This window comes from Brachyistius frenatus, unplaced genomic scaffold (assembly GCF_029030835.1).
Source record: "Brachyistius frenatus isolate BFR_SWC_R1_liver_20210118 unplaced genomic scaffold, ASM2903083v1 Contig_67, whole genome shotgun sequence".
NCBI classification, from domain to species: Eukaryota; Metazoa; Chordata; class Actinopteri; family Embiotocidae; genus Brachyistius; species Brachyistius frenatus.
The window spans coordinates 1,624,317-1,680,000 of record NW_027210666.1 but is presented as its reverse complement, the minus strand read 5'-3'; the positions used below and the strand labels follow the sequence as shown (position 1 = coordinate 1,680,000).

Genomic DNA, 55,684 nt, shown 5'->3' with positions numbered 1-55,684 from the left:
TCACACCTTTTGCTCTGTTGTCTTCCCTTTTGTCAGCTCTTGTTTTGACTTTTTTGTATTTCGCGTTCGTTCCCTCCATCCATCTCATGCTCTCCGCTCGATACATCCCACATGTGCTTAATTATAACTGTTTTATCATGTAGATATTTATCCTATGTTTTATCATGTAGATGTTTATCCTATGGCTGCATTCATTAAGAGCAGACGCACACAAACAAGCACTTCGAGAGAAGTGTGGGGAATTCAGACACACAAATACATTCAGCACACACATATTCTCGGAGGATGCAAACACACCCACCAAACTGCACTAATTCAACCAACGTAACACAAACAAGAACACAAAAACATACAGTAATATCTAGGCGCCTCCGAGATGAGCACACGCAGGCGCTCGCAGATGTGCATACAGATTGGTCTGTTTGTCTTATGGAAAGATCAGTCCTGCTGCAAGAGGATGCAAATATGTCAATAGTATGCACGGTCACAAAACATGAGAGCATGCAAACAGGAGACTCCTCTGCACAGGGAGGAGGAGACAACAAAAGTACCACGTCTCAGCAAATCATGCTGGGAATTGGGTGTGATGTTGCAGTGAATGCTTAAAACTTAAAAGCTGATATTTTTTCAAACGGGCTGTTGATTTCCTGCAAAATTGAATTCTGGCTGAAAGACAAAAAGCACATTCAGAAAAAAACATGAATCGGTGGAGTGGTTTTTGACTCCACATCAAAGTATCTCGACTCCTTCCCCTTTTGATACATCTGTGTCCAAACATTATACGTGATATGTTGTCAGTCTTATCTACTGGATTCGTTTTCGTAGACAGACTTGACAGATTTGTGTGTTTCTGGGCCGTCTGTGATAATGTTGTGCAGTTCAGTGTGTTAGCATGTGCTCTATTTATTGTCCCACTGGGCCACTTTGTTTGTTTCCCATTTGGAGAGACATGGCTGTGTACAAACACCAGATATTTATCCAACGTGCACAAAGAACGGACAACTAGCAGACCATGAGGAGATATTTGCTTTGACAAAAAGTGTATTGGATCAGAATCGCAAACTCTACCTTTAAAAGTTTGGGTTGAAATTAATCGTAAAAGTGAAAGAAGGGAGTCTTTAAGCTCAGTTCTTGCTATAAAAAGACTAGTTTGTATGACATTATGAAAGGTCAGAAGGTCATGGTATTTCTGATTGTTTTGAGCGGCCACTTGACAGGGTAAAAAGCTGCCACCGGCGATAACTGTGGACATCTTTGTATTTCTTTTCCTGGATGGTATTCACAGTGTTGTGCTGGTTTGTAAATATGAAAAGTGACAGAAATGATGTTTGAGAGAGAAATTATAACTCTATCCGCTTCTCACCTCTGCACAGCTGGCCAATCGCTGTATGAAATGTGTGTTAATGAATTGTTGATGTCAAAAAGGTATAAAAATTGTGGAATACAGCCCCCTGAACTTCTGTGTCAGTAAAGTGTGATATAAGACGGTTTTCAGATGTTGTTTGACCGTCCGACAAGTGCTTCGATGGAAACGTAGTGACACCTTTAGAAGGCAAGAGGGTCTCGTACAAGACGCCACCTGCATTACAGGAAAAGTAAAAGCTAGTGTCTCTTGAGCTTGATCAATACTGGGAACCAAAATCCAGCATGTCTTGGCTACTTTGAGCCTTTTAAGGCCTCTTGTGAGTCCCTAAATTTTATGGAAGTGCAATATTAAATTGCTGGATTGCTGCTTTAATTTTTCTCCAGTGAAAATATCTACCTACCCTCTGAACTCTCCCACTCCTTCAGCACAGGTTGCATGAACCAGAAAAAAAACAAAACAACATGTATTGAATGTTTCAGTGTTTTATTCACGGCAGCTATGGCAACACTGCTAACAGGCAGCTAACTGCTTTGTGAACCAGTTCGTTGGTCTTGTTCAGTCTTTACACAGACATTATGATGTCATTCCGGATGTCATTAAAATTGGAGTTCAATTTGTTGCCTCTAATTGTTGCTAGATTATGAACATGTATGATTACTTATACCAGCATTAAAGTATAACAGCTGTATTAGAGTAATGAACAGGTTGTTACGGAAACTAATTCATCCACGACGACGCAACAGTATTAATTATTGCTTTGTGTTTGTCTTTGGGTGTGCATGTGAGGAAGTGTCTTACACACACACACACACACACACACACACACACACACACACACACACACACACACACACACACACACACACACACACACACACACACACACACACACACACACACACACACACACACACACACACACACACAAAGTGTAAACCAAAGCCATAGACCTGGTGGTCCAGTTGGCTATACATCATTGTCCTCAACACTCTTCAACTCCTCTCTGTGCTTTGAACTGAACACGGTTCACTGAACGAGCTGCTGCCTGCCTATTGGGATACATAGAGAAACCCGGAAAATCACCACAAAACTCCGTGGTGAAACTTTATGGGGCTCTCAAAGGAAAGCCCGACAGATGTTCGAAAAGGTTTTTCTTTCTTTTTTTTTCACGTGATTGTCCAGACAGGTCGAAGCTTTATCTGGTGTGTATCCCAGTGAAAAGGTGTGGAGTTAAATGTATTACTAAGACAGCTTTGCCTTCATAAAGTTATTGTTGTTGTAACTGCCATTTTTAATAAGAGAGGGTTTAGCCTCATGAGTTGGTAAATCTTATTTTCTCACTGTGTCCGCTCCAAGTCTCTCAATGACTAATTAAGTGCCTTGGTAATTACATCATGGCCATGAGAGAAAGGGGAGTGGGGGTGGACTGGAAGGTCTGACACTAATATCGCTGTTTACACAATTGAGTGATACATCTCAGTTATGCGTGTGTGTGTGTGTGTGTGTGTGTGTGTGTGTGTGTGTGTGTGTGTGTGTGTGTGTGTGTGTGTGTGTGTGTGCGCGCGTGCGTGTGTGTGTGTGCGCGCGTGCGCGTGTGTGTGTGTGTGGTTGATGAACATTTGTTTCCTCCTTACCCCACATGTAAATACATTGTAAGTGAGTGCTCTGACAATGAAGCACCTGAGCCAACATTACTCCCTTTTCTCTTCCTTCGCTGAATGGAGAGAATGAGATATTGAGACAGGGTGGGAGAGAGAGAGCGAAAATGGAAAAAGGAACTTGAAAATGGAAAAAGAGGAGTACAGGAAGGGGAGACAGCAAGTCTATTTTCTTATAGAATAGCAGGCATATGAAAAATTCTGCCAAGAAAACCTTAAATTTCTCCTTGGTTTTGGCAGAATTGGTCATTTTAAACTTTAAATTTATTTTAACTACAGCTGACAATACAATTGTTCACCAACGTCCATAGCTGTTGAATACCATTAAGCATCATGCAACATGAATTTCCAGTCTCCGCTGTTGGGTTTATCAGGTCATACCTGTCTGGACATCAATGACTGTCAGGACAGCCTGACATGGTAAATGTTGGACAGTTTTTAACCATAGACACACTGGGAAGTAAACAGTAAAGTTTATTTGAACATAGAATGTGGTAACTGCTAATCCAATGTCTTCTGTAGGTTGTCGCTAGTTTTGGTCATTGCAAAATGTATATAAGGAGAAAAGCACTATTGGGATTATTTTGTTTGTCAGAGCAGGGTTCGATACGGTTTGATAAAGTGACATAAAATCTTTGTCCATTGTGGAGGTTCTCTCTGCTCCCTCAAAAGTCATCACTGAACAATGCACAATGAAAAGTGAGAGTTTAGAAAAGTTGAACTCTAGTAAAGAATCTTCTTTTTGTGACTACTCCGTTAAAATTAGTTTATTTTTGTCTGAAATGCTGCTCGCACACATTCTAGGATGACTTAGCAAAGAACGGACCCCATGGAGACTAATACAAACCATTCTCTGATGGATATTTGTTAATACATGTAATTCCCAGCTTTCCTTCAGAATGCCAATGACCTGTCCACAATCTGACCTATATACAAAATGTATTTATTTACAAAGTGTTGGTAGCCAACGATTTCACAGCCACATTCTTAACCATGATGTCAAGCCCGCCACAGGGACACCGATAATAAACATGTACCACTAGGACACTGCATACTCTCTTGACAGCTGCTCTCAGTTGTTTATGTGCAGCCTGTACATAAATGCTAACATGGGGGTCTCTAAGTTTCCAGTCCCATATCAGAGCCTGACCCTAAAGCCTGAACCCGCTCTGCAGACTGCTGCACTGGTCTCGGTCCTGTGGGATGACTGCTGGCCTTTGGGGGGCTGACCCTTTGCCCCCCTCTGCAGGACCCGTGCATTGCATTGAGCAGCCTCAGTCCTCTGGGAGCCATGTTAAGCAACCCCCCTGTCTGTGGCTCTCTCACCACCAGGAAACAGGGGCCTTCTCTTGCACCTCTCTGCTGCAACATTTGACAGCTAATATTTTTCTGCCGAATCCGCGTCTGTAATCGGCACTTCCATGTAGGGATCCCGTTACGACCTGTCTTGAGAAGGCCAGCTGTTCAAACAGGGTGATTAATTAAAGGAATTCTGTTTGTAAAACAATCCCCGACCTCTCTCTCCTGCCATCCCATGCTCTCCCTTCCTCCATCCTGCACTCTTTCTCTCTTCATCATCACTCATTCTCTTTCTCTTCTCTCTCTGGTTCTATCCCCTCGGACTCCCAGTCCAGCTCTGGCCAAGCTTGGCGAGTGGTTAGTCCTTATTAAGACCACAGACCGCAGAGTTTGTGGTCTCCTTGCATTAAGTCTGATTCTCTCCGAGGTACTGCGCATTAGCAAGACAAACATCTCCAATACAGCAGGTTGAGCTGGAGTGTGTATGTGTGTGGGTGAGTGTGTGTTTGCGTTTGTCTGTGTGGATGATAGTGGTAGTGGGGGGAAGGGAGGGGGGTTCTCAGGGAGGCAGGAAGGGAGGTTTGCAGGGAGGCTGTTTTTTATTGCTCCACGGCTTGTAGCAGGTGAGGTCTCTTGTTGCCAATTTCTGAGCTGGACACTTATTGTACTCTCTTTTCCTCCCTCCCTCTCCATCTCTCAATCTTGCTGCTTTCCGTGAGTAGTGCAGGTGCTTGCTATTCATCACGGCAGACAGATGCCTCAACTCCCATCAGGCTAGCGCATGGTGACCTTGCTCGTTCACACCGTCATGCACCGTCGGGGCAAAGGGTCACACGGGCTATGAGCTGCACCAAGGCGGCCTGCTCACACATGCACTTTTTTTTTTTTTTTTAATCGTTTTATAAATGCACACACACTCCTTTGCACAGCTGTCTCATCGCAGGGTCCCCAGAGCCCATAAACCTCAGACTGAAGTGCTTAGAGAAACTAGAGAGGCTGAAGTGCTCACAAGTCATGCACCACTCCAGTGAAAACACAGTACAGGCTCGATACAAGATGTAAACAGCTTCGGCCGCACCTAGTACACACGAGACATATATGCACCCAGTGCTCTCGACTGTAGTCTGTCCACAAATCTGCACAGATGTTTCATCACAAGACACAAAAGAGGTCATAAAAACCAATTGGACCAAAACCCATAGCACACACGACCTTACACATGCCTCACAGTCGGTTCTCTCCCTAAAAAGCCAACAGGGAGTTTTTGAAACTATTTCTATTAGGAGTCTGGGTTTTGTCTGTGTAACAACATCTGTTGTGAACACAGACTTGGTGAAAGAATTAAGGCAAGGCCCAGGATAAGGGGCCTCGCTACCAGGGTTACTGAACAATTGTGCTTATGAGCAGCGACTCCGCCACCTGGTCAGCTCAGGTCTCACACACATCAAACACACCTTGTCACTCAGACTGAGGTCTGAGATCCTGCACCTGACCTCCTTCTCACCATGTCCCAGTGTCAGGAGGGGAGGTTGTGCCAAGTGCCTGGCCTGGAGCGGACAGAAAAAAAAATGCCCAGACTTGTTCCAAATGGGGGTCAATCTTGGGAAAAGAATCAATTAGAATAGGAAGCGGGGAAGTCATATGCTTCAGGCTTTTGTTCATTTATTAAACTGGATAATTGAATTTATCTTTCTATTCTTGTCAGTGAAATCCACTGTTATTTCCTTCATCTTAGTTAAGCCGGCTGATCGAGGGATATGGAGCCTGATGTTAAGCCGAGTTTAATACGGAGAGGTGAAACTTAAAAGTGGAATTACATTGCTGCTTTGTGGCTTATGGCATCCCAGGCTCTTCCACAACTCTGGATTCCAAACCTCTGAGATTCCAGGGAGGTATTAGGTGACTCTAACCGGAAATCCCCTCTCTGTGACCGCTGGCGTTTGTTTTCCTTAGCTGAGCTCCGAGATGGGTGGCATAGTGGGTCTCGGCCTCACTCATTCTCTCTCTCCCACTTCCAGATGCCCAGAAGGGAATCGTTAGAGTTGCCTTCATGCCCGGCTGGCATCGTGTGGAGCAGGTCCAGCTTCTTACATGCTGGGCTGCCTGGTTACAGTTTACACTCCTCCCTCGCTCCCTTCCTCCATCCCTCCCTCTCCCTTTTCCATCTGGCCCTACAGCCAAGGCTGTACCACCTAATAGGAGGCTTACCGTTCTCTGTGGCTAAGAAGCTGTAAGACCTTCCTGCATAATTACAAACAGACACATATTCACAATTTTGGCAAATTGGTGATCTCACACCTTTGCTCTGCTGGCTGCCTGACTGCTCCTCAGGAGTGAGCCAAGGGGCAGGCAGCGTCAAGAGGCATATATGAGTTTGGACTGGCTGGACGAGGTAGTTGGAGGGGACAGAATCCGGCTTTAATCAAAGCAAAGGACAAACTCTGTGGGGTGGTAGTGACTTGTTTACCTTTTTACAACAGCCTGCTTTGACAGAGCACAAGATACATATAGCAGGAAATGGGGCAATTGTTTCACTTGTGAAAAGTTGCAGCAGATTTGAGTAAAAGAAAGAATTAGAGGACATGAGAAGACAAAGGAAAACAAGAAAGGAAAGAGAACGAGCTGGTCGAGGAAAAAAGAAAAAGAGGGGAAAAACATCTTGAGCTGGAAGCGTTCCTTTATCCTGGCCAATCTCGGCTGCACCTGTGATGACAACCCCTTGTGTGCAGTGCAGTGATTGTGTAACCTGGAATGAAAGGAAGGGGGGGGACTGTGGATGGTGTAAGGGGCTACAGAGGGGGAGAAAATGACATAGAGCGTTCCCCCGACTTGTAAATCCATGACAAGACCCAGACAGTCACCCTGAAACCCCCACCCAGTGTCCCCCTGCAGGGCAGAGATGGAAGAAAAAAGGGAGGGTGCCAAAGCTCAAATCCAATGCACTCCCTCCCTGTTCTTGTTACCCATATTCCTCCCCTCCCAGACCCTCTCTTACCGTCCAACACACACACACACACACACACACACACACACACACACACACACACACACACACACACACACACACACACACACACACACACACACACACACACACACACACACACACACACACACACACACACACACACACATTCTGTGGGGCACTGCGTTTCTTCCATTCCACACAAGCTGTTGTTTTAAATCATAATAGTAACCAGACTGTAATCACATTATTGCACACATGGTGATTTTGACAAGTGGTGGGAGTCATGTGCTGAGGCTTTGGCAGGGTTAGCACACCATTCTCCCAGCTGTGAGCTCAGCCCAAACCCACCCCCCCAACACACGCACACGCCCACACCCACGCACACGCCCACGCACACACACACACACACACGCGGGCGCGCGCGCATTCTACCTCCATCACTCTCGACCCCCCCTCCCTGGCAATATGTTGCTCCGCTGTGTTCCACTGTAACCTGCATGCATTAGTGCAGCTTAATCTAAATCAGATTTCTGTAAATTTTACTTACACATGTGCATGAGACGGTCCATTCCTGAATAACAATAGTATCAGTTGTTTCGTTCAGACGAGATGTTTGCTTTATCCTGAAATGCGTCCTCTTGTGGCCATGCAAGTGATGACTGTTCTTTCTCTGTAGCGAGAGCTTTCGTGGCACAAAACCCCATTACAATTTGGATTTTATTTCATTACCGAGGCCCTTGATGGTTATGATCAACTTTACGAACCAAAGTAATAGCTGCAACAACAAATGGTAAAATGCTCCCCCAAACAATCATATAAACATCTATCACAGATTGCAGACCAACGTCCAGGTTCAGCTTTGAAAGCATGGATTTCCTGTGCAATGAAGACAAGCAAAATTAACGGGGTGTTCACTTGCTCTTTAACCTCCAAATGCAGTTGTAGCTAAACCGTCAAAATTGTTGGCTTGTATGATCTTTTTGGGTTTGTTATGTCATTTAATATATTTTTACCTCCCATGTTTTCAGTGCGGTTTGTTTGGAGGATTAAGGAAAAAGTATGGGCCTGATTTTCATGAAACTTGGTGGAGGGGTATAGTATTGGCCAAGTAACAAACTATTACAAACTATTACATTACATTTCATTTAGCTGATGCTTTTATCCAAAGCGACTTACAATAAGTGCATTTCAACCATGAGGGTACAAAAACCCAGAACAACAGGAATCAAGAAAATACAATTTACAATTTCTTCAAGAAAGCTATTACCATCGACTATTAAATGTTGGAGTGGATCCAAATCACAGGTTTACGGATTTTGTTACTTTGAGTAAATGGATGTATATCATTGGACATGACACATAGATAAGAAGGAGTCTGTTGGTGGGATGTACATGTGGAGGCAGGTTGGTGCTTAAAATATGAAAGTTGTGTAGATTCGTAAAGATACCGCTGGTGTGTAAGCTTGCATAGAATGTGCTGTGTATTGACAAGTCATGATAGATTGAAGTAGATTTAGGTAGGTAGGTAGGTAGGTATATACTTTATTAATCCCCGAGGGGAATTTTTTTTAGTTACGTAAAGCTAATTCACTGTGAAATGCATGGGTCATTTTTCAAAGACTAATACATACCATGGGTTGCTAGTGACACCCGACGTTTTTTTTCTAGCTATGTTTTAAAGTTTTAAAGGAGAGTTGTGTTATTGAGAGCTTTTGGCTTCCTGGGTTGGAAATTTCCTGTGAAACTACTTCTATGTTTATAGCAGATGAGTCGAGGAAGTTCAGTGAGTCCTAACTTCTCATGGTACCACTAGCTGGACGTATTTTGGGCCTTGTGGTTTGTCCTTTTCATGTTGTGGTTCGGCTTTCAAGTGATCTGATTCATGAATGGCACAAATTCGTCATCATCAGTCGCCTCAGGTACACTTTGATTTGCAGAGCTGTTGTCGTCCAACCTGTCTGATCAATTAAAGAAAATGCTGCTCTGAAGTAAACCTGGAACCCAGGTGCTGCATCACTTTGGTACAATAAGCTACTAGACACACATCTGTATCATTGTGTCTGGGTTTTAGCGTTGAAACAGTGAGACACTGCCACCATGAGGTCAAACTGGAATTTAAAATATTGCCCTCTGTAATTTATTTAAAAAATTTATGCTATTGCATATCTCGGGTTGCTAGTGACCTAATACGTTCTATAGACAAAGAGTTTCACAGATTATAGAAGTGGCAGATCAGAAAAAATCTAAATGAATTGTTGTACCTGCCATCTAAGATGTTTTTGAACAAATGTTTTTTCCTATTGACAGGGGAGTAGGATCAGAAAACCCGTACGATGTGTTTGGGAACGCAGTGACAATCTGCTGCCTCCTATGGACAGCCTGTTGCCCAGTGAACATACTGTAAGGACATGTCTTACAGTCTCGCAAGTTGTTGGCTGTCATTGAGACAAATTGAGACATTATTTGATCAGACAGCAACTCCGTTTGCATCCATCCGAGCATACGACTTTTTGTGCCCACACGTAGCAGAATGAGTGATCACAGGGAGATCCTCAGAACACCACAATCAAGCAGAGAAACTCCCACAAAGTCTCAGTCCACGCCTAAGCTTAACGTGAGAGAGATGAGGGGTCGAACCCGGAGCACTGCTCTCTTTCTGTCCCATCTTTTCTTTCATTTCTGCTGAGGTGTGGCTGTGCTCTCAACTGCACCGCTAACAAGATCAGGCTGCGGGGTGGGCCTCATCCAGCTGGCTCTTTGTGTGTGCGTGTGTGTGTGTGTTTGGAACAGACTCGGTTAGTCGTAACAGAAACGATCCTGAAAACAGCATTGTGTTTGTGAGAAAGAGAAGGGCAGAGAGAAACTACCAAAATAATAGCTTACCAAATCTTTCCACAGTCGTAATACCAATCAGACAGTGGGCAAACTGTTCAAAGCCAGACAGGAAGAATGACAGAGGGTAAATTGTTGATATCCACCACAATTTCCTTAAAACATTTAGTTAACAAGGAGAATGAATTTGATCATTTAAACTAACAATAGCATGCTATTCCCCTTCAACCCGGTGCAGTGTGTACTTCCTGAAACAGGCACACCAAGTGTTTTGAAAATCAAGACATTTTAAATGATGGATAGATGAGGCTGACAGACAGACAAGGAGTCAGCACAAACAAACGTATGAAAGCATAAACAGAGACTTTGCCTTCGCTAGTAAGATGTACAACAGAGCTGTGCTGTCCCTGAATTTTATTCACTGTGCCATTGTGGTCTCTGATTTATAGCGGAAGAAATAGATGAGAGAGAACATTTCTCTCTAAACAAAGAAAGCAGATGTACTTTATAAACTCAGCGCACTAAAAAACATACCGTCCTCTCAGTTGTTAAAGGTCAAAAACATTTTGTGCGACTCTAAACGCTTAGATGCTGGTCTTTAAAAGGTTGCAGGTTGCCTCCTTTTTGCACAGTTGGCTGGTGGTCCAAGGAACAGATAATATTGAGAGCCAAAGAATCCCTGGAATGGTTTTTGTTCAATTTTGCCTCCAGGGAGAGGTACATTGTGACGATTCTTGGAAATACGATGCCCATATTTGCCTCTCATGTGAAGAGATCCAAAGTGAAACCACCGCTCTATCAAAGTTTAAGAACCAAAACGAGATAGTGACGGTTTGCAGCTGAGTGATGAGGGTAGAGATGTTAAGAGTGTAGTTAACATTTTGAACCCTCACAGGCTGTTATCTGCCCTCCAACATGCAGGATTGGCACTAAGGCATGTCGCTAATCTCAGATGGTAAAGCAGAGGGGAAAGAACATTAGCTGTCAGGATAACTGGACACATGTGGGTACCTTAGCATTTATCCAGACAACATTAGGAATCAAATATGTGCGTGTCTGCATTTATACCTTATCCTTGCATCAATTTATGAATAAAAATGAAAAAGCGGTATTGCCATTAGAAAAAAAAAGTACTGTATTTAACACAACCAAGAATTCACCTGTATCTTAAAAAAAAAAAAACAACTCCCTCTGCATCAGAAATGAAAGGAAAAACAATGGCTTTGGATGGATAGAAAAACATGTGTTTCGCTGGTTTTCTATTTGCCTGTTTTGTATTTGTGGGTGTATTTATTTCAGATGAAGGAGAGCCAGGGAGAAAGCCAAGGAGAGTATGCCAGGCCCCAGTTAGTATGCAGGCTATAATTTCTGCCTCCTTTCATGTCTGTGTGTGTGTGTGTGTGTGTGTGTGTGTGTGTGTGTGTGTGTGTGTGTGTGTGTGTGTGTGTGTGTGTGTGTGTGTGTGTGTGTGTGTGTGTGTGTGTGTGTGTGTGTGTGTGTGTGTGTGTGTGTGTGTGTGTGTGTGTGAGAGTCCATTGTGGTGTTGGGGTATGTGGCGTGGCTGCTCTGAAATATACTTTTCTTGCATTAGAGTAGAGGTATTCAGCTCGGATGCACTCAAAACTACTTGTGGATAACAAACTGTGTTTGCTTAACTTGTAGTTAGCGCTGATCGAGTAAGAGTACACATTATACAGTTCTATACAGCAGCAGACTTGGACCACAAAAGTAACCATAGAGACAGAGTATCAACATTATAAGCTTTACAAAGAGGGCTATTGTGGAGGATTGCATTAGATTGTACAGGTGGTTATGATTTTGTACCCACCCCTTGTGTTTGTACATGCATATTGTCCATTTTATCATGTCAATAAAGCACACATTGGACTGAAGTGAACTGAATTTAATTGAAAACCAGTCTGTTATTAATGTTAAATAACAAAAACAGCTCTCAAAAACACTCACATTCTCTATAGTCAGCAGCAGCAGCAGCACAACTACTTCAGCAGATGGGCCGGTTCTTCCTGTCTGCAGCCACTCAGCCTGTGATGATGGAACCAAAATCTCTGCTCTCAGCACCCCAGAGATAGAGGTGCATAAAAGGGGCAAAGTGTGCAAGGGTACAAAAATGGGTGACTCAGGCCATGTCCTCGGTAAGCTCACTACATTTAAAAACTCATGTTTTCCTCCTCGTTTTGGCTTTTCATACCTATTAGCTAACCATTTTTCACACCCAATAAATTATGTATTCTTAGACTCTTGAGTGGATACAGTTTGTTCAGGTCAACTTACTGTTATGTTCTTATAAAGTTGAATACATGGCAGAAAAAAACACAAACTGTGATATTGGAAACACTGACACAAGAAAAGGAATTATCAGGTGATTGGTAATCTGCAGACTAACTGGCCTGTGTCATCCCTTTCCAGTCCAGATAAAGGTGCTCTCAGTCAGTGAAATGTTTTCGCAGTTGCCTAAACATGACAGCAATAGCGATTTGACAAAAACTTCTGTAAAAGTGCCCAGACTGTACTGCTGCCCTCTGAGTTGATAATGGCTGAACTTATTTCAGTTTGGCACTGAGGCTCACTGTGTGACCAGGGCAAGTGCAGATGTGGGAAAAGTTGAAAAGGAGCTAAATTTACTGGTAGCTTGAGTTCCCTAGATCATACAAAAATAGCCTTTGACCAATCCAAGCTCAAAAAAACAAACTCCTCTGGTATGATAAGCAATATTTACAATATTAGAACATTTTTATTTGCTATAATATTCATTCTTTCTGCTTCAAGCTGTAACACATTTGTTTGAGGGGTGTGTGAGGACCAATTGAGCAACCTGTAGTGCATGCTTAAGGTTAAGAGATAAGATTAGTTGCTTGTAGGACTAGATGTAGCCGTAACTGACAATGCAGATGTAGCATTTATATACCACCAAAATGCAACAGAAATGCAATTGCATCCGGATTATGTTTTAAATGAACGTAGGGAGGAAACACTGTTAAAGTTAATGTGTTTGGTAAGTCACAAATATGTTGATACTGAATGTATCACTAATATGTTAACTGATAAAGTGTGTTTTTCTCCAAATTGTCTGATCTTGCTGTGCAGTATCTGCTCGCATTGACTTTAGCAACATTAAACTTTATGTTCAAGCACTCACAAGTAAGATTATGGTCCGCTTAACACAAAGAATTCCCAATTACTTAAGACGAAATACTTATAAAAATGTTTTTAATTAAGACCATGATATGTTCCAAACCTCAACCAGAGTGCTTTTGTTTGCTTAAATCAAAGCATTGTTACATTTAGCAATGTGGCTTTTATTTTACTTCGAATTTTGAGTGAAGATATTTAAAAACACAACTTGAAATTCTCCTTTGGTGGGAAGTCATTTTCTCTGGTAAATTAGTTCCCAGATGTATCCACTTTGGTGTGGATGTGGCCTCAGTGACTGTTTACTTACTCACTTACTAACTTTAAGCCCATTGAATACTCATCCAATTAATGTTGCGATTTTGTGGCAGGAGCTTTACGATCTTTTAAAAAGGGTAACTCTGTTTTGAGGAACATATCATCACAGTCCCCCCCCCCTCCCCCCAACCCGCCCCTCACCACCACCACACTGTTCAGAACTGACAGGGCGAGATTGCCATTAGTTCATGTTGCCTGCTAACTGACACTACACAGACAAAACCTTTAAATGGGAACATCAAAGAGCAGACAATTAAGGGAGCTATTGTTTCCTGACTGTGGGTACCTAAACAGCCCAAAAAGTCTCTTAATGTTGCGGGAAAAGCAATGGCTCGTCGAGGTGACTCAGACAAAATGGACCCACGAAGTGAGTCACAAACACTAATTGACTCACTCACAATTGTAATTGACTCACCTTCTGAGGAACTCTGCATGACCTTGAGAGAGAAACTGCTGCTGCATGCCATTGCAATAACTTGTCTCACGGTAGCAAGGATTTTTTAAATGAAGACAGGAGTTTGTGGGTGAATGAGAACACATACAGTGCCACTATGAGAAGCAATCCGTAACGAATTAGAGGCCAGAAAATCTCACGAATGAGCATTTATCCCATTTTTGACTAAAAAGGTCCACTTACTTGTTTTTTCCAACCTCCATCGAGGGACGAATGCCTTATAATGTGGCTGAAAGCTTCTAAAAGCAACATACAAGTTAACTTTGTTAATAGAAAATGTGTTGTAATTCATCATGTGCTTCAACTGTACTTATAAGTACGTTTCATTTAATTGTCACAGCATACATTGACTGATTTTTATCAGCTAATGTTTGGTCTTCATGAGATTTTTGAAATTCCAGTTTTGGAGTTGTAAGCGGAGCATTAAGTAAAATGATCTTTTCTCAGTTAATCAGAAAACTCAAGGTATTAGAAAACCCAAATAATGTTCCACTTCACAGCACAACTTATCATTGTTATTTTGCACCCCTTCGCTGTCTCAAAATAACACCCAGCTGCTTGATATCTTGAATCTGCTCATCTGTAATATTTGCAACATGGCCTCAGAGGAGGCATATCATGGCACGGCTTAGTTCTGCGTCTGATCTTGTGAGCTTGTGGATATGTCTGCCCTCTGGCCCACATGTGAAGATAGTTGTTCAGTATGAGTCCAGATAGTGGCCCCTGAGCTGTGAAACCCCACGCTTGGCAGGATGCAGAGCTGCAGCGATAACTCACCTGTGTACTGATAGAAGGGGAGACAATGTCCCAAACAGATTAAAGGCAAGCTGATTGCAAAACAAGATGCATAGTTTTGCTTGAGGGATAAACACGAGATGGAAAAATTATAGAGCAAACCAGATGAAAGAGGCTGTTTGGATGTTTTTATCTTACTGTCTTTGATTCATTTGTGGATATGTGCGTGAACATGAGCACATGCACATGCTTGTCATTTATATAGAATATCAATGTCTATTCATGTTGGCTTTGGAAATCCCAAACAGCCAAAAAGTAATGAGACACATTCAAATCTGTTTTCCACAGCTCAACCTCTGAACTGCAATGTCAGTGGCATATTTTCAAAGCCACATTCTGACATGATATAAAACACTCTGAAATGTCAACATTGATCGAAGATGGGAGCAGAGCAGCTAAGAGTCTGATCTCAATCTTCTCCTTTTTTTTCTGTCCTCCTCTCTCTCAAACCTGCAGGAGATGTTCTGCTGTCACGTAACGGTCTTTACAGTCTGCTGGCAAAAATGTCATTTCCAAAGATCTATCTCTCGCATCCTGTCAGAGCAGGCAGGAGATAGTCCACCTAATCTCTGCCAACAGAGTGTGCATGATGTGTTTCGGAGGTCTGCGCAGAATGATGTGTGAATATTTGTGTTTATCACGGCAGTAGATAAACTGCAGGTGTTGTGATACAGATGGTGTCACTGGACTTTTCTGACGTTTTTCTGTCAAGATGAAGTCCAAGTTAGTGTCTGCAGCTGTCAGGATTGATTCATTGGACATTTCGTCTGCTTACTGAAAATAGTTTTAACATTTTGGGAAATATTGTTGTTTGCTTCCTTGCGAAGATTTAGATGGAAAAATTGTTACTACTCTCATGGCTAGCTGTGAAATAGAAAGCTAGAGCCAGTGGCCAGTTATCTTAGCTTGGCATAAAGACTCAAAACGGGAAAACAGCTGACTTTGTTTGCTAACTGACACAATAAAACCCATTTATTAAATCTATAGGAAAACTGATGTTTAAAAGTGGCAGTTTGTGGATTTTGGATTTCTGATTTACGCACGCATTTATGACGTCACCCATTGGCTTGTGCACTTCTGTTATCAAGCTTCAAGTCTGGCATTTTGATCGTCGCTATCTCTATATTTGGTCGAGGTGGGGAGGAGCGAAAGGTGGATCTGACTGAGGACACTCACGACCACCTAGTCGGGAAACATGACTGCTACCCAGGCGTGTTAATCAAGCCAATCACGCCCCCAAACATACCTCCCTTTGAGGTCCAATATCGAATTAACGATGGAATTCTTTTCAGACGGACCACCGGAACACTTTTCAGAACAACACACTTTCACTAATGACACAATAATGACTTTTGGACTGAATGTGTTGACTTTGTATTTCATGAAAGAAGTTGATGCGTTCTAAAAGGGAGTCTACTGGAGCCAGAATTTTTTTTGGAACCCCTCGTGGCTCTCAGTCTTTTTGCACTTTAAAGCACTTCCACATTGGCTTCACTTTTCAGACCCGGAGTCTACGTCCATGTTTGCATACAGTCTATGGTCTGGGCGTAGTGACCTCCTGGAGTTTCATCAGTTTACCTGTCTCCAGGATTATTAATGGAGTTTTTATAGCTCTGCGACGGCTGTGGCCAAAGTCATTATGTTTTGTTGTTGTCCATCCGTCACGCTCACATGATCGTGATGTTTAAGGAACGCCTTGAAGGAATTTTATCACAAACTGTCTCTAATTTCTGCAGGGTCTGGACATCATCTCTATTGATCGTAAAGGCATCAGTTGTATAAGTGAATGCAAATCAGTGCAGTTTTTCTGTAATTCTGTAGCAGTTCACCTTTATTCTTTTATTAGATATTAGTTGTGCTAACCTGGAGCTTGAGAGCTGACCACATAATGGTAAAGCTGTCATATTGTATTTACCATTGTGCTATTTATTCTTCAGTCTGATGTTTCGTCAGATTAAAAGTGACACCAGTGAGAACACTTACAAATAACAAGGAATAAACTGACATTCTTAATCACACAACACCCGCTTCACAGTTGTACTCAACCAATCACAGCATTGCACTGCTGTTAAATTAACTTGAGGTCATTGAATGAGTTAAAGGAATATGTCAGCTCCACCCTTGCTGTGTACATGAGTTTTATGGTATTTAACATAACGTAAAACATAATTACACAACGTGGCGTGACATCATCGTCCACAGGCGTGGACTGCAGCTTTGGGGATTCTACAAAATCATGAAGCTATTCTGACGGTCAAATCTTCATGGAGGTAGCCTCACCGCAGGTCTAACCACTGCCGGAAAACTCAACGAGTTACAGTAAAAAGCCTCAAGTTTAATATGTGAATAGTGCCACACACACACACACACACACACACACGTGAGGTTAACACAACTCCTAGGGTGGCTCTGAAGACTTTTGCTAAATCTCATAAAACAGGCAGCCAAATAAACAGCACTGAACCAATGCACAAACAAACAAACAAACAAACAGATTCCTATTAAGAAAGGAATTAAGGAAACTAGCTAAGTGACTGCAGCCTCTGTGGAGAAGAACATCTTGCAGTCGGCCTGCCTGAGCCCTGAGTGTGTGTCTCTTTGCATCTGAGAGTGTTTATGGACTGGCTCTAAGTGGAAGTCATTATGGGACGTTTGAGTACACTTGCGCTGATAGGAATGGTTCTGGGTCCACCCAAGGCTCCTAACGTAGGTGGTCTGGGCTAGGGAGGAAGATGAGCGACAGAAGGAAGAAGTGGTAGAGAGAAAGAGATGGAAACAGAGAGAGGAGAAAGAGAACCAGAAAGTTTGGCCTCCACCCTTCTTCTACTATTTGCCTCTGCTGCAGATGTGGTCGTAAAGGAGGGAGAAAAAAAAAAATCACCATAAAGTTATAATTATCCACATGAATGCAGACCGAATTCGGGAAAACTGCAAACACGCATACACAAACACATGCTATGCACTTTTTTTTTTTTTTTTTTTTTTTTTACCATGCGTGGTTGTACCTTTGCACGTACTTTAAATGTACAAACCGAGCTTTTATTTGTATAAAACAGGGACTACAAAATATGTCGTGTCTCTTTGACAAACCACAATGAGGCCAAGACAACAATAAGACACAAAACCAGAGAACCTGTAAAAGTTCAGACCTCCGTTTGCCTCGAGACAAAAGTCCGTCTAAAGTTCTTGCATTATGAGAAAACCTGCTATTTCTGATGTAGCAGGGTGGAGGCAGACAATGTGCAGCACACTGCTCCAATGCAGGCCATTTCATGAGCGGTTACAATCTGTTAACTATTGCATGCCTACAACTGGTTTGTATCAGCTAAGTTTACTTAACGGTATATTTCACCTCGGGACATTTGGAGAGATAACCAAATAAACCTTTCAAGGCAGGAATGTTCCCCGGAGCTGCCAGGTTCAAAGTGAAGCCCTTGACGGCCCCTGAGCAGCTCTCGGTAGGTGCCTGCACTCAGGGTGCACATGTTTTACTGTGGTCCCAGCGATCGCTGAGACATGGCGGTGTGATAGGCAACAGGAAGTACATTTAGCATCGAAAGAAGTGCACCAGTGTGCTGGCATGGACGGTGATTTGGCACCCGGGGCGGCGGTGGTGAAAGGGGGAAACATCAACCAGCAGCAACCACCCCGGCTTTGACACTTCGCCCAGAAGAGCACACTGAGAATTCAAACATCGTCTCTCAGATGTTCCACTTCCTCTTGTAAATTGCAGGAATTCTTTCATGTTACAAGTGCTTTTGTTTTATGGCCACGGCACTGGAGAGTGGCTCTGCAGAGCCCCACAGCTCACAAATTTCTCCACTCGCCCCAGGATTTGAGACCTGTGTGCGTGTGTGTGTGTGTGTGTGTGTGTGTGTGTGTGTGTGTGTGTGTGTGTGTGTGTGTGTGTGTGTGTGTGTGTGTGTGTGTGTGTGTGTGTGAGTGAGTGAGTGAGTGTGCGTGTGTGCGAGTGTGCATTCATTGAGGGCGTAAAGGGAAAGAGAAAGAGGGAGGAGGTGAGTGTGTGGGCATATCCTTTCCTCGCTAGCCTCTCCATTCATCACTTTGTTGTCCCAGCTGCTACAGACTAAACCGCAATGTGGTGCATCCCTTTTGAAAAGTCAACATGATAAGAATTCCTGGATTGAAGTGGCACAGCCCACGCTTCTTTGGCACATGGGCTGCTTCCTCCTAAGCCTGGGTCTGGTGGACTGGGACTGTGACAGGACTCTTGAGGTCGGCTCAGTCACTCCCTAAATACATCATGTCCTGCCTGATCACACCAATGATAGGGTGTCCTGCACCCAGACTGTGATGTCATGTTGTTGCACACAGGAAAGGGAAGAACCCCGTCTGGCCTTGCAAACACAGGTCCCCCAACCATCTAATTAGGATAGTGTATACATGCGTCAGCGTGACGACAACCATGAACCACCAGAAAGGGCGGAGCTGGTACAAGCCGGTCAAACTGCAATCAAAAGATAGAGACATTCTGAGAGGAAAATACACAAACCTCTCGAAAAACAAGGCAATGTGATACTGCCAGTGTAATGTGAAATACCAATTTGTAAAGCATCCAAATCCACATCAGGGGAACATTCAAACAACAAAGATCTGCAATCCTCTCCCACTTTTGGGATTTCCTAAACTTACTGACCTCAGCCATTTTGTGTTTTGGAGTCTTTTCCAGATAGAATCCATCATAGGTCCCACAGACAGTTGAGGCCAGACAACTGCCAGATGGCGTATCTATTTGCTCCTCTTTAACTCTAGTCCGTACACCAGATAGATAGACGCAGGCCAGCAGAAAGAGGAACCCTGGCACGGCACCAAAAAGCCTGTGCAGTGAATTTGCTTTCTGGGTTTTGATGCATTTTGGTTCAGAGAAAATGGGGGCCTGATTCAGGTTCCTGCTGACAGGTGGGACTGTGTCAAAGGTAATCTCAGGGCAGACAGACGTATGGTCCTCTCTCTTCCACTCTTCTTTTCTCTGTTGGGCTGCACTGTTCTCTCCCTCGCGCTCTTGTTTCTTCTTCTGTGTGCCAGCGCACCTGTGCTCAGCGGGGGGGAGGTTCAGAAAAGAAAGGCATTAACAGAGACTTCCAGCAAGTCGATGATTGATCTTTCACCCAAGACATTTGTAAAACTTGTAAGAACTACAGTGTGTAAGTGCGTCTGTGTATCAGTGCATACATGTATGTTCCCTTGACGTTTATTTGCACTGTGAATGTGTGAAGTTGTGTAAGCGTAGAAGACAGCGGTGTTGGACATGAACGGGTCTTCTTGGCAGTGCATGTGCAAGAAGCTGGGTGCTGGAATCCATCCACTGCCAACTACCCAAACACAATAAATCAAAACAGGTGTTTCAATATGTCGACTGCTGTAACATGCAGGCCAGACGCTTGCCAGGCAATTCCTTTTCTTTCCTGCTGCTGAATCACAAAACAGGAGGCCGGGATAAAGTCAAGATGTCTAGGATGATGCCTTAAATGGCAACCTCCACATCTCATTGTCTCATAGGTTTTTAAGAAATTCAAACATTAGACTGATAAATCAACAACTGACAACTCTTTGAACTAAGTAGCTACAACACAATTTTACAGTGCTGCTGTTCTTCAAATGCTTGACCGCATATCTGCTCACTGCCTCCTCACTAAACATCCCGAGCACCTAAATCTGTTTGTATTTTGTGTCTGAATGATGAACGGCAATGACTCATGTTTTTTTGTTGTTGTTTTTTTCAGAACCAAGGGCAACAACATTTTCACTGTGAACAGAGAGTCCAGTGGATTAAGGACACACATGTTGGCCAGAAAAGGTTGTCTGGTGGAATGGCTACAGCTGTGAACTTCGACCTCTTGCCTGTATTTGTAGTTTGTGAAGTCCACCTATCAACACAGCTAGCTTAATATTAAAAATACTTTCTTCTTTGTGGTACATTGCATATCATTCCCTTACTTTTTCTTTCAGTTTGACTTTTTATGAATGGCAGGGGTTTCCAACTTCAGTAGTAAACATAATTTCGATAGATAGCAATGCATTAGTCGTAAAATAACCACAGTTTATTACTTGCATTGCCTTGCAAAGTAAATAAATACCTGTCAGTCACTCTGGTTCTCCCGAGTTTCACAATCAACTTTATGTTTCTTTAGCTTTGAGATGGACATTTTGTAGCTTGTTGTTGTCTCAGCTATCGTGAGTTTCTCGGTGGCCTGTCGGCTCAGAGTGCAACATGAGGCTTGACTGAGTGAATTGCAGGTACAGAGCAGGTGTAATCACAGCACATGCTTTTGCTAATACACTCAGGGTTTTTCTGATCCTCCCCATTCCTACTCTATCCTGTCGCCAAGGTTACCCACATAGATTGTCTGTGACTTAAGACGTACACTCTTTCCTGCTTACATCCTTATGTGTCAAAGTAGCTCAGAGATGTATACCTTAGTTGTATTTACCATATCACACACATACCAACCTGGTTTGCAGGCAGCCACTTGTGTGCCATAGAAACGATTCAAAATCTTTTCTATGGCCCCTGAGCTGCTGGTTGAATTGGCCTGATTTATGCTCTGGAGTGAATCACATCCATTTGATGTCACGTCCAAACATAAACAAAACCAATGTAAGCAGCAAAACATGTCACATTGTTGAGAGCTGCAGTCAAAACTTCTGCTGTGGCTGCTCAGCTCAGGCACTGTCTCACTGTATACCGAAGCAGCACTGCCTCTTCCTGCCATGCATCTTTTTCTTGCCTCTCTTAACTCTCCATCTTCTCCTCCCTTTTCCCAGCTGGCACCTGCATTTAAGGAGACCTTGGCCAAAGAATAAATTAACTCAGTTTAAGTCTAAAGTGTGTTTTATGCTGCTTTGAGTACCTAAAGCAGGATAAATTTTGATCGAGCTGACATTCAAATATTTCCCTGGAAATCTTTATGATAAACAAGTCAGCTAAAAAGTCATTAAAGTTATCTGAATCAATTATTTGACACAGGTACGATCGTTTCTTTTTCCTATTTCTCTCTCAGTCTCTTATTCCCTCCTTCTTCCCCCACATCCCTGATTTGATAGCAGCCTCTGCTTGTAAGAGTTACAGTACACAGCCCATAATGCACTCCAGACGGCCTGACTTCCTAATGACTGGTTGTGCTCCAAGCCTTTCCGGGCACGGCTGTGGCCGCGAGCCTCACACAAACACACGCAGAAACAGAAACACAGGCGCACACGCACGCACAAACACACACACAAACACACACACACCACATGTTGACCAGTCAAACAGAATGCTTTAGTCATGTTTCTGTCTTCATACTGTCGTTATACTGACCCCATGTTTTATACTTGTCCCTTTAAGAGAAAATACACCCAATTCAGTCCACCTTCTTTTACTTATTTGTAAAAATGATCTCGACTAACAGGTAGCATGAAGGTTAACATGTTGCAGGAGCTTGTTTGAATATGCAGTGTGGAAGTCTTTCCCCAAAGTTAAAGGACAAATTAATGTAGTGTTTTGGAAACCCCCTCTGCTGTGTCCAACAGAACAGACCATCCACTGAGATATCCTGGACTTAATTAGTATGGTATTCTTCTCTACCTTTCTTCAGATTTTTGCTGGACACTGGAACCATCACAAAAAAACAAAACATTTCTCTTCTTCAACTCGCATCTGTCAGCTATTCCGCCTCATTCCTCCAGTGGGCCTCTAGTTTCTAGATATAGCTCATTCTGATGGCCCATATGCACCACCTCGGCAGGGGCTTTGTTCATTACCAAGGCAACAGGTCTGTTTGTTTGGTGTGACTCTTCCTCTCCTTTCTTTTTTATTACTGGCTGAAATGTTTAATTGTATGTTTTCACAGGTTTTTTTTTCCTCTTTTCCATGTTTTTACAGGACCCAGTCATTCACTCCTGAAGAAACAAAATGTTGCAAGATAGTTAGCTTTGTGAAAACTACATAGGGCACACTTTCAGTTTTGATCAGCCCCTAAATCAGATAGATAAATCAACGATAAAAGTTATATATTTATCGTCAAAGATAAGCACATCCAGAAGCAAAAATTCATTGTAACTTCTCTCTTGCATGGCACGTACAGTAATAGTCTTTTCTGTTTTGACACTCCTATCTGCAGTACTTGTACCGCACCGAAGGTTTACAAATAAATCTGTTTTATAATGTGGTGACGCTGTTTAGGCTCGGAAATGATTAGGTTGGTTAGGTTGAGGGAGGTGTTGATTTGGGTTAGAATAAATGCTTTGTTAAGGTTCATTTTCATGGTTACTATAGCGATAATTTGCGTAAGGTGAGGGAACCTTTGTGGTCATTGTAAACCATCGGTAGGAAAAGGGAAACAAACAGTGGTCTCCTGTGGTTTAGTCTGACATTTTTTTGACTCATCTGTCTACCCTGACATTTTCCCTACGTAGACTTTGTTACTCTATAATGATGTCACCTAACTTCCTCCTTTGATTGCATCATTTATATCATTTATAAGGCTGTTGGAGGGCTTTGCCACTAGGACATATTGCATTTTGTTTTTTGGGGCACTGCCTCAGTTGGGATACAAGTCATGACTGTCAAAGTCCAACTTTTGGATTTCATTGGAGAATGAAATCGAATCGAATCCTTTAAGCAAGCAAAAGTTCTGTACTTTAACCAGAAATCTTCTTCCTCCTAATAATACAAATCCATGTTGTTGGATTTTCTTGCTTGTCTATCACCAGCTCAGTTTCTGGTTTAAGTACTTCGTGAACAAGCTTTTTCCACACAGGTGGAGGTAATAATATCTGAAGTATACGATCAGTATTCACTTCCACAGCCAGGCCGTCCCCCAGGGCGCACGGCTGCAGGCCTTTACTGCTTAAACCATATGTTCATGATCTCACTTCTGAATGCCCTAATGTCCACGGTTAAATGTATGCAGTTGTGTATGTTCATGCCAAGAGCAACAAATAGCCTCTTGACAATCACTCGCAAAGGAGGGAGTGTCAGACTTTATTTAGGCTTAGACCAAAATCTGGGGAACAGTGATAGCTTATTTTCTCTACACCAGCATGGATGTGCAAATACACACAGATATACCAGTGGCTGAAACAATGCTGCTCCGTTTCCATCCAGTGTTTGAAAAAAACAGGCTACATACCAGGTGATAATAATAGCTTTACCATTACATGCTGATGAATCTTATGGTGACATTTCCTCCCTGACACTTTTGCTGCTATTCTTCTCTCTACTTTCCACTCACCTCCTCCACCCTCCTTCATCTCCAGGTGGCTCAGGACCCACTGGGGGCCTCCTGCTCTTTCACTAAAATGAATAATGTTGCTTTTGGCTGACGTAAAAAACCTCTAATTGTAAGCCAGGTCTCCTATCTTTGTCAGGATACGCAGCTGATGCTGGGTGGCCTCCCCACACAAACATACAGCATTGTGCTCTCACCTGAGGAAGCATCTACCGTCTTCAGATTAACACACAGGCGAACAAACCAAACACCCTTTCAGCGCAGGCATACACACACACACACACACACACACACACACACACACACACACACACACACACACACACACACACACACACACACACACACACACACACACACACACACACACACACACACACACAAAGGGGCAGGTTGTGCTGTTGCATCCTGCCACCAGAGGGTGCAGACAATGTGCCCCCATCACCCCTGGCTTCAGCCCAAGATTCCTTTAGGACCAAAGAATGAACCTCCGGATGTTGGATAGGCAAAATGAGCCAACCAGACAACAAAGTGCTGTGATGGAATACACGCATACATTCACATACAGTCACATGATCAAAGATATGGCTACACACAGTATATCTGTTTGAAGATGCGTTGGAAGATAAGCCTTTTCAAACAAGCTCTCCCTGTCTGTCTTTTCCTCACCGGCCATCTCTTACTCTTTTACACACAACTAACACGCACACATCTTCTCACCCGCGATCTGGTGAAGCAGAAATCTCAAAAGGTCTGACTGTCCTCCTTTAGTTTAGTTGTTTCTATGTCCTACACTCCTCTTTTATGTACATTTAATCTTGTTACACTGGATTGAACCCGTTATACCAACCCACCAAACTACATCAGTAGGATAAAATGCATTTCTACAGCATAAAAAAAGTTTGTAGTGCAAGAACGAAAACAAGTCAAGGATAATTCTCACAGGAAACTAAATAAGGTTTTTATTATGTAAATGAATCTTTTATCATGGGATTGAGCTCAGTTGCAAAGCTGTGTATACATCTTGATAGAGCGTAACTCTGTTCTGTACAATTCATAACTTACTGCAACATTATTTGAAAGAACTTGTCGACACGTCTGTCCTCCCCAGTCTATTAATTCCTTTCTCTCCTTTCTGTTTTTTTTCAAGTCTCTATCCACTTGTGTTTTTTCTACTATTGTATTAGTGTGCACTTAGAAAACACAGGCCCAGTTCCACAGTACATCTCATGTCTTGTTGCATCAACTGCTACTGGACAATTGTTTTTATTACATTTATTATTTTATTTGTAGCTTTTGCTAATGCAATAACCAGGAAATATGCCTGTTTTTTTTTTTTTTAATTTACAGAATGTATAATGTCAAAGTTACAGCTAAAACCAATAAATACTGTTTTTGTCTGCGTTAGATCCGAGTTAAAGGGAATCTTGCCCAACCTTAAACACCGAGCTAAACTTCCACAGGTTACTTCAGTTCTTATTGTTGAATTATTCGATCATGCTGCCAAGCATGGAAAATTCATTAGGTGCAGTAAGTGCTAGGTCAAACAGGGAGGTCCAAAATATACTGCATGTGTTAGATTAGACCACAGGCCATCTAGCTTTTCTTTCGTTGAATTATTTAAACCTGCACATAAAGATGAAAACTTCTTCGGAGCAGTGAATACAGAATGTTCGGGCCAGGCTGGAGGCAGGGAGGGCAAAGTTATTAAACCTGCTGTATTTGTTGGATTAACAGCCGTTTTCAATTTGGAGAACTGAACACTATGTTTTGTCAATTCTATCTCAAGTTTAAAACTTTTGCTTGTCTGGTGAAGTCAAATATACAGTGAAAACTGATTTAGAAGATAACAAGCCTTGCCAACACATCTGACATTACAGCGAAAGGAGCTGCGGGATTATCTCAAGATTTACACTAACAATGGTAAAAAAAAATAACATCAGATGAGATGATTATGGCATTTTTACTTGTGTGGAATTGTTCATTGTCTTATCAGTTTTCATATGTTTCTTGTCCTGTCTGAATCAAGTCTAAAGTCAGTTTGTCGTGTATGTGTTGGTGCCTGTGTACAAGTAAGCAATTACAGTATATGTTCAGGTGTATTGCAGATCTTGCAGAAGACTAAGTGTCTGCAGCCAGCAGCTCTTTGAGGCTGTAGGCTTCTTTGGCATAATGGTGCTTTGAGAAATCAGAAATGATTTGAACGCTCGAACAGAATAAAAATGAATGAAAACGAAACACTTCAATCACAATAAACAAGTTCAAACTAATTGAAATTTCAGTCGGTTGCAGAGGGGTAGCAGCAGGAGCAAATCTTCCAATAGTTGGTGTCACAGGATAAAAAAAAAGTAATGAGGATTTATCATATAAGGGCTGTAGTTGTTAAGAAATTTCCATCTTGTTCTAAGAATACTTGAAATAATAGATATACCACTCATGTATGTTTTAGATCTAAGCTATAAATAATCTGATAGAAACTTTTCAACTTCCCAAGACTCAGTTGTACTAACTAGTGTGCAATACCCAAAGGCAGTTTGGATTAACTCTTGTGCTCACATTGTAAAATTTCATTCTTTATGCACTCTTTTTGTGATGTTTCCAACATTTGTGTCACATTTTTACTGTCCGTGACCCATGCAAACATCTGCTTGGAACCACAGAGAAAGTTTCTGAGGCTGATGTGTCATCAGCCATGGATTTTACCTTGTGTAGTATCATACAATGGCACATACGCACACACCCACACACAGGAACACATTACTGTTACACATTGCTCCAGCTCAGGGCCACCTCTTTGCGTTTAACTCCGCAAAGCCACAGGAGATCTGAGCACCAACGTAGCACAACACCAACCCTTTCCACCACAGAATCTTGATAACCTCCGGCGTTTTTGTGAGCTCAGAGCAGAACCAGGCTGCCACTTTAAAACACACACACACACACACACACACACACACACACACACACACACACACACACACACACACACACACACACACACACACACACACACACACACACACACACACACACACACACACACGCATGCACACACCACAAATATCCCACCCCCAGCGTCCCTAACTGTGGCTGACACATCAAAGGGCAGTGTCCGTGGAGGGAAGTTAGGGAGGGTCTGGGGAATCATGGGAGACAAAGGAAGCGATTAAGAGATAAGGATCAGTCTAAGATATGACATTTCATCCTGGGCAGATCCGGTAGACACACTCCATTCAAGGAAAGGTATACAGCAACTGAAGGGAGGAGGGAGAAAAGGAGGGAGGGAAGGCGCTGCAGGGTCTCTCGCTTCCGGCCCTCACTGCACCTTTCCCAATTCCACAGTCTGTTTGTGAACATGGGAAAGGATCTGCAAAATGCACTCCATTAGCTTTCTGTCCTCCAGTCCTTTCCACCACACCCAAATCGCCTCCCTGCTTATATGGACACTTAAAAAACAGCGCAGCACAACAAGGTAGGGCAACTTCAAAGGAGAGATTTAGTGCAGCTCCCCTAAATTCTGTACAACAAGCGGCTAATGCTCAGGAACTAAAACTTAAACTGTTGCTGATTTGCAACCTGTTGTCCATTTTCGTCTGCCTAGCTGCCAAAGCACCCACGATTCCTCATTTTATTTGCTCTTAAATAGTATTTAGCAACACAAAAGGGGTGAATGCAAAAAAAAACGTCCTCATTGTGGGCCTAATTGCCTCCAGGTCGTGTTACATCTCCAGTTTCACGTTGTTGCTTTCAAACTGTAGCCCGCAAGCCCGAGGCACAATCCACCTGCCTCTCAGAGAGCCACACAAAGGGTCAGCGTATGAACACAGAGGGAGTCTGTTAGCAAATAAACACTGAGATCTAACTCTGGCCGTGCTGCAGCCAAACACCAGTTCTCTTTTCAGAAATTTACGCACCTGAAAGGAAGACACAGGCTTCTGTAACTAACCTGAGCAAAACAATGAGCTGTCACCAGATGACACCGTACTGTATATCAACTATTATCGCGCTGAAAGGCAAATTAGTGTTTCATGGAGAAGGGAATGGGAGAATGAGATGGAGCAGTTGTACATAAACAGCTTTGTTAAAATACAAGGAGGCTTTTCACAACTTCTCAGGTCACTAGCGGTTTCAGACTTGTGGAGATTGTTAATTAAACTGCTTTGCTCTTTAATTTACTGCCATATGTGTATGTAAAGATGGAAGTGAGAAGAATTTGTGGCAAGTTATGTTGCCACTTGCTTTTACTAGTAGAAGGAGTGTCAGCAGGTCAATATTATTATTATTATATTGGCTGCTCACTTACTCTAAAAACAGGTATGTTTTTTAATAGACAGTATTTCAATCCTCAATCTAACATTCAAAAGCATTTTTGATTGTTAAAATAATGGTTTCTGTACGCATTTGTATACCGATAGGCTGATGTAGTTAACCACTCAACGAACTAAAAATGATAAGCTGTCAATACCTCTGACCAAGGTACTGGCAAAAGGAATTTGATACCCAGTTCTGCTCCTAGTATGAGTGTGCAGTTGAGTCAAAATGCTGAGAATCAATTTCACGTACTTAAAAAAAAAAAAAAAAAAAATTTAATTTCCAAGTAATTTTTTAGTAAAAGTAAGGGTACAAAGACACTAATACATCAAACATTTTTAAAATGTTCAGACAATACGGCTGTAAGTAAAAAAATAAATAAAGGAAAAATCAAAATATTGCATGACAAAAAACAATAAAAGTGTGCAGGTAACACAAACAATATAAAAGGAAATCTCCACACATGTGCATCATGTTACATAAGTATATGTTGTGGTTCAGATTATGGAAAGCTAAATAAATCTAAATGAAATATACAAAACATGTTTTAGTTCATATTATTGGCTCTGGTCTCTCAGGAGGAGTAAATAAGTGCTCTAATAGGAAACACAAGGAGGCACCTGCCTTTGTATTTAAATGATATAAAGTTATGCAAAGAAAAAACGCGTTTCTTTGAATTAAACTAATGTTGTACTTGTGGAAATGTCGCTCCACATCGTGTTAAAGCGAAGATGAGGATGAAAAGAGTTTTCAGTGAGTTGGTGTAGTGCTGGAGGGCCGGCCAGCACACCTGTTCAGTGGGAGATGCAAGGCAGGGGCTCTAAATACAGGCCAGAGGAGCGTCAGGGGGCCTGGCTGTGGGGCCAGCCATCTTTTCATTAGCCGTATCTAATGAAACTGCACAGGGCACGAGGAAGAAAGGCCTACTGCAGGGACACCCTGCCCTGCCCGAAATTACACCAGAGACTCGCCCACAAAAGGAGCATTCCGTCCACACAGCGACACTGGCACTTGACACCAAATTTTAAACCCGCAGGTCGTTTCTTCGACAAGTGGAAATTTCCACTGTGGTCCCGTCCCAGACGGGAAGGCTGGGCGAGAGAAATGACTGTCGAGGGGGTTTAATCACACAGTTGGTGTGTAACCCCCGTGCCCCCAGCCCTCCGTTCCTGTGCGCTTTGTCTGGGAACAGTTGTCAAGATGGAAATATCTGATACTCTTTCTAATCACACAGGCAGCAATTACTGTTATTAAGCTTTCTTTGAGAGGGCTTTATTGTTTTTCTTGTGACAACACTGACAGACACCGAAGACGTTAACAGCCTGAAAAAGGAGTGAGCAGCTGCAAATTTGTGAGCGTGCACACATACTTAAATGTGCACGAGAAGGTGTGCGCACGCACACGCGCATACACACACACACACACACACACAGTGTCACTATGTTAAAAGAAGTGAAAAGGGTGAGAATGGCCAAATTCCTCACAACCATCACTCCAAATCAGTTTTGTTTTTTTACTGTAGATTACATCATTTGGATAATGACAACAGTATTTTTTTTTTTATCCTAAATATAATCAGTCACCTGAGGAAACAATGTTGGGCTGCAATTATCAGTTGTATTCATTATTGATGAATTTGTTAATTATTTCTTCAGTTAATGAATTGATTTGTGATCAAGTTTGAGTGAGAATTCAACCTGATGTCGTCCCACAAAAGCTAAAGTGTTTCACTTTTTTTATCAGTTATTGTAGTTGAATTTTCTCAAAGTAATGCACTTGCTTTCATGATTAATTCACCTGTGTACCTGTTATTACCTGCACTGTATAGCATGTGTCTGTGTGTGCGTTTTTGCCAGTGACCCCAGGGTCAGAGTATTCCATCGATGACAGCCTTATCCTCTTAAATGTGCCGTGGAGCGTCCCGGCTGCCATGTGCCAGCGCAGAGGTGTGTGTGATGAGTGGAGATGAGTCACAGACAGGGGTGAGAGGAGGTGTCACACAGATAACCCCTACAGATGGACAGCGGCAAGGGTCTAAGGTTTCAAACCTCAGTGTGTGTGTGTGTGTGTGTGTGTGTGTGTGTGTGTCTTTGTGTAAAAATGATATACCCTGTAAAAGAGTATAAGCAAAAATGTGTGTGTGCTTCTATGCATGTGTGTGGAAGTATGAGTGGGAGAGTGAAACAAGAGGCCCTGACCTCGAGCAGCACTGACATGAGCTATCATCATGATAGCCCCTCCTGATCCAGGAGAACAGAACAAGAGAGATACTTAGTCCTTCCTGTATGGGACTGTAGCACAGCACACAATCACATATCCTGTCCTCACTGTGAAGCAGAGGCACTTGTTCTTGTATGATAGAGCATCACGGCTGATTTGTTTTGGCTTCAAGGGTCAGATCACAAAAAAAAAAACACATTTGTATCTGTACTTTTATGTCACCCCGCAGATAGTCTTTGGTTTTAGTTGGGATTTTGAGGTCTGCTGTTAAAACATCTGCTGACACCTCAATGAAACGGAGGAGAGCAGAATCTTCATTTCGAGGCATTTTTTTTAATTTTGTTTGAAAAATTCAAGAGCAGCTTGTGTTTTTAGAAATAATATCTCGTTTACTCAGCGTAATCCCAAGACCTAGCTGTGGACAGTTGTCTTTAGACGTGTTTTGGTTTCTCAAAACTTTTGTAACAAGCAAAATTGCTTTAGCATCATTAGTTGGATCTTTATTGAATGGATAGAAACCTTTTTAAGGATATTCTGCTTGTTGTTAACAGATTAAAGCTCTAGTCTGTCTCTGATTACTTTTTAATATCTATCTAACTAGGCAACAGGTGTTTTGTTGTTTATATATATATATCATTGCACAGGTATGAAAAACATATTTCATTCATGAACCTATAAATTCTGGCTTTCAATCTAATTACTTTTCATGCTTGCTGTATACAGCCTACCTTTGTGAAGTCTTCTGGCAGGACAAAGATCAACCTTGTCAGTGATAGCAGGGATAAGCTTTAGTATACATGGATGTACAAAACGTGAAATAATTATGACATTTAGAAAACTTGTCTTCCTTGTTTCACATGGAATTGTAAAGCAAAACCACATTTTGGAAGTTAAATTTGTTTTTAACTGATTAGTGTGAATGGCAGGTCAAACCACAGCAAAAAAGATATTTTTTTTAATTTTTTTTTCTTAATGTACCTGCAATAGTGAACATTAATTGTTCAAGTTTTGTAATCGAAACAAAAATTTCAAATGTTTACCGGCTCAAGCTTGTCAATGATTTATTACTTTTTTCTGTTTTAAATCATGTGAAATGGAATTTTTTTGAGTTTTGGATTGTTTGACGGATAAATAAATAATTTAAAGACAACACCTTGTGCTTTTACAACTATTTAGGGCCCAAGCACTGATGGTGTGAAAGCTCTATTGTTATCCAAGCGATTATTATGATTCTCCGTAAACAACTGCATTTTTGGAGGCTTTATCATATTCAAAAACTCATGGAAGTTGGTAAACAAAGTCTCTCCCAGTGAAAAATGTCGTATTTTAGTGGAGTCGTGAGTGGGCGTGGCCAAATGGCTCGCTAGCGCCCCCTAAACAGATGCCCCGGCGGCTCCCTTTACCTACATGCATGAAATTCAGTGGACATGTGTATCACACAGAGATGTACAAAAAATTTACATTGCACCATAATGTCAACTCAACAGGAAGTCCGCCATTTTGAATTTAGTTGCCATTTTTGGCGACCCACACGTTGTACAAACTCCTGCTTCAGATTTTGTCGGACCGACTTGAAATTTAGTCTGTGCCCTCTCAACATGTTTGGGATTAAAAGTTATCATAAGAAATCGTTTTCATCGATGGGTGTGCCCGTAGCGTGGCGGCCAAAAAGTGACCCAAAAATGACTTTCATGTCACTTTTTACTGTAGTATGATTTCTTTTCATAATTTGGATGACATGCATGATATGATTTTTTTTTTTTTTAATTCATAACAAAGTGGGGAATTAAACCCCCAACCTTCTTACTGAGAGGCAGCAGTGCTAACCACTGCGCCACCAATCTTCCCAGGTGATGGTCTCTATTGTGACAAATATTTGGCTCTCTGCAACCAAATGTTTCAACTTCACTAAAAGTTGAATCGCCATCAACAGGCCAAGGTGGAATTTGAACCATTAATAGCAACCTTGGTGAAGTAGAATCTTTTACCTGTTGAGTTAACCAGACTGTCGGTTGAGTCGCTGGAAGCTCTGAGTGAACTCCGTGAAACTCTTTCTCCTGCCGTGACTCAACCTCTGGCGCCGAAGATAGTCCAGCGGTCTATGATGCCGACACCGAGTTGGAAATGACCTCATGAAGACATGGATTCGAGCCCCGCTCAGGTATCACACATGGTTCATGGGTTACAGAGGGCGAGTCCCCTTAATAAGCCACACGGTTCACGGAGAGCAAATCCCTCTAAAAGTAAGCCACGTGGTTCACGGAGGGCGAGACCTCCTAAGGCAAATCCCTCTAAGGGTAGGTTCACATGGTTCACAGAGGGCTAGACCTCCTCAGGCAAATCCCTCAAAGGGTAAGCCAAGTGGTTCACGGAGGGCAAGACCTCCTAAGGCAAGTCTCTCGAAGGGTAAGCCACACAGGTTCGGGTTTGTACGTGCAGTCATACTAATACCAAACCAAAGGTCAACAACAATACAAAACTCAAACAAAAAAAAGTCCCAAAAAGACTTTTTTTTACATTGTGACTTGCCTCACAGTGAGAAGACATGCATGTCAGTTCAGAAAAAGGTCATACTCCAAAAAGTGGTCAAATAAGTAATCCAAAATATCCAAAGTATGTTGTCCAAAATATTCGAAAAGTCATATAGCATGTCCAAAATATGATAAAAAAAATCATACTGTCGTCTGAAATATTAAAAAAAGTCATGTCATCCAAAAAGTGACCCAGAATTCATTTTTGTATATAGTATAGATGTATAGAGTAGAGTATATATGATATAATATAGAGTATATATGATATAGTAGAGTATATATGATATAGTAGAGTGTAGAGTATATTTGATATAGTAGAGTATAGAGTACATTTGATATAGTAGAGTATAGAGTATATATGATATAGTAGAGTATAGAGTATAGACAAGGCAATGCGGCTAAGTTTGATGTTTCGCCGTGACACAGGAAATTGATGTTTAAGGTCAAACAATGCTCCAAACCTCATGAAACTAGCATCAGGCACCAACTTTCATGAGTTTTTGAAGATGTTAAAGACAGCAAAAAAAAAAATTTTTTATATTTTTTTTTAAAGAAGAATAAGGAACAAGATCGAGAAAAAAAATTAAAACTGCAAGCGGGAATATGCTGACCTTGGCGTGCTGCACGTCGGGGAGCCGGTGGCCCACACCCGCTGGATCCCCGACCGTGCAGCCTGCGAGGGCCCGCATATCAATGATTGCAGTTTTAAATATTATTATTCTCTGTATAGAATTGCATTTTTGGTGGCTTCACCATACTCAAAAAGTAATTAAACTTTTTTTTTTTTTTTTTTTTTTTTTAACATTTGATACAATTATTTGGAAAAATAATATGAATAAATATCAATAGTTAGATGATATCAATCAAAGTACAAAGCTAACAACTTGTATGCAGCATTGTCGCACTTACTGTCTACTCGTACTATCGTGACATCATGGTGTAAAAGATAACAAAATCAAATAGGGTGGAGAGAACTAAAAGTCAGGCAGCCATTTGGCAGGACTGAACTCTGAATTAGAGCATTAAAGGGGTAGTTAGGATTTTTTGACATAACATGTTACGCACCAAATATTTCCCAGCCAGCCAGCAACATGGCATTCAAAAATAAGTCAGGGTTTATAAAACCATACATTTTAAAATAGTTCAAGCTACAACACAACACGTAAAAAGGCTCCTAGAAAGTTGAACGTTTTTTGTAGACTAGAACCTATGTGTATAATGACTGGTTAAAGGACTTTAACTTTCCTGAAACAAAAATCCAAATTTCATAGGTATAGATGATGTTTCTGGTGTTTTTCAGTACTTTGTTGAGATGATTGTTGTGTCCCAGGACTTACCTGAAAACCTGATTTACAGACACTTTCAAATCTTTAACATCTTGTAACTCTGAGGGGGGGGCAGGGGGGAAGAGGAGCATTTGAGCAAAAGAGGTACAGAGTACTCCCACTAAAACAAGGCAACGCCAGCGAGGATCATCTTCCTTTGTTCCTGCGGGGAAGTTTACAGTCCGTAAACACTTGGCTCACTTTACGGTGGAAGGTCCAAATAAAAAGCTTTTTGAAGATTTCACCCACTCAATTAGTCGAGCAGTGTCAATAGACCTGCTGCATAATTGCATGAGAATGAGTACTTACAGGAGACTGAGTGGCACATCACATAGGAATGACAAAGCCCTCAAACTCATTCTGTAATTGACCCCACCCCCGCTTACCTCCCGTCACGCTCACACACACCTTTCCACTCATTTCCCGAGGTTCTTAGAAATCACGTGGCTGATGACGCCCTGTGAAACTTCCAGGACTTCAGGCACGACAATGCTGAACGCTCAAGCTCCTCCTCCATTAAACATAAAGTTTAAAAGCTCGATTTGAAGCAGGCTGGTGCGAAGCTAAAGGGAAGGCTCACTGGGTGTGCAGAGCTCACACAAACGTCCCTCTCTGGCCCTTTTAATCAACATGCATCCTCACTTTGTGTTGGGTAGTGGGATAATGACCAGGCAAGACAATTACCATAACTAGTTGATGTTATCTCAATTTAAGAGAGGTGGGGGAGCGGTGGGGAGGGAGAGGGGGGGGGGGGCAGTTGAAATGTTGTAATTGCACTGTCAAGCTGCTGAAAAAACACCCTCCCTCCCCCCCTTATTCCTCGAACACACACATTCATGCACCTCCCAGTCTCCTGCAGCCCCTTCTTCTCTGCCTTCAGCCACTTCAAATTTAAATTCTTCTCTGTCTTCCCCTCCTTTAGGAGTCACCCCTTTTTGATGCTGATATGCAGGCATCAAAGAGACATCCAGCGGCAATTAGAGAGCCTCAGGGCGTGCACATGCTCCACTAGCAAAAGCAAACAAACTTGTCTGACTTATCATTGAATTAAATAGAATTAATGTCGTCCCTAATTTATTTGATGCAACTTACCAGTTAGGCATTTATTCAGTTAAGTTCTGACTGAACAAAAAAAGAGAAATCAATCTTCTCTGTGTCATTTTCCTGAGACAGACAACAATTAAATGTTACATTTCAAATTTTTGATTTATCTATAAAAAAAAAAAAAAAAAAAAAAACCTAACATTAAACATTAAAAATCGTTTTAAAAATGATTTTACTGTCATCTTTATATTCCAATAATGTTAAGTGTTTCCGGAGGCATGGTGATGTACAGGGCTCCCTGAGGAACAATGCACAGCCAAAGTCCCCGAGCAGTTCAAAGGAGTCGACCTCTCTAAACATTATCATATAATTTGGGCCAGCAGTCAGCTTGTAAATAAGTGATGTAGAAGCCTATTGTGTGATGGGGCACAGGTTGGAGACAGGCGTCTTTGCTCTGCCGGCATGAGCTGCTGAAGACAAAGGCAGGAGACAGAGCGTCTAACCTTTGATTCTTCTGAGGACTCAGCCGCCTTGTACGAGGGCAGGACTCATCAACCACAATCATGCCCCCAATGTGGGGACGTCAGGAACAATAGAATCAGTCTCACAGTCAGGCTGAACAACCCAACCCGACTGCAATTGGATTAGCGAGTATCCAACCACCACATGTTAGCCTAATTGACATAAAAGTGAAATTTGAGAACAATAAGGCCCTAACCCAAAGGCCCGCTAGCTTTGAAATGGTGCACCACTTCTGTGAATGAAAATTATACCAAAATGCAGAAAGTTGGGAATTTCCGCTATTTTCACTCACACTTTGATGAAGTGTGATTATCCACCAAAATGTCTTTTATTTAGAAAAGACAGAATGAGACAAATGTTGTCTGCTTGTCTCTTTCTCTTAGTTAAAAGTGATTTGAAAAACATTAAAATGCCATGAGGATATATTGTATTTAAGGCTTATCTTTAAATCCAAATTCATGTCACAAAATAGAGATTTACTGTCCCCCTTTTCTTACTACTTATTGTAGATAGTATTTACAGATATCTTACACTAAGGTAAAATGGATATTTTTTTATTTTAATTAAACCCAATGTACAATTCTGATTATTTCAACTGATTCAAATCAGTGTTGTGACAAATTCACACAGTGCTCTAATTTATGCAAATACACAAAGGGTGCATGTTGTGATATAACTTAATGTTATTTGGAAGCAATTCATGTTTTATTCTTTGTTTTAATATGAAAGCAATAAATATTACCAGTAAATAAACTTTACTTTTTAGAGTGTTTTTACTATTTTCTCAATAAAAAAAACTTATACAATCTAATGTACATTATGAAATGTTGTACAGCTTTATGTTTAAAATAAGGACTCAATTTATTTTTAATATGTAGATATAAATATATATATTTTGTCAAAATATATGATCATATTGTCAAAGAAACAAAAAAAAGTGAGACAAACATACACCTCATAAAAGTTATAAATAAGGGTCCAAGTGAACATTTTTGGGAGTAAAGACCTTCTCATTTGTTTCCGCGTCCATGTTGCTTTTTTTTCATGTCGCCAGTCCAAGTCCAAGTTTTAGTAAGTTTGTGTGTTAACGGCAGCCGCAGCCCTCCACTACCATTTCCTGGTAGTTCTTTAGGACCACCTTGTCATGTTCGTCTAGGTAGAGCATGGAGATGGCGCTGAGCTCTGTTGGCACGCAGCAGGCCTTGGGAATGTTGTTGTTCACAGAGTTCACCAGTGTCTGAACAATGGCGTGGTTGGTTGAGTTCAGGTGATCTGCCAGAGGAAAGGGGCATTCCCCGTGGCAGTAATAGGCCTGGTAACCAGGAGGCGCCACTATCCAGTCATTCCAGCCTACATCGCTGAAGTCCACGTACAGTGCGTGGCGCCGGCAGTTGCGGTTGCGTTTACGGCCCCGCTGTTTGGGGCTGCGCTTGGTCCGGCGGGTCAGCGGGTGACCCTTCCCGTCGTGGCCAAAGGTAACGAGGAGAGGGCGTAGCTGCTCCCAGTCCTCGCCAGGCTCTTGGTGTAGTGAACGGCTGATGCGGACGTGTCGGCCCTGGTGGCGCGGAGTCTGGTTGAGGTGCTGAACCTCCACAGCCAGTCCATAATTAGGGAGGCGCTCACGAGTCCAGCGAAGCACGGCAGGGCTGACGTCGAAGCTCTCCCAGCGGGATGCGTTGTGGCGCACGAGCCGCGTATCCAGAAGCTGCGTGATCAGCTGCCCGGGTCGCGGCGGTTTCAGCACCTCGTACACGTTTATCCGGTGAAGCCCCTGGTCATCTGAGAGGGTGTCAGCGATGGCCTCGTCAATCTGATGACGGTAGAGCCTCAGTTCTGCAGAGGACAGCAGCTCGTCCTCAGGAATGCTGCTGACATTGAACAGGAATCGTAGGGGCGTGGATTCTCCTTCATCCAGCTTGTGCACCGTCTCCATGTGCTCTGAAAATGAAAATATTTTTGTTCACAAAGTGCACAAATCCATAATATTCAGAATATGCAATGTGTAGAACAGAATCTCGCAAGGTGGCTTCATGCGTATGAAGATCTTATAAATCTACCAAACCCAGTTCTTGAGTTGTGATCTGTGATAAACTCACACTTCCTCGCGCTTAGCAAAGTGTAATTAGCACCAAAGAATACATATGCACAATTTGAAGACCTCTAGGGTGTACAAGTATATAAATATATATCATCCACGCTTCCTTATCTATCTTTAAGGATTATCCTGCCCTTCTCTCAATGCCTTTCTCTGAGCACTTTGCTGAAACATGCATTACAAGGAGGGTGGTGATTAACGTACCACAGCTACAGTATAAACACAGTGGAGGCTCCCTGTTCCACGCACAGTCTGCAGATTTCTGGCAAGATCACCATTGTTGGGGAAAGGAATGTTGTGTCTACTATTTTCCTGCTCAATCCACCCCTGTTATTTCACACCCAGGCCCTAAGCTTGCCCAGGTGGTTCTCATTATTAAAACCTGCTGTGTTTCTGATTAGCTCTGCAGTTTGTTCACTTAAGACATTTATCATTTTCATTATGAATAATCATTAAGGAGTCAGACAGTAGAGTGAAATCTCATTTATTGGAAGCCCATGGGAAAGGAGTTATTGCAAATCCTCAAAATTTGAACCTGCTCGTGTGTGATGTGTGTTGACAGTCTTTTTGAAATTTGTGAAAATCAAAGAGATGCTACCCGTTGCACCCAGTCAGTAAAAAACACCATCTTCCTCGCTGAATTCAAGGGGAATATTTCAATATTTTACGTTGCCTGTAAACAGGTCTTTTCTCCGAAATGTCTATCTGCTACAGACTGTAATATCGCCCTGTGTTTTGGACAGATCAGCCAACACTCACACTATCACACAATGGTGCTTCCATGAAAGCGAGCACTCCCACTCAAAAGGCTTCAAAGCATGTTATTAACATAGTTTAGCAAAGGAGAAGGAGGGTAAATGCTTGTAGAGAGGAGTACAAACCCTCACACAAGCACACACATTGCATCACAGGCACAAGTTCCTCCTCCTGCGGCGCTTCTCCGTCTTTACTCGCTAGCCTCGGGGGCACTGCCGTGGTCGTGTATGTCGGCGTGTGCTGCCGCCAGCAGCGAGTTTGACTGACGAGCCCTATTTCTGCTGACTCATCCCTCCTTCCTCACTCCTCCCCCTTAGGGCGGACATGTTCTGTAGCCCTAAAAGCTGGCCAGTTTTCTCGGCGTGCCATGCCACATTATCAATTCCTCACTTGCAAACTTTGGTACATCATCTCTGTCTCTCTTTGCCAATTTACAATAGTTTTCAAGCGTTTATCAGACATGTCTGAGAGTATCTTTTCAAACTGAATTTGCATGAAAGACATTAGTCAAGTGAGACTTTCTCCAAGCTGAATTTAAACCTCAGCATTTGTGGCTAAAACTAAGCTGCCACAATCTTTCTATCACACCAGCTTCTGAGAATGTTTTTCCGTCTCTACAGAGAGCTGCAGCGTCTGGTTTCAGCACCCACATTGTTGGCAGTAGGGGCTTTATTTAGAAGGCTGCAGAGTAGCATTAAAGATAATTGCACGTTGAGGAAGGTCCTTCTAAAAGAACCCTCCGTATAAACCTTAGACATGAGAGAGGAGCACACTCCAATTCCAGGCCAAGAACGGGCTTTTTTAAGCCATGAGCTGCTGGGTGGGGTGAGAAGTGTAAGTCAGTAATATGAAGGTATGCTTTTCTATCAGCTGCTAACCAAACATGCAGAGCTTTGTCAAATTAGACTCTTGAGAGCTTGTCAAGCAGAGTTCTTTTGCTACTTCTGTAGACAGTGTTTGGTGACCACATCCTTGGATTCCTTGGTTATGGTGAGATGGGTGGAGCACCCTTACAGTCAAGTTTCAAGGGATGTAGGAAATGTTTTTTTTTTTTTTACCCTGAATACTTAACAATCCTCGCCCATGTTAATGCACTACACTACTACCAAAATCATTGGAATGCTTGGCAACAGCAGCCTTAAGTATGGTGTAATGCTTTTGTGCTGACATTCGCATTTATCATGTCTTTTGCTACTGATGACAACATTTCCTCCTTCATCCTTTGTGCTTTTTCATTTCCCTCGACTTTATATGTTGCAAACTTCCCCCCGTTTCTTTTACCTTCATGGTGGAAGCCCCTCACAGTGTTGGCCCGGCTGGCTGACCTCTCTGGGTACTCAAAAGCAATGTCGTGCGCTCCAGCCTCCTCAGCCTCCCCTGACTGTAGCCGATAGAGGTCCAGCAGGTAGCGCGGCACGGTGGACGAGCGACTGGGCCGCGGCCGCCTCTTGAGGCCGAACATGTGCAGCAGCGTGGCCTCAAAGTCCCGCAACAGTTCATGGCTCTGAGCAGCCGAACGACCCTGCAGGCCAGGTACTTTCTTTTTCCCTTCTTCAGGTATCAGACTAGCATGGTTGCTCTCTCCCAGCAGGACTTGGCATATTAAAATGACCATCAGCATTCGATTACCAGGAATCATGATGTCTCTGGTGGGAGCAGCAGATGGGACAGGGAGATAAAAGATTAGGAATGGACTGCACAGGGTAGAGAAGTAAACACAAAGAGTTAGGCAAGGATTACAGAGAGGCATTCATTTGAACTAACATACACAGTTTTTCTTTTCCATTTTCTTATGTTTATGTTTTCACCATCTCTAAAACAATTTTTTTGTGCCCCCTTATCGAACTGTTCCCACAAAGGACAGGCTAATTAGTTTCAATAGTCCAGTCTGCCTTGTTTACAGTAAAGCAGTCTCCAATCAGATAGACCTTTTTGCAGTTTATCTTTGGCGACATCCTCCAAAGGTAAACAGCTGGTTCAAGAACCCAACTTTTTTGAATGGAATCTGAGGGCCATTCCTCCTCGCTGCCTCCCTTCCCCCTGGTCTCCTCCACTGTGATTAGACAAATAAAAGAGGCAGCCCTGGGGCCGGAGCAAATTCTTAACTCGATAAGGAGCCTCGGCCCTTCGCGGTCTCCTCCAACAACCCATGAGGCAGACCTGCGACTTTGTGCCACACATTTAAAAGAGAATGTTCTTCCCCATTCACATGCATCACCTCATTGTGTAGGGAAGAGTCTGGATGAATGCTACATAATTGAGTGATTCAGTGGACAGAGAGGAGAGGAGGGGAATGCGAGATGCAGCAATCTGTCTCATTCCACAAATTGAAATTGCATGGTCCGCTTACTTACCGACAGAAAATAAAGCATGGGAAAACAGTCCATGTTTGTTGGGAGCCGGCAATGGACACGTTCTTCCAGGAAATGTTAGGTGGCGTTGGGCGGCTGCAGGAGAACGTTGGAGTGACCCTGTTCCTGAAAGATACAGTTAAAAACATGGAAGAATTATAAACTGATTGTGGTTGGAAACACTTGAGGTTTTTAGGTGGTATTTACCAAGAGAGTAGCAGACGAAAATGTGTGTGTGTGTGTGTGTGTGTGTGTGTGTGTGTGTGTGTGTGTGTGTGTGTGTGTGTGTGTGTGTGTGTGTGTGTGTGTGTTTGTGTGTGTGTGTGTGTGTGTGTGGGTGGGGGGGGTAGAGAGAAACCCAGTGTGTCTTTAAGGCTTATCATTTTGGCTCGTGGGTAAGCTAGCTATTTGCTGTAACTGGAATGTAAGGAGGTATGTGCTACAACAGACAGCAGATCCCTAATGTCTTACACTCACCACACACCGTATTCAATTATTACATCTATTCAAGAAATGAACTAGAAATCTGTTCAAAAAGCCGCTTTTATACACTAATGACAAGTAAAAAAAAAATTACAAAAAATAAATAGATAACCGCCTTTAACTGAAAAATGCCTAAAACACACAAAGAGCTTGAATATTATACCCTCCAAGCGACTGAGATTGGCAATTTTAGATGAGGAACTAAATAGATGCACCTCAAAAGGGGCCTCATCTCTTAGTAACGCTTTCCCACTTGAGGGCTCACACAGGTTGTAATGACGCTGATGACAGGCCTTCTGTACTTTGACATGACTGCCGTTAGTGGAGACTGGTACATTAAGCACGGATGTATGTATAGTGTTTTGCATTTGGCTCTCCAATTCGGAGAACCTGCAGCACCAAGGATATTTTATCAGAATGAATTTACTTTTATTAAAATACGGGACTCTTAGGAGCAGCTTTTCTAAATATCATTTTGACCCGTTTCGGGAAAAAAAAAAAGATTTACAACTTTAAGTCATCTTGTCCTCAGAGGTTTAACAAGCACAGCAATATGGCTTTAATGATTCAGTTTTTATACCTAATTTGAAGTGTTAAATGCTGCTGAATCACTCTAATAAAATTACTGAATTTGTGAGTGACCACAACAACAACGGCACCATGGAACAGACATTTCAGCTCCCGAGCGACGTAGGTCTTTGGTCATATTTGGAGCTCGTTCCATTGGAGAGCACCCAAGCATTACTACACAGCGAGGATGCATATTAACGGGATCAGCCTGTGTGTGTGCGTGTGTGTGTGTATAACATATACTTTGTGTGTTTTTCAGTGTGCGAGCATGCCTGGCTTCGTATCTATGCGATTATCTTGGCCCCTGCATGGCTCACTGTACATGCAATCAAGGATCTCTTTGCTAACAGCATTAGACTTTGACCTCCGATTGACCCTCCTTTCTCGGTCATGACACTAGATCCAGTGTGCATGAAGAAAGGGTGATGTGCAGCGTGCGTGCACGTGAGCTAAATGGCGCGCATGCATCAACGCCCGTGTCCGTAAGCGTGCACGTGTGTGTGCCACCACATGTTCGTGAGAACTGTGGCAAAGAGAGAGGAGGGTTCAGAACATGATCAGCTCTATTACCCATGGGGTGGAGGGGATAAACGTGTGTGTGCGTGCGCGCGAGTGAGCGAGTCTGTGTGTGCACATCTCTGACAACAAACGTTCATTGTACAGAGAGGGCCTCTCCCATGATTACAGGGATTCATAGCACTCAAAAACACTGACCATACAGAACATCTTGTAACTGTAACCAGCCACTGACAAAGCTGCAGGCTAAAACAGACAGACACTCAAAGTGGTGTGATGATGATGAAAGAAGATGTAAGACAGGCGGGGAGTAATTTTCAACTCTGGAATAAGTTCATGTTTGCTGGCCCGTTTTCACCAGCGGTGATAAAAACAGCAAAACATTTGTTCACACCAAACTCTGTTCATTTTGTCAAAGACTTTTCCCACATTTATCCCAATTGTGGAATCATATTCTCCTCAGAATCAAAAAGAAGCAGAACTCAAGAGAGATTGAGATATTTTTTCTGAATCTTTACACTTGGAAAACATTTCAACTGAGCAACAGACAGAAACACTTTTTGCAACAACAAATGCAGACCAAGGTGCAATTAGGCTGTAGCAGTCAACTGCCCTTGGCTTTGCTCGATCCCCCTTGGCTTCTCTCTCTCTCCCTCTCTCTCTCTCTGACCAGAGATAATGTGATCAGACTATGCACATGGCTCTTCAGATGTGTTTCCTAAGGAATTTGACAGTGGTGGTGGGAGGGAAGATGGGAATAAGGGAGGGAGGGAGGAGGGCAACAGGTTACCACGGGAACCGATCTTTGGCCTGGTTTTATCATTTTATACGCCTGTAATTAGTTAACATGTATAGTCATGGGAATTTGTGTTTATTAATCAGCTGCTGTTTTCTGGTTAGTTCTAATATGCTTTTATATACAGATCATTGTGAAACAGCATATTAATTAGTCTGATACTCCACATAATGGCCTGCAGCTGCAATGAGCTACAATAGTTTGAGTAAAAAAATTTCAAACATTATTCTAAAAAAAATAAAAGTTTTTTTTTTTAATGCTTGTTTATCTTTGTGATAGCAGTTTGGTTGTAACTAAAGCTTGAAGTGGTTTAAATAATAATTTGAGACTTTACATGATGCAATGTCATCAGTGTTGAAAGACATAAAACACACCTGCAAAAACCCTCTCTTTGTTGAATAGTGCAGGTTAGGGATTTGATTTTCTACCAGACAGTCAACATTAAAGCATTCGCAGTCAATGAGATCACTGGAATCAGATTAATGGTTTGTTAGCCGGCGTGTATTTGACAGGCAACACGTTTTAAATGATGAGCTGTGTGGCTTCTCTCAGATCAATCCTGCCGATTTGGGTAAATCAAAACGCACCAAGAAAAAACTTTGGCAATAGCAAGGGCCTTCTGATTGCCAGCAAGAGTTTATTATGCAAAATGTTACAGATGGAAAAAAATCAGATGGCAACAACAAGGAGTCAACACCTGGCCCAGCAATTTCCTGAAACGAGCAAAATAAATTAAACATTTTTGTTTTAAAACAGTGATATTGAATATATAATTTTGTAAATATAAAATGTTTTTGAGTTCAAACTTTGGTGAGTTACTTCCCCTGCAGGATAGCCGAGAAATTTGAGTTGCGAAGTAAATTGTGTGCCAGGGACGCCATGCGCCCGCAGGCCGCAAAATGTTTTCTTTGCTGCAGCTTCACTGGATTAAATGACAAGATTTCGCTTCACATTCACTTGTTACGAACAGGTGAAAACATGTGTAACACATGAGTCCTTGTATTACGATGTCACACTACAAATATAAACCCGGATTCAAACCTGGTACTCTATGCCACTGTAATGTGTTGGCACTTAAAAGTTTTTTGCGGACATTGTCATAACTGGGCAGAAAAGCCACAACAAACTGGCGCGATTACGCATAATTTATTGTTGACATTTTCAAGTTTAAGAAACGACTTTTTTTTTTTTTTTTTTTTTTTTTTTTACCGTTATGGCACAAATTCTGAGCTCTGTCATCTCCATCGTTCATATTACACATACCTGGCTGACAAGAAGCAGATACAGGTATTTAATCAGCCGAAAAAAAAGTTTGAAAAAAATCTGCACAAGATAAATATTTGAATTGTGCCGAAGAAAAGGAAGCGCAGGGAAATCAGACGCTCTGTTTGGAAATGACCTCACTATCTTGGTTTGTCATTGCTCAAGGCTCGGGCACAAAAGGCTTTAACCTGTTACATGCTTGACCAGGATCACAGCGCTGTTTGCCCCAAAGAACACTTTTATTTCAATTTATCTGTTTACCTGCGTCAGTAAGGTAGACTGTAGGATTGGTATGCCCATGTATCCATATACATGAGCGCAGGAGTGTTGTTTAAACTCTTTGTGATGTCGGTAAATCGTGCACAAACACCACGAACCAAAACATTAAGTCACAAAATGTCAACAAGTCCCTTCTTTACTGTTAAAGAGAGGTTTATAAGAATCTCTATGCGGAATCTTTGATAAGTGTGAATGTGTTAGTTGATGAGCACTTACCATCAGTAGCGGTACAGGTATCCTCGAATGAAATGAATATGAAAGGGAAGGTGTAAGGCAGTCCAGGCGTAACGCCGAAAAAACGCCGAAATGAGCCTTAAAGGTGAAGTTGGGTGCCTTTTTGGCTCATTAATCCTTTAGCGACACCTCTAACATGTACAAGAGGATTGAAAGTCGGCGCTCAGGATCTGCAGCGGGGTTTCCTATCCGTTCGTAAAGGCGGGCGGTGCGCAGTGCGGCCAGGCTTTCCAAATGATCCAGCATCTATGGCCCCTTGCAGTTTTTATGTGTCCGCCCAATTTACCCTCCCTGCCTCCTCCTCCCTCCCTGACCCCCACCTCCCTCATCTGTCTCAAACACCTTGGATAACCCCCCTCTCCTCTTCTCCTTTAAATTGCGCACTGTTTCCCCCCCACTTTTCACTATGTGAAACTTTGTAATTTGACTGTGAATAACAGCCGAAGGGTCAAACACTCAATAGTCTTAATGTATTTAAATGCAGCGATCAGAGCAGTAAACTGACTTGCAATGTAACACATTGGTTCTATAAATAAAACACCCTAGGTGTGAAAAATTGGGCTGCAGAGAAATTGAGTGGCATTTATTGGAAACAAGGAATTCAAAAGTAGTTCAACTTGAAGTTTTGTATTGTAAAAGAAAACAAAATGAATATAAATGCCACATTAAATGAAGAACAATAAAATATAGCACAATACAAATGTTCCCTGCTTGGCCACATGTTTAATTTTTCTTGACATGATATTCACTGAAGGTGAAGTGCTCTCCGTCCTTCGCAACAACAGTTTTTTTTCTGTTTCTTGAGTTCATATGATCATGACCCACACAGTTGCATATACTGATAGACCTTTTGATGGGAAGTTTTCCTCAGAACCCCATTTGAGAAAACTTTTGTTGTTTAGATTTAATATAGAGCTGAATTAATATACTGATACCACCACGGTACGTTCTTGCGTAACATGAAGTTTAGAGTTGGGTCCATTGGGCCCCCATTCAGGGACCCCCACATCCCACAGGGGACCCAGTATGTCTGAATATTATTGGTATGACCGGTTGTAACTGAATGACTCTTTCAAAAGCTCACAAACACTTCATTCAATAAAAATGTGTCAATATGTAGTGATTGTATATGTAACATATTGACAATGTAGAAAAGCACAACTTCAGCTGCACACAAAAATCATGCACATTTGTCTTTTAATATTAAATCGTTAATATTCGTTACTCAGAAAAAACACATTTTATGAATATTTTAAAAAGGTAGGAAACCCAGAGAGCTGCTCTGTGGCACACCGCACACAACTCTGGTATGCAGTTGTGATAGAGTAAAATATCTCTGGGAGATGTTTCTTTAGAAAGTAAAATAGTTTTATTCAGTGTAACCTCACAGGTGTTTACTCAGTGCACTTTAAACAGAGCTAGTAACAGACTTTTTCTGCTGATATTGTTTTTAAATGACGTGGGGGAAACTTTGTCGAGCTTACAGGTTCTTGCGTGTTCACCCGCACGGATTAATACCATCCTAACCATTACCTGAGGATTAACATTTAGATAATGACTATATTTTAATCATAAAATATTTTGTATTTCATGTTCACAGAAGTGCAACAACTGTTTTTATGCTTTAAAATGGCTCTGGACCATTTTGCTTTTCTTCTTGGGGTCATGTGTTGCACATGCCATGAGAAGAGCCTCCTTGTGTTATGAGGCCACATGTTGATTTGGAATAAACAGTGTTTTATACAGATGAGGAGATCTTGTTTGCAAGTTACCTTTACTTTAGTGGTCATTCTATTGCATTCTGGGCCCCCTTTACGTCAGGGGATTTATTTTGTTAATCAATATTGATGGGCTGAGCTGGTCAGACTTTGTTTGAAAAGTATTTTCCTCTTCACTACAGGTTGTAAATTGGCCCATTGTGTGTTCTCGCATCTGTGCATTTATGTGTGTGGCTTTTGGGATGTGCTTTGTGACTCAGGCCATTTAGTATTCCTCACCTTCCAGCACATACCGTCTGCATGAGTCTTGATGCTGGATCACAAGCTGTGATGGTCTCATTTCAACACCATCACTAAAACCATTTATATTTTATCTTTCTGATAGTCATGCACAATTTGTATTCGGTCAGACCTGCGGCTTTTCATGTGGGATGCATATTTTATGGATTTCACTTTTATGTTCTGGTGACTGGTATTAATCATGCCGATGACCTGATACTGAAGCAGTGTATTAAAAATGTATCAAGCATTCCTTTTTGTCAGTTTCACTGCCTGATTTGATGTTATAAGATCATAGGAGCCACAATTTTATATTGAGTACAGCTGAAGGCTCTGCGAAACAGAAGTGTCCCGGCTCAGATGCACTTGATAGATCATAAATTATGTCTTTTCAGTCTTATTACAACACAGTTACAACATCACTGCTTCTATGTTACAACTTAATATTGGTTCGGTGCTGTCAAATAAATGATGGACCTCTGTTCACTGTTGTTTTTCACTGTAGGTCTTCAATGATCTCTGTTAATTTACAACATTGTTAATATTACATATCATGTACTTTGAATAGAACAATGCTTCAGCCTAACATGGTGTCGTATTGTATAATTTCTCAGTTAATTGAACACATTTGCTCGGTTGTTAGTGTGCCATGTAATTTCACTTCCCTTCACGTTATTTCTCTTTGTTGCACTGTTACTGTGCATAAAATGTGGGGGGAGAAACATTATACTCTTCTGTCTGTTTTTAGGTGAATTAACAAAGACCAAATAATAACACATTTTACTACATGATGTTTCTGAGGTTATGGAGATGTATGAGATTGCGATGTTACGTCAGGGATGACGTACGTAATCTGTATGTGTCAACCATCAAGACAAGACTACACCAGCATAACCTTAAACGTAAAAAATAAACAACAGAGTTATGGAGCAATTTGTCATGGAAAGATAAGATAAAGATCAACCTGTCCTACATGATGGAATAAGGAACATTTGTAGAAACAGCTTATGTCCCCCGTCAAATATGAAGGTGATGTAAATGTCACGGTTGTCACTTCTTATGTGACAAAAAATATTAGGACTATACATGTTGTAAAATACTATTTGAAACACAAATTGTTGTGTATTTGTCTTACATGATTCAAGCTTCTTTCATACAGATTCCATAAAAAATTACATAGCTACTCATTGTCAACAAATAATAATTCATGTTGTACTCTACAAATATAATGAATACTTTACAGATTACATTACAAACCAACAAATAATGTTTACATAATTTCCTTTTGGCATATGAATGGATCTGTGTTTCTTGTTGTCAGTGAAGATGTTCCGCCATGCTGACAGTAACGATATCTCATCTTGTGGCTGATGCGTGTTTGATGGGAATATTTATTTCTCAAATAAGAACACAGACTCCTTAAGAAATTGTTAAAAAAAAAAAATCACTAACTGGAATATCATGCAAATTTGACATGTCGTGGCCGATTACTGATGTTGAAATTGTAGTGCGAATAAGAAAGCACTTGTTGGAGAGCATATAGTGATTTTAAAATACTGTGTTACAGCATGTTTGCTGATTGCATTCTGTTCAGCACTCGAGAATCCGTCAGTTTCATTTTTTAATACATTTGAACATATTTGAGCTTTTTTTTTTTTTTTTTAAAGAACCGCCTTCTTTCACTCTTGTTGACTATTGAATTTGAATTAGATCGATAGCACATTGAAATATTCATAGTTTCAGCTGTATATTCTGTTTACACTCCATTACATGTGTGAAACTTTATCCAGAACTTCTAATATGCAGCCTACTGGGGCTTGAGAGCCTTTCTGAGGTTCTTGCAGAAAGAAAACTTCAGACCAGTTTTGGCTGCTGGGAGTACTATATATGCAGTGGATGTCCCTTCCTAGGTGTTGACCAGGCTTAGCCTCTTTGAGCCCCCTCAGTTCCGAAGGAGATTATCAACTGCGGGTGGCTTAGACCCACAGGCAGCGAGTGACAGACTTATTTCACCACTTACGGCATGAATCTCCGATCACAGTCTGTGACTGCGGATGGGTAGATTCCAGAAATATTTCAATTAAAACTGTAAAAAAGTACTTAAAGTGGTTTTCATTGTCTCTCTCCTTTAATATGAGTTCAAATTTTTGGGAAAGTTCACCTGCCATTACTTCTCTTTGAGTGAACTGAACAGTCACGGAGCTCACTTATCTTCTGACATTTGCCTTTGGCCATTTGGAGGGGAGGTCAGCAGTGCTTTGCTGCTTTAACGTTCGCTGGGAGAGCGAGGTGACTTCACCTCTGTACCTGTGTCACTAAATCCTGCTCGGAGCCGCTCACCTGTGAACACCAGCCCTTAATCAGCAGCAGCTCAAAGGTGACCCAGCCGCCTAGACCCCCGGCCCGATGTCATAATGCACCTTCATTCTTCTCCTTCAGACGCTCTGTGAAGTGCTCACTAGTGCAGACACGCGACGCAGCCATTGATCAAACCTCAGCTTTCACTAATGCTTAGAAATTCTCATCGGAACATTCTTCAACACAGCTGCCTCGTGTTTCTTCGTGTGCTCGAGCTGCAGCGTGCTTGTCCTGTAATCCCCTAACCCAGCCCTGGGACCTAAAAGTCTGTAAGTGGTGTGAGGGGTTAAGGGAGGGAGAAGGACAAGGGAAGCGAAGTTTGAGGATGGATTGGACAAACTATTTTAATCCCTGTAATGGAATTGGCATGTAAACTCATGAGCCTAGAAGTAAACAGAAGGAAAACGGAGAGGGATGGATGTTGAACTGGTCTGAGCCTCTCCGGCGGGAGCTGTGTTGAAACTCACTTCTTGCCGCCACCAAACAGCTTATAGCCCCCCCATTCTCCAGGACAAAGATAGGTCGACTTCCTTTCCAGCCCATCTCCTTCAGCAGACATCACTGCTTAGATAAACACTAGAAGTTCTCTTTTTTGAAGATTTTTGAAGTTAAAAGTTGCAGATTTTCTTTAGATTTTTGCAGTCAAAAGTACAGAAACTATCCGAAAGCATAGAAGGTACCAGCAGCCTCAGTTATTTTTGATAGGAGGGGATTTGTGTTTGGAATAAAAAGCAGCAATGCCAAGCCATCATCTCATGCAACACTCTTGCTGGAGAATATCGTCAGACCCATTACAAAGAGAAGATCATCAGTGACACTCCGCTGTATGAGATTGAGGCTCGCTCTGTTGGATGATGTGGAGTTGTGAGTGAAAGGACTTTAATGTCCGTCCATCTCCTGCTGTCACTGCTGCAAACCTGCCCCTGCCAGATGTTATCAAAGGGAGCTGGTCAAGTGAGCAGCGGAAGGGAGCGGGGGGCGCTTTTTAAGCCTTTCTCTGCCTCTGTCAGGGTGCAGGGAGACACACTTGGGCTTCAACACTGTCCAGACGCAGCCTGAGTGGAGCAACGCCTGATGCTGGGACTCTGAGGGGGGCCGGGGGTTACACCGGGAAACCTTCTCAATGGATTAAAAAGCTTTTTTATCACCATTTGGATTGGCACTTGAAGATACTCCTTTAATCTGAAAGGGGGAATTGACTTTGCCCTCACCACAGTCCCTAAGAGGCCAAGCTAAGAGGTAGCCAAATAAATTCTCCAGCGGTGGTTCTGCTCAGTGATAGACAACCTCCCAAGTGTTGTTATGTTCTGGAGCTCAAAGGAAAAATAGATTAGACTTGAATAGATGGAAATCGACCGAAATAGAATGTAATTAAATAATGTGCAGCGATTGATAGGTTGCCCTGACAGATCCTGTGACCAGGGCTTCAAAACTCAATATCTGGGGTTTATGTTTAAGATTATGTAAAATTCTCAAAATCAAGTTATGAAGCTACTCTTGAAAGTTGCCAATCAGCAAGACGCTGCTTTCATATTTTACTTTCACAAGCCATAATAAAAGAAAATATTATTTTATTTTCAGAAAATCATATCCCCACTTTAACTGACCTTGACTGAGAAAGGTGACCAGAAAGGTGCGTCAAAATTGTTTATAGACATCACACTGCATATCAACAAAAGAATCTAATCTCATAATTCATATGGACCACAGACCAGCCAAAGCTGTCGGACAAACCACCATGAAGTAAGACATCAACGCAAAAATTTACAGAGGTGGAGTACAGTCGAAGCCTCTGCCCTCATGTGCAAAGTTACTGCTGCTTTCTATTATATTTTCACTGCATCTCCATCGCCCAAAGTGGTCCTACAGTATCTTTGCGACGACTGAGCGTCAACAGTGTCTTCTCTAACCATGACATTTAATACATCATGTAAATCACTCCAGGGACCTATTATTCCTTCAAGAATGTAATTACATACTTTCAAATAAAACTTGAAAGGGCCCAACAAGTTTTAAAATGCAGCGTGTGCTCCCAAGACGGCAGGAAGGAATTCTAAGCAGTTGGAATATGCTAACATCCCTGTGTGGGTGAACTATAGGCAAGAAAGTGTTGAAGAAGAAAGAGAAAAAAAAAACGACAATGCAGCTTGACACATATAATATTAATTAGATAGGTCCTAATTTTAAAATAGGGGTAGGGAATACCTCAAATAACCTGAAACCTCACCAACCCCCTTTCCAATCCATCAATCAAACTAATGCGGTTTGGTGTTTGGTGTGAGGAAAGATGAAGAGAAGACACCAGCCTTAAAAGTCTTTAAATGCCAAGTATCAGTCTTACCAAAGCCCTGTGTTTACCCCTTAAGCATGGAAAGAAATTCAAAGCTTGACAGGTCTGACATGCCAAATGATAGGCTATGATTGCACAATCGCTGATCAGAGGATGGATTTTTAGTGAATGGTCCTTTCTGATCCAACAGGGGGAAAAAAAAAAAACAGGTTGTCCTGAAAATACTTCCAATATTAATCTAATTGTAGGTCTCAAAGAGAGCTACGTTTGGGGGCGTGTCTAGCTTGATTGACATGCCTCGAGTGCAGTCTGGTTGCGGCTGTACGAGTCAGATCCACCGCTCGCTCCTCCCCAGCTCGTCCAAATATGGTCAACTTCTGGTTCCAAAAAACCTGCATGGCAGTGGCGGAAATGCCACACTTGAGGCTCCAGAACCGCCGTTCACAAACCAATGGGTGATGTCACACTGGGTTGCCGTTTGACCAAGAAGGAGGAAGTGTTGATTATATTTCCTCTGTTTATGTGATTTGTATTTGAATTGACTAATATGTTCTTAGCACCAGCTAATGCAATTGTTACAAAAAAACTAGCTGATGATTATGATTATATATTTTACAGCCCATGGCACTGCTTTGTCAATAATCAACACATGTTGCGCATGTTTCTGACTGATTATGTGCTTGACTGATACGTCAAAACACTAATAAAAGCAACATGAATTGATTTATTAGGAGAGACCAATCTGTTTGTCAAACTTGGCTGTTTATCACAGTGAATTTGTTTGGAATGTCAACACTGAATCACAGCTGGATGCAGAATACAGTTGAAGGGAGACATTTGTCAGAGTGCAGCTTGTCAAAGAAATATAAATGTGATTGACTTTATGGTGTCAGTATTGGCATTTGTAGTTCCATAAAGCACTGCAATGACATTTTGTTGCATTCAAACACAGTCAGTATTTGTCATGGTGTATTTAAATACTTAAGTTAGCTCATAAATTTAGCATTTTAATGCTCCAGCAGACATTTTTTCAAATCTCCTGGGTCACTTTTTGGTCTGTAACAGAGCCCATGAAATGTACTGTAACAGTAAAAACTAAATTTACATGGCTGCCAGAAATGACAAGTTTCCTTTGAGTGATACGGTTTGTTCACCAGTTTAATCCAGTCTGAGTAAAGCTCCTGTGTTTGTGAGAATGTAAAGCTGCTCTAAGCGAGACCGTGTATCCAGTGACTCACTCCTGACGTAATATTTCATGGTGCAGTCGGATGTTACTCTCAGGGGTGTCTGGCCTGCTGCTCGGGATTTGGCATGGAGCAGTAGGTGGTCAGGCGATTAGGTCACCACTCTGCTCAGAGATCCAGGAATGCTGTAACCCAGGTTTTGGGATCCTCTGCGCTTCCGATCTCTCTGTGGGAACCAGTGCGCTGCGAGCTTGTGCCATTCACTTATGCTGGAGCGGGGCAGCCTCCAGGTTCCACCCAGCACCACATAACTGAAGAAGGAGGGAATTTCTCACACTTTTAAAGACAGAACCTCTCGACTTTGCTTTGGGGGCAGCAGCATGTAATTGCCTTTGCTGGAATGGCTGACAGTTTTAAGGAGTGGTCAGAATATCTTGGCGAAGCCGGTAGCAACAAAGCTCTCATGCTTGGAAGTATGAGCCTGTTGTGGTTGTTTTGGGACGAAATTCTACAAATATGACCATGATGTGACATATGCACACTTAACTAGCATGTGTCAATGTGCATTAAAGGTATATAAACCCTTTCACAAAGACATAGGAGCATGTTCAAAAAGCTATTTCAATGGACATCTAATGGAGATTTAGGAAAAGAGGTACAACGAGAAGGGGAGGACTACTGAAGAATTCTCTTTTGTAGGATATCCTATGATCTTTTTCTGGATGGCTGACTGAAAACTTAATTTCTAGCTGGGCCTGTAATTGTAGGTCATTTGGCTCTATGAGTGCAATTGCAGATTTGATAAACAAGATCCTCTGGCAGTGCAGTGTTTACTTTCAGGGCCTTGATTTGAGAGCTGAAGTTCAGGGGTGGGATACAGTTTACCCCACATACGCTCACGCAGACACGCGAGCACAACATAGTGCTGCAGTAGATGCACATGCATGCAGACCTTAGTGCAAGGATTGCCACAGCAGGTTGTCCAGATAAAAGGTCATCCTGTTAAATGATGAAGATTTATTGTTCTTTTACCTCTTAATACTCTCAAGACTTCAGACTTTCAGTCCTAAACACATTTGTTTCGAGATGTAAATCTTTAAAACAGGTTACCAATATAGAACTTTTTAAAAAGTAAATAATTCATCAGGTCAGCAGGACACTTTAGGTTTCAGCAAACCCAAGCAGGAGTAAATATTACATTTGCAGGGAACTATTTTCAGCCCCAGATTTGTTGCACTTCTGAGTATTTATGGCAGCGAGACGGCTGACTCATAATAAACTAACTGTGCTCGTGTTCATGATACTGAATTAACACGTCAGCCATTGACAACAGTGTGCCTTAATGAGGTGATTTAAAAAGTTCTTTAATGTTTCATCGGATTTCTTGAATGTAAAATAACATCCAGTTTATAACCGCCAGAGTAATTCTTTGATTTCATACCACTGGTGAGCTGAATCCAATTTGATTTTCTTAAGCTAAATTTAAGGTCTAGACCTCTGGGTGAGTGCAGAGCCAAAATCAGACAGTTATGAGGCCGGATGTAACTCGAGTTGTTGACTGCTGGGAAGCTCTTAAAAGCCTGCTTAGTCATATCACTTGTTCCACGTCAAATCGAGCTTCTTAGTGAGAGCATGCTTCGGGAGTGGAGAGTCTCTAACGCTCTAAGCACCGTGGAATACGAGAGCAAGTTTGGTTGTGTTGTAAAAGATGCTGCGATCTCTACAAACAAACACGCTTTGAAAGAAAAATAAAGCTACAGAGGGGAGGAAAACGCAGCCAGATTTATCCGCTGGAGTTTCGGAGAGCATGGTAAATGGATCCAGTTAACTGAAGCCACATTTTCCTCCTCTCTGTGCTTCAGCGCTGGTCCCCGGGGCCAGTTTACATGACACAAATTTTCCGCTGACAATAAAATAGATAAATAAATAAACAAAGGGTTGGTGATTCTAAAATGAGTCAGGAGCATTAAGATTGATAGTGCTTTCTTTTTCTTTCTTTTTTGTTCCTGCGAGGGCATACTTGAGGGCTGCAGCTGGAGAACACACACACACAGGGTGAGAACACTAAATGATACTGCTATGCTAAAAAGTAAAAAGTCATGCACTCAAAGGCCTTCTTTTCATTGGAAAATCTAATTCATACTGGTTGTGTGTTTATGCACACATCAATAACCCTTATCACTCAGGAAACCCAAATATGCCACTTCACCATTGACGCATGCAAACATTGTATTCCTTTTACAAAAACGCAAATAAGCTCAGATTAAAAAAAAGAAATACCACAGTTTGAGTGATATTAGCCAGAATAATGATGCATGTGTCCACATTACTCCATTTACTGTCGTCTTTAGTGGTTTGGCTCTCTTTAAATTGTATCTGAGGGCTCATTTGAAATGCTTTGTTTATTTATGTGTATGTGGATATCCGGGAGCAGGATCCTGAAAAAAGAAAATGCATAAACATATTACCCAAAATTTGATCTTTAC

The 55,684-nt window shown here is 42.0% G+C and overlaps 1 protein-coding gene across 2 annotated transcripts; it reads right to left on the bottom strand.

Annotated features, from left to right (window-relative positions):
- Positions 1 to 36,392: 36,392 nt before the first annotated feature.
- bmp4 (bone morphogenetic protein 4) lies at positions 36,393 to 45,485 on the bottom strand. Of its 2 annotated transcripts, none has more exons than XM_069707172.1 (4): positions 45,352 to 45,485; positions 41,232 to 41,354; positions 40,159 to 40,523; positions 36,393 to 37,964 (listed from the first exon to the last, which is right to left on the bottom strand). In XM_069707172.1, the coding sequence occupies exons 3-4, from the start codon at positions 40,514 to 40,516 to the stop codon at positions 37,111 to 37,113; spliced, it is 1,212 nt and encodes a 403-aa protein (XP_069563273.1). In that variant the 5' UTR covers positions 40,517 to 40,523; positions 41,232 to 41,354; positions 45,352 to 45,485; the 3' UTR covers positions 36,393 to 37,110. The 2 variants fall into 2 exon arrangements, with proteins under 2 accessions (XP_069563273.1, XP_069563274.1); XM_069707173.1 differs by having other exon boundaries at positions 41,232 to 41,348.
- Positions 45,486 to 55,684: the final 10,199 nt, after the last annotated feature.

Bases quoted from the DNA above. Each gene is read 5' to 3' on its own strand.
- bmp4 (XM_069707172.1), bottom strand. From the start codon at position 40,516: ATGATTCCTGGTAATCGAATGCTGATGGTCATTTTAATATGCCAAGTC. The intron at 37,965-40,158 runs GTAAAAGAAACG...TTTCATTTTCAG, and splicing joins GAGGGGCTTCCACCATGAAG to AGCACATGGAGACGGTGCAC.